The following is a 62,694-nucleotide window of genomic DNA, read 5'->3' as shown; positions in this document are numbered from 1 at the left end:
ATTGTAGGAAGTGTCCGCGTCTATGATGTAGCATGTCACCTCAGATTTGAGGTCTCCAATTTGACACCTAAGTTTGATTTTTCCCAGGGGTCGAGTACTGTTGGCGTTGAACCAAAAGATAGTGGTCTGTGTGGTGTGCAGCCTGTGCATAGGGATCCCTAAGACCTGCATGACCCTATAAGGCATGATGCTGAGTGCGGAGCCCGGGTCAACCTGGACACGACTGATTTCGGAAGATCCGATATACCCTGTGTAGTACAAAGGTCTGTCGTGTTTGTGTTTAACCTGCATATCTTCTTGAGTAAACGATATACAAGGTAAACTTCTTGCAGCTTGCAGACATTGTCGACAAGTTTGATCTTCAGAAGCCTCAGGAATTGGAATGACTTGGGTGATGAAGCTCTCTGTATTCTTCAATGCTCCAATCAGAGCTTCCTTGGTGGTTTTGGACAATCTTAGGAGCTCATATAGCGTAATTCTGGCTGGTATGTTGGCCAACTGTGCCATGACGTTGAATTGGAAGGGAGTGCTCGACTCCCTGGATTCCTGGTGGAGATTTCTGTTAAACCGAAGCTCTTTTTGTTTCCCTTTATCGGTAGGCTTCTTTGGTACAGAACCCCCAGCGTCTTGGGGATGTTCTTCAGCTTCTTGAGTATTCTGGTTGTAGTCTTTCAAGTAAGCCTTTCCTGACCAAGTGCCAGGGTTGTCTCCTGGGTATGCAGCCAGGGCAATCCTCTCTTCCTCTGAATCTGTGAGGGTCTTGAGGTGATCATCGTTCTCAGTAATGGAGGGGCTAATCATGTTGAAAGACTTAGCCTTGTCTCCTTTCTTCTTGGACGAGGTATTCGTCCACTGTTGGTCTCCCACTAGATCGGGGTGAACCCACATGACGAGGTATTCGTCCACTGTTGGTCTCCCACTAGATCGGGGTGAACCCACATGATTTCTCCTTTCGAGGTGGTGAGGGGTATCAACCCCTTGTCTTTCTGACTATGCAAGTCAGTATTCTTCAGACGCATTTCTCTCTTGTGGATGGAGACAACGCCATCTGCGGTCACCACCGGAGGGAAGTCACCGAACTGGACTGCTATCATGTTGGTAGAGACAGTCTTCTGCTCAGGTTTCAGAGTAAGCACTTTGGCGTCCACCAAATTCTGGAGGATGTCTTTAAAGATGTAACATCTTCTGGTGGGATGCCCCAGGAACCTGTGATAGCGGCAGTAATTAGGGGCATCTACCTTTCCTGCTTCCTCTGGCTTCCTAATTTCGGGAAGCTGTAACTTGTTGTTCTTCCGCAGTAGCTGGAACAAAGTGTCCACATGCTCCTCCTTGCTTATTGGGAGCTTTGCCTTGCTTCGTGGGCGGTGGTACTTGCGTGTAGTCAGCCGCTAAGGTCTCTTTTCCCTTAGACCGCTGGGCGTTGTTCTGATTGCGTTGCTGTTGCGGTTTGGGCTGTGCAGCTTCTTCAGCTTTCACCCGAGCTACAATCTCTTCGGCTTGTTCTCCTTGTGATACCAGTTGTCTCCAGGAGCAACACTCCGCTACCCCCATCTGGGCAAGGAGCTGAGTCTGCAAGTTGTGCCTACAAGTTTCAACCAGGGTTGACTAAGTCATACCTGAGGGGCATCGCAATGCCATGCTGCGGAATCTCTCCACGTAGGCCTTGATGGATTCTCCCTTCCTCTGCTTAGTGGCGAGAAGAGTCGGGACAGAAACTTCCGTATCGTCCTCGAAGAACCTAGCCAAGAAAAGCCTTTCCAAATCTACCCATTTCTGAATAGATCCGGCAGGCAGTTTCATAAACCATTCGAAGGCTACTCCTTTAAGAGTGCCGATGAACAAGCGTGTCAAGATGGCATCGTTCGCCACCACATCTCCAGTTTGAGATTTGAAGTAGTAGATGTGTTGATTTGGCGATCCTGTGCCATCGAACGGTTGCAAGGTTGGAGCTTTGAACTTCGGTGGGTATGGAGCTATATCCCACTCAGCAGGATAAGGCCTCACCACTCCTTCTTCGCGGAGCTCACTTCTGTTGGCAATTGCATTGAGGCGAGCTTCTAGTTCATCCATTTTAGTGGACTGAGGATGCAGTTCTTTTTCCATCTCCTTCTCACCTTCAGAAGAGGATTCCAGGTTGTGAGTCTCACGATCTGAATGTTCGTGTGCTTTTTGCTTTCCCTTTGACGTTGTCTTCCGGGATGACTCAGGTTTTTGGCCTTTTTCTACCAGAACTTGGGCCAACATGTCCTTCAATTGGAGAAGTGTCTCCTGTTGCGCCTGGAGCATGACATGATGTTCATCAACTCTTTTGGATATGTCTTCGGGGTTTCCCGTCATGTAAGCGGATACCTCTTGTGCTCCGACCGAGCTCGAAGATTGAGATTCTGCTATTGCCGAATGCTCATCACTTGTGGTAATCCCTTTGGCTAACTTTTGATAGTTAACTGGGCGAATAGCTCCTGTCCGAGTCCGGGTATGCTGATATACTCCTTCGAACTGGTCACAAATTTCCCTAACAGTTGGGGAATGACTTCTTTGTGACTCGTCAGAATCGGAATGCGAGGCTCTTCCTCTGCCGATCATGTTGATAGTAACCTCGGGATAGTCGATTTCAAAGGTCTTCTTCTGGCGACGTTGTCGTTTGGGAGGTCTAGCGATATTCGTCAACCTATCAAACACCGATTGCCTAGGCGCCGGTGAGCAACAGCTGCATTCGGAGAGGACAGCGGATATGAGCCGCTCACATTGGCATGAATGAGCCACTTGCTGTGTTGGCCTTCCTCTTGACAGTAATTCACGCAAGTCGGAGACCTGGGGAAGATTTCGTGAAGGTGGGGATGGAACCCCCTGCCCTTGGATGGGTTGGACATGGACCTTAAATCCATGCTGTCCATCTTGAACCTTACGGACCATGTCGTGTTCTTAAGACGAAACATGAGGGTCACGTTTAGGTTTATAAACACGAGGTCGAGGCCTGTGTTTGACCGATGGAACAGATCCTTGTGGATCTTGTCCTGATTGAACGCACACTTGTGGTGTGCGTTTTGATGTTGAAACAGACCCCTGCGGGTCTTGTTTTGGTTGAACGCACACTTGAGGTGTGCGTTTTGATAATGAAATAGACCCCTGAGGGTCGTTCTTTGTTTGAACGCACACTTGTGATGTGCGTTTGGATGCTGAAACAGACCCCTGAGGGTCATCCTTTGTTTGAACGCACACTTGTGATGTGCGTTTGGTTGATAACCCAGACCCCTGAGAGTCGGGTTTTGATTGAACGCACGCCTGTGGTGTGCGTTTAGATGATTGAACAGACCCCTGGGGGTCTTGTTTTGGGTGAACGCACCCTTGTGGTGTGCGTTTGGCTGTTTGAACAGACCCTTGAGGGTCTTGTTCTGACTGAACGCGCGGCTGTGGCGTACGTTTGAATGGTTGAACGTGCCTTTGGAGGTCACATTTTGGGACGCATTTTTGAGGTGTGCGTCTATGTTGAACAACGCGTCACTGAGGGTCGCGTTTGAGTTGGATAACCCGAGGCTCATAGTCGGGTTCATTGCCACGAAGTGTGCGTTCTGGAGCAGAAACGCACAGTTCAGGCAAAGGCTCAGAAACGCAGTCTTTGCGTTGGGCAGTAGCTCGGCTATTCCGCAAATATGCTCGCCGTATGGACCTTCTCCTTCGTCGAGCAGCATTTTTCTTGGCCTGTTTCTTCCTCCGATATAGGTCTCTTTTGACCTATTATGCGCCGTAGTGATACGGGGGAGGAGTCTTCAACTCGCAGAGCGAGTTTAAGGTCTTGGCCAAAGGAAAGGGCTTTCTTTGGCATCTCAGCAGTAGTGATGACCTCCTTAGAGGTCCTGTGAGTATCACGCCTAGCTTTAGGGCTAAGCGACCCAGAGGAGAGGGCCTCTTCATACTTGGCTTGGTCGAACTCTACAACGAGAGTTTCGACGGTGGTTCCAATAAGGTGAACGTCGGATTGCGCCACCACTTCCTCGTCAGAGAAGCTAGTCCCCAGCGGAGTCGCCATCTTTTGTTTGTTGGAAATTTGCAGTAAAAAGACAAAGAAAGAAAAATTGACTTGTATTTCTCTCAAAATCAATTACAATTTGGATTCCGATTACAAAAGAGAGGAGAATAAATTTGATTCTCCCCTTTGTTTAAAACTGGGTTCTTCTTGGTAGCGATGGAGTGCCTTCTTCGATTGATTGTGTCGAACTTGCTCTCGGTTGACGATCCGACCGTCCTATCTCACGAGACCGATTAAATTGCTTGATGACTTCGGTTTAGAACTCTTGACGAGTGTAAAGAACTCAGAACGAGTTGAAAACTCTGATAAGGGTTGTTGAAAACCGAATATCTGGTTTGATGTGACTAATTTGGGTTGCAAACTTAATCACGAACTCTTAAATGAGTTTCAAAACTCAGAGCGAGTTGAAACTCTGTAAAAGAGTTGTTGGAACCGAAGATTCGGTTAATTGCCAAGTGGATTATGCCGTTGATGAAAGGATCCTCTGGGATTTGATTAACTGATCGTTGATCAGTTCCTTGATCTTCAAAAGATCTCCTTCTTCGTGCTGTTGAACTGCTGAGATTTGTTGACCTCGGGCGGTTTTGATGCCAGCTCACCTCAACCCTATGCGGTTTTACTGCCAGAAACCGATCAACCCCTTACTCAGTTGAGTAAGTCGGTTATTTATAGGGGGATAAGGGGTGTAACCAACCCCTATTTCCGCTCCTTTGTGGACGAGAATCCCTCAGAACGTGGGATAAATGGTTATGAGGCCGTTCAGCTTGTGTTTGAACAAGTCAAAACGCCCCAGTTGGCGTTCTGGTCCGTAACTCTGTTAGAGATTTGAGACGCACAGGCCGCATGCGTTCTAGAATTGGAAACGCACAGGTCACTAGTGCGTTGAAGTTCAACTCTACGTCGAGAGTTTGGGACACAGTTGAGTCTGTTGAAGAACGCACGTTACGTGTGCATTTCGTGATTTAACTCTGCGTTACAGAGTTCGATGTCTGCTGAGGAACGCACAGGTTGTGTGCGTTTTGAATTTGAGAAACGCAGAAGTGAATTTCTGCGTTTGAGAGAGGTTGTTGACTTGTAACCTCGTCCATTATAACATTGCAAAGGCTATTGCTTATTGATCATTGCCTGTTATAGGATATGAGAGTCGTCAGATTGTAACTCTCACTGTTGGTTGCGAAGACCACTGAACAGAGTTTTCATCAGCTGTCGGAAGCGTCGTCGAATTGTAACTCTTCTCGATCTGTGTGAAAAGCCCTCTATCTGCAGCTTTCGATTGTCGGCGCGAAAGCTATTTGATTGTAGCTTTCGTTGTTGGAATTTGACGGGAATAAACATCCATAGTGTTTTTAGATGAATATTTGCCCACAGCTCTCTACCAAGCAACTCACCAGCTAAGTCTAACCTTTTATTTCTAAAATCATTACACTGCTCATCAGCATCTCTAATAGTCGCTAATATAGTATTAGTCATGCTGTTGTCGCAGCCATCAAGATCAATCATCTCAGAAATGAGGTCGTATTTGTAGCGGTTGTAGAGCTGCGGTTGCAGTGATTAGAAAGTCGTCTGATCGTGACTTCTATTGTCGGGGCTTGATAGGGATTAGCTATCCGTTGTGATTTTTAGACAGCCTACACAGGGCAACCAACGGTGGTGAAGTAAGATCTGTTGAAAATCAACACATCCACCATCGGCCTGCAAAGACCTCAGCAAAGATTCAACTTGAGAAAGGTCCTGGCCGATGAGACGGCAAATATGTTGACAACTCAGAGAGAGCAACATCCAACTCTGGATATTGAATGACTGGCGACTTAGTGCCCTAAGTCACCCAGCAACGAAGATGGTCAATAAAGCAACAACCTGCCCTTGTCAAAACCGGAATGTTCAAAGACAACAAGAAACAACCAAGGAAGTTCCGTTTTGGTGGCCTTATCTCATGCAAAAGGCAATATATAAAATACATATGAGCGAAGAACAAGAATTCGGTGCCATTCGGACGTTAAATGTTGATAAGTTGCGCTCCGTGATGTACAAATTTCAACAATAAATGAAAAGTAAAAAAAAAGTATTAAAGACCTAGCCGACTCTTAAGTGTTATAGGCATCCGGCTTCCGAATCGGATTTAAAAGACCTTGGCTCCTTATCAGAGTAAGCCCAAGACACAACTGGTGGTCTATTCCTCCTGCTCTCATCAACCATCATGGTCAAGATTTTGGCTCCTTATCAGGATGAGCCCAAGACACAACGACTTCTCAGTCGAATATCAAGACATTGTCTCCTTATCAGGATAAGCCCAAGGCACAACGACTTCTCAGTCAAATATCAAGACATTGGCGTCTTATCAGGATAAGCCAAAGGAACAACGACTTCCCAGTCAGAAACAAAGATCTTAGCTCCTTATCAGGGTAAGCCTAAGGCACAACTGGTGGTCGATTCCTCCTGCTCTCATCGACCATCATGGTTAATACCTTGGCTCCTTATCAGGATAAGCCCAAGGCACAACGACTTCTTAGTCGATTACCAAGACCTTGGCTCCTCATCAGGATAAGCACAAAGCACAACGACTTCTCAGTTGGTCACCAAGATATTGGCTCCTCATCAGGATAAGCCCAAGGCACAACGACTTCTCAGTCGAATATCAAGACCTTGGCGCCTCCTCAGGATAAGCCCAAGACATAATGACTCCTCAGTCGGTAACAAAGACCTTGGCTCCTTATCAGGGTAAGCCCAAGGCATAACTGGTGATCGATTCCTCCTGCTCTCATCGACCATCATGGTCAAGACCTTGGCGCCTCCTAAGGATAAGCCTAATGCATAACGACTCCTCAGTCGGTAACAAAGACCTTGGCTCCTTATCAAGGTAAGCCCAATGCACAACTGGTGGTCGATTCCTCCTGCTCTCATCGACCATCATGGTCAAGACATTAGCGTCTTATCAGGATAAGCCTAAGGCACAACGACTCCTCAGTCGGTAACAAAGACCTTGGCTCCTTATCAGGGTAAGTCCAAGGCATAACTGGTGGTCGATTCCTCCTGCTCTCATTGACCATCATGGTCAAGACTTTAGCTCCTTATCAGGATAAGCCCAAGGCACAACGAATTCTCAGTCAGTCACCAATACCTTAGCTCCTTATCAGGATAAGCCCAAGGCACAACGAATTCTTAGTTGAATATCAAGACATTGGCACCTCCTTGGGATAAGCCCAATGCACAACGACTCCTCAGTCGGATTCAAAGCCTTGGTACCTCATCAGGTATAAACCCAAGGCATAACCCTTTGGCCGACTCCCACAGTAACCTCTCGGCCTTAGGGGAAATTTGAAGACCTTAGCACAAAGCCTACGGGTTGTCATCTAAATCAGAATGGGCCTTGCAATCACTCGCACTAAGGTATGATTCTTGCAAACATGACAATCCATCGACATAAACTTCGATAAATAAGTTGTCGATCAGATTGCTCAGCCAAGCACAGAGTATTCAAAGTGAACTAATTGTAGTCTCCTACATGTGGATCGACATTATGCAATTAATTTACTTAAACTACAAAACTCAAATGCTTAGGCATAAAAGCAAAAACCGGTCTTTCATTCAAAAAGTTTTATTACAATATCCTCCATAGATCTTTCTACAAAAAAAAAAAAACTTTAACGCCCTCGACCAAGTCCAGAAGAAGGGCCTGGTCGCCTCCTGGCCGCTGCCAAAGAAGAGTCGCCAAGGGAGTCGCCAGCCGACCTCGAACCATCTACTTCTTGTTCTAGTCCCTGGATAGTCCTGGACTGCCTGGAGATGATGGTCCGGTAGCACCCCAACAACCTCTCTGCCTCGGCCAATTCAACCTCCAAGGCAGCAACGCGTCTCTCTGCCTCTTCCCTGGCTGATCTTTCTGCAGCCAACAAGTGATCGAGCCGGCGGAATAGAGCCAGCTCTAATGAAGCCCCTTGGGCCTGGTAGGATTGAAAAGCCTAATGAATGTCGTCGCTCTAATGAAGACTCGTCTGCACCATCCACCTCATTGGCCGAAGCAAGAGGTTCTTTACCGGGTCGACGAGACGGTCCAGGTCTCAAGAAAGATTCCCTAGCAAACCCTGCATCCACAGAGTCGACCAAGACCCTTCTCCTATCCCTCGTCCCACCAGGAGAGGGAGCAAGATCACGAGGGGCCTTTTATCATAATCCCCCTCCCTATCAAGGGCCCCCCTGGATCTCTTTCGAGACTCCCCAGCCAAGCCTTCCCTCTTGACCCTGAGCCTCCTGTTACAGACCTTCATTGGCGGAGGAATAGGAGAGCTCGCCCCAACCGCGAAGCCAGTGGAAGATAAGATCATGGACATGTCCTCCACCAAGTCCTCCACGTCCAAAGGCCTAACATAAGAACGGATCTTCTCTAGGGCCACATTCTCCAGATCGTTAAGAGCAACTGGCCTTAGGGCCTCTATGTTTGCCTCCAGCCAGGTCGCGTAGGAAAATATATTATCAACTCCATAAGCCCACACAAAATGCTCCCTCCAATCCTCCTCCAATTCAGGAAGATCCAGGGAGAGCTTGAAATTATCATCAATATGATAAAAATAGTACGGATCCCCTTCAGTCGATATCACACTCAATAAATGACCCAGTACTTTGATGTTAGGTCGTACTCTAACTCGGTAGCAGATGACCACGAAGGTCACCAAAACTCCTACCGCGTTCGGATAAAACTACATGGGGGAACCGCCAGAACTGTATGTACTCCCCTAACAAAGGGATGGAGAGGCAGCCACAAACCCTGCCAGACCCTGCTCCAGATGTGCCAAGTACAATGGCACTCGCCCCTCGCCATGATTGCATACAGGCTCCGTCAGCTGGGGCTCCTCAAGTGTTAAGGCTCGAGGAATGTCGAATCTCTCGCACACGCATTTCATCTGATCTCTAAGAACCTTTGAGCGCAGACGCCGAAGTACGACAAGCTTTTCTTCACGATGGCTAGGAGTGGGAGCTGGAGAAGCCATGGAAAAGTTCTTTCTTCGCAAAGTCCAACGATTTTGAAGATAAAAAGTCTGTAAGAAAATCCTCTCAGCCCCTAGGATATTTATAAGCCTCTAAGAGAAACATGTAGAAGAATTCAAGAGGCACAATCTTGAAGCGACCAAGAAAGATCCACTTTGAGAATCTGAAATGGATTGCTCGAAATACCAACCGCCGCTGCTGCACATTATCCCATACTAATAAATTGGCAATGAAGCGCCATTCGTTTTGTCCACGATGCTTCCTATGATGGTTGGACAGAAAGCCCTACACCATGTTTTCAGCCACGATCAACTGGCTAAGAATCCCCAGCAATCTTGGACAAGTTTATACAGATTGTAAGCTTATATCTATTTCACTCAGACCCGACTAAAGTCGACTCCAAGTGAAAAGGGCCATCTGTTATGGTAATTCGCCATCTAAAGATAAAAATATCGAGAAACTATCTCATAGGCCCAAAAGAGCTATGGCCCAAGCCAGCTTAGCGACCCAAAGCCTAGCCAAGAACAAATCTATTGACCCACCGAGCGATGAGTCATCTTTACCGACACGAAGTGCGAGATCAGTCGATCCCTCATAATCAAGACGACTCCTTAAGAGTCCGTCCGCCTCATAATCGAGACGATTCCTCATATATTCGGCTCGACCATCTACTCGGCTGTCTCCTCGGTCAGAAGCTCCCTCGACTATCTGGTCGGCAAATCATAGGGACGACTTGGAAACTAACCCGCCTCTACTAAGGGGATAAGATCCAACTAAGCTCCCTTCAAATATACATCAATCAACACTACAGTATTGATCGATCCCATCAAGATCTCAACTCTGACAAATCTCAGGCATAAACAACTTACTCTGCTCATAAGTCACTTCCTAGATATCACTAAGATATCCTCTCCTGTGCTCGAATGACTTTATTTCCAGTTGCCAGCCGATATCTGTAAAGCCAAGAATGACTAAGCAACCAGCCTATCTTCCGCCACGCCTCCTGTCAAATCCGGGATATGTTGGAGACATTCTCTCCTGTGCTCGAATGACTTCTCCTCCAGTCGCCAGCCGACATCTGTAAAGTGGAGGATGACTCAGGAGGCTATTTACTCACCCCGTCACCGCCCTCCTATGCATAGTCAAAACCAAGTGTTAGACTCTCAGGTGCAAAGGACTATAAAAGGGAGGAAGGAGGGTAAGGTAAGGAGGTTTTTTGTCTTCTTTGAATCTGGACTCTATGAAGAGGCTGGACCTTTATTAAACTATGGGGATCATTTCTCCCTCTTGAGCTAATTTCTTTTTACTAGTAACTCTAAAAGAATACCCCCTTTACGAGGACCTCAATGGTCCCGGGACTCTCCCTCAAACCCCACTCAAGCTCACCAGCTGACTTGACCGTCTGAGGTACCACAGGGGAAACAAGCCCCGCCCTCTTACGGGTTCGTTCTTCTTGTTTATGCAGAAGAATCAGGAATTCCAGTGCAAGGATCATGCATAAAGTCAGAGGAGGAGTCGGCCCCATCTCTCATCCTCTTACTCTTCGTCATCAGCAGACAGCTCTCCTCGACCGTGTGATCTTAGACATCAACACATATATTTTTTAAGGTTTTGAGATTAAGAGATATGCTTATTTCGGTATAAGCCGACAAATCTTCAATGTTTCGATATTAGCCCCTCAAATCTTTGAAATTGATCTCAGTCTCCTCAATCTTATTAAGATATTGAAATAAGCCTCCTATTTAAAGTTTGGTTAAAATAAGGGAAATATTATGTTTGATTTAACTTTGTCGATGATTTTCTGGTTATACCCCTTTCACCCAAAACCATTACTCACTTTAACTTAAATCCGTTGCGCTCCCCAAATCCCTTTAGTTAAATCCTAATCCAAACCCATTTTCCACTTCATCTTCTCAAACGTCTTCCCTAACGGAAATTTATCTGATGCATGCAAATTTGGGATTACAGCTGACAAGAGCCGGTTGGAGAAGACGTTGGAGAAGATGAAGTGAAAATGGATTTGGGTTAGCGTTTTATCAAACAAGTTTGGGGAGCTTAACAGATATAAGTTCAAGTGGTTAATACGTTTGGGTTTGTGTGAGAGGGGAATAGCTGGCAGTTACCTTAAAAGTTAAAAGATTTTGGGGCCTAATATGGACATAACACTAGATGAATATGGAGTCGTCTGAGAGTGTTGGGCCTAAATGGAGGCGCACCTGTTAACTCCATGGCCAGCCTTAAATGAGGCCCAGGGCAAACTGGGGCAATTTATAAGATAATATATATGTTTTAGCATTAATAGACTGCCGATTCATTCCTTGATAAGAGAGGCTCTGTTAACTTTTTGTAGTTCGGAAGCACGCGGTAGCCTGAAACTGCATCCTAGAGAAAAGAATCTGAAAATTAAACTTAAATAAATATGTAAAAGCTAGACATAGGTAGATGAATGAATTAAGGTGCCTTGGTTGAAATATTCATAAGAAGCTCAACATAGGTAGATGAATGAATTAAGGTGCCTCTTGGTTGAAATATTCATTGGCTTTGGCCTCACTCAAAGCACCTGAAAGAGCAACCGCGCATTGCGAGTTAAATCGTCTAATTGCCTCTTACGATCGAAAAGAGTACATATAGGGACATACAGAAATCTTGACCGATCGATACATCTTGGCAGCTGCTTCGATCTAAAGTCGTCGATCTTCATCCAGCTGCATACCATGGAGCGAGCTACGGTGGTGTACCCGCATTCTACATCCAAGGCGCCTTCTTCCAACTCCAAGGGTTCGTTTGCTCCGGTGTTTGTGGTGCTCGGCATAGTTGCAGTTTTGACGGCGGTGGCATGCATCATAGGACAGGTGTGCGCACGGCGTTACCTGAGGCCGAGGCATCGGAGGGATCATGCTCCCTACTATTCGGACGACGGAGATTTGGAAGGAAGAGGAAGGCCGGCCTCTGCATCCAAACATGAACCAATCGACCAGCTGCATCATGCCCATCCTGCAGGAGGCGGAGCTGGGGATGGAGGGACTCCCCAGTAGCTACAGAACTCACAACTTATGTCCGTAACGCCCTTCTTAATTTGATTTAATTCTCGTAACCAAGTTTGTAAGGATCGATGTAAGTGTCAGCGTCGTCCATATTGTAATTGAGGACTAATAATTAATCGGAAAACATTGGCTGGCGTACGTGCTATATATATATCGTAATGAACGAGTGAGTGAGGGAATAATATTTATTTCATTTCGATTTCTTTTCTTACGAGCACATTAGTTAATCTTGATGAATTCTTTGCGGCGGTTGGAATTCACGGCGGATATAGTAGGGAAATATAGCATTAATTGCCCCGGTGAATTACAGCTATAGCTTTAACTGAGCCCACACCGGGGGGTGAGGACGTATGGCCCGTACGAGTCTCCCTACCTGGCAACGACGTTAAAAATTTTGTTTTTTGTTTTTAACCTTTTCCTAATAAAATGAAAACAAGATTTATTAAAGGAGCGAAGAAGAAGGGCCGGGTGTCGTAACGTTGCGTGCCGGTCCTGAGGAATGAAAGAGCAAGGTGCGATGGACTCGAAACATATATTTTATTTTCCGGGGTATAAAAATTGATTGAAAAGGAAAAACATGGATCAGGAGGAGGACGTGAGCTTCCACATCCTCCGCCTCTGCTCCCTCGGCCAGCTCTCGCGTGCGGTCTCCTTCCTCTGCTCCCTAAAGTCCCCCCTATTTCATCACCCAAACATCACCAAAGCCTACGCCGCCCTTTTCTCCGCCTGCGCTGCCCGCCGCCTCCTCTCCCTCGGCCAATACCTCCACCGTCACTACCTCTCCTCACCCCATAACCACGACCTCGTCATCTCCAACCACCTCATCAACTTCTACTCCAAATGCGGCCATCTCAGCGTCGCCCACCAGCTGTTCGACGCTATGCCTCAAACAAACCTGGTCTCCTGGACCGCCCTCATCGCCGGCTACTCCCTACGCCGCCCTTTTCTCCGCCTGCGCTGCCCGCCGCCTCCTCTCCCTCGGCCAATACCTCCACCGTCACTACCTCTCCTCACCCCATAACCACGACCTCGTCATCTCCAACCACCTCATCAACTTCTACTCCAAATGCGGCCATCTCAGCGTCGCCCACCAGCTGTTCGACGCTATGCCTCAAACAAACCTGGTCTCCTGGACCGCCCTCATCGCCGGCTACTCCCACCATGGCTTTCATCCACAGTGCTTCCATCTCTTCTCTTCTATGCTCCCCCATCACCTGCCTAACGATTTTGCGCTTTCCACCGTCCTCGGCTCATGCGCAAAGTCTGCTCAATCTTTGCTTGGCCGCCAGGTACACGCCCTCGCCTCTAAGACCTCCTTTGATGCCAATGTTTTCGTAGGGAATGCTCTTATCACGATGTACTCTAGCTGTGACGGACACGGGGATGATGGCTGGTCTGTGTTCTGTGCACTGCCCTTCCGCAACCTCATCACTTGGAACTCCATGCTTGCTGGGTTCTTTCTGATGGGGAAGCCAGAGAGGTCACTTCAACTCTTTACTCACATGAACACAAATGATGTTGGCCTTGATCGAGCCACAGTGCTTGCTGTTGTATCCTCGTGCTGTAGCCTGTTGCAGTGCTCGCAGATGCTTTCCCTTGCAATCAAGGCGTGCTACGATTCACAGGCTGAGGTGGGGACTGCACTCATAAAAGCTTATTCATCTCTAGGAGGCGATTTCAAAGACTGTTATAGAATATTTTCTGGTATTAAAGAGCGCGATATTGTAGCTTGGACTGCTATTATAACTTCGTGTGCGGACCATGAGCCTGAGGAGGCCATTCTTCTATTCTGTCGGTTGAGGCAGGAAGGTTTTAGACCTGACCGCTACACATTGTCTGCAGCAGTCAAGGCTTGTGCGGTGCTTGCAACTGAGCGACAGTGCTTGGTTTTCCACTCGTGCATCTTCAGGTTTGGGTTTCCTGATGATACAGTTCTTTCCAATGCGCTAATTCATGCATACTCTCGGAGTGGCAGCATTAGCCTAGCAGAGAAGGTTTTTAAAGAGATGGGTGTTCGCGACCAGGTGTCGTGGAACTCAATCATCAAAGCTTATGCAGCCCATGGCCGTTGCAGGGAAGCATTATTAGCCTTTGAGCATATGGACATATCACCTGATTCTGCAACGTTCATCGGATTGCTCACTGCTTGCAGCCATGGCGGTTTACTTCTAGAAGGCCGCAATTTATTCAAGGCCATGTCACAAGTTTATGGGGTTGAACCTCAGCTTGATCACTATGCCTGCATGGTTGACATACTTGGAAGGGCTGGAAAACTTGAAGAAGCTGAAAAGTTGGTGGATGAAATGCCAACCGAGGCAGACCCTGTTGTGTGGAGTTCATTGCTTGGAGCATGCTGGAAACATGGTGAAGACAAAATTGGGGGAAGGGCAGCTCAAAAGCTCGTTGAAATGGACCCACATAAATCAGCAGGATATGTTATGCTTTCCAACATCTATAGTGCGAAGGGGAGCTTTGGTGATGCGGCCTCTGTGAGGAAAGAGATGAAGAAGATTGGAGTGAAGAAGGAACCAGGGCTGAGCTGGATTGCAGTTGGGAATCAGGTTCATGAGTTCTCAGCAGGGGGCCGACGCCATCCCCAGATTGAAGCAATATATGTGGAGCTTAGAGGGCTTGTAAGTAGGCTCAAGGAAATGGGTTATGTAGCAGATACAAAATTGGTACTCCATGAGATTGAGGAGAAATATAAGGAGGAGAGACTCTTGCATCACAGCGAGAAGTTGGCATTGGTTTTTGGACTGATGAATGCTTCTACTTACCTGGGTCACTTGAGAATTATGAAGAACATCAGGATTTGTGAGGATTGTCATAAATTCATCAAGTTAGCATCCAAATGTGTAGAGAAAGAGATTGTGGTGAGGGATTCCAAGCGTTTCCACCATTTTACTAGTGGTGAGTGTTCTTGTGGTGACTATTGGTGACGGTTTTACTGCCCATGCTACAAACAAGGTACTTTTAACCTCTCTTATATTCATAAAACTATATTTTAGTTTTTATATTTGATTATTGCTAATTGTTTTAGGTTTTAACCAAGCCATCTAGCTCAATTTTTGAAAATGTAGTTTTTGCATTATTTTGATTGCTGCATGGACATTAGATCATCATTTAAACATCAAAACATTTTACTACATAGGTCAATAGTCCTGACTAACACAAAGATGGATTAAATTTTATAACATTCAACAATTCTTATCATTTTCGCATACGAACATTTTAGTTTGTCATGCCATGATATATTCTTGAGTGTTGCCATACACAAAGTCTTTTATTTTTTACTTTTATTATTTTACTAAGAGGGATTTTGACTTCTTTTCTACTATGTATCCAGGATAATTATGTCTTGTAAAAACACGCCGATGATTCAGGAACAACGACCACTTTACTTTTTATGGATCTTTGTGCATAGTTGCGCGATTACCTGGACCCCCCTCGAACTGTCGAACAGTTCATGCAAACCGATTCCCTATACATTTATGAACCGATTCCCTCCGATACACCTATTGGTTCCCCAAAATTAGCTTAACACTTTCTAAATATGAAGGGACCAAAGTTGATTTACAAGTCTGTTATCATGCACATGTGCTTGGATTTTTTTATACGTTTCGATAATATTATTGAAAGTATTTTTTCAATAAGTGGAAGTTATTCAAAGTTAATAACTAATTTCTAGATCACTATTTCTTTAACTGATGTTAATAAGAAGATATTGTCTAGGCCTATTTGTAGCTCTTCAGCTGAGAGAAATTGGAGTACTTATTCCTATATACATAGTGTGAAAAGGAGTGGATTGAAAAGTGAAAGGGCGGATAAGTTAGTATTCATCCATTTAAACATTCGCCTTCTGTCACTTTGTGATAATTACAAAGCTGATCCATATGAAGGATGTGATATGGATCCTAATAATGATAACTTAGAGGACTCTCCAAGTATGTTGGAGGATTTTAGATGGAATTGTTTGAACTCAGAATTAGCATAAGATGCACTTGATGTTAAGGGGGAAAAGTTGCAAAATAGAATTTTTTTTATTAAAAGGCTATCCAATATTTGATATTTTAAGTTTTATGTATTCATAAATTATAAAAATAAAGTATTAAAGTATTGTGTATGAAAAAATATTGAAATACATAATTAGTTTTCTCGTTTCTGATCTCCTACTATACGCTTTGAAAAATGATAAGCTTACCCAGAAAAAATTATATCATATCTTATATCGAACTTGCGTATCAAAGCAAGCTACCCCTTGTCGAATCCAAAATTTTAAAGTCTTGAATTGCGTAGCCGAATTCGTACGACGACCCGCTATGTATAGCGGACCATGTAACTATGTCTTTATGTAAGCAATATGTATTGTTCATAATACTTTGGTAACATCAAGTTCTAATTTGCTCTATCATGATTTATTGACAAGTATACTGTTTTTAGGATAAACAATTCCTCCGCTTAAAACTAGGCTAAATTTTTTAAAGCTTATCCTAAATGGTACTAAAGAGTCAAAGCTCAAATTTTTTTGGTCAACGTAGTTCATGTTAATTCTATAGACTTGGTAATGGTAATTTCCATGCTTAAACTAGACCTGATAGCCTTTGACTCATGAATGTTCCACCATATGTTGCATGGGTACTTCCATTTGGAGTTGTTCCCGTGTCTTTTTCGTGCTGTACCTGTACCCAACACTGAAACTTTAGTGGAAACTCATTGGATATTTGCATACGCTTATTCAAATATGTACTCAATTATATAAACATTTTTTAAGGTAGGGGTTTTAGTTATGTGCACTGGAAAATCCGTGATTCTCATGTGCAATGACCCACAAATTTTTTTCCATTTTCATTGTTTTCATCAAAATTAACGATTTTCGTGAAAAACTTTGCGATTCTCATAGGCAATCAAATATAAATATTTCAAAATTCACAAATTTCCTAGGTTATAACCCATAATTTTTGTCCATTTTCTTTCGTTTCGATCCTATGATGATTAACAATGCGTACTTTAAAATTCGCGTTATCCATAGGCTTCAACCTACAATGTTGCCTATGGACATTCATTTTGACCTATTGGGAATTAGATACGTGTTTTTCAAAATTCGCATTGGACTATTACCCATGATATTTGCTCATTTTCATTTGTTTCAACCAAATGGTAATCAAGTATGTGTACTTCAAAATTTGCGATTTACTTGAGTTATAACCTACGATTTTTGTCCATTATCATTCATTTCAACTCGTTGACATTTAGTTATGCATACTTTAAAATTCACGATTTTCGTGGGGTAAACTCATGTTTTTTGTCCATTTTTGCTTGTTTTGATACAATGACACAATTAAATTTTCTTTCTACAAAATTCACAATTTAATTGGGAGATAGCCCATTATTATTGTCAATTTTTATTCATTTTGACCTAATGACAATAAGCATGCGTTTTTAGATTCATGATTTTCATGGGCTATGATCTAATATTTCTAATCATTTTTGTCTATTTCAATCCAATGACAATTTAATTAGGTGCATTTATAATTCAAAATTTTCATGTGTTATAACTCATGAATTTTGTCCCTTTTCATTCGTTTGACCTAATGACAAAAAAATATGCGTATCTCAGAATTTACGATTTTCATTGGCTATAACTAATGATTTTTGTCGATTTTTATTTGTTTCAACCTAATGACAATTAATTATGAATACTTTAATATTCTTGATCATGGGTTATAATAACCTATCTTTGTCCATTTTTGTTGATTTTGACCCACTGCCAACTAATTATGTAAACTTCACAAATCGCGATTTTCATGGGGTTATAACCCATGATCTTTATCCATTGTCATTTTTGTTCGATTTAATGACATTTAGATACATGTATTTTTTTAATTCACGATTTAATGAGTTACAACCCATAACATTTTCTCATTTTCATTTGTTTTATCCCAATGGTAAGTAAGTATGCATACTTCAAAACAATAATTTTCATGGGCTATAATCTAGAATTTTTTTTAATTATTGTTCGTTTTGATTGAATGACAATTAACTATCGTACAAAATTTGCAATTTTTATGGGTTATAACCCACAATCTTTATCCATTTCGTCAAAGTGAAAATTAAGTATGCGTTCTTCAAAGTTTGCAATTTTACTTGGCTATTTCTTCATTTTTGTTCATTTCAACTCAAAAGTAACTAAATATGTGGAAATAAATAACTATGATTTTCATGGACTATTATAGTCTATGATTTTTGTTGATTTTTATTCGTTTCTATCTAATGGAAATTAAGTATGCATACTTTAAAATACATGATTCTCATAGGATATAACACACAAGTTTTATCAATTTTCATTTATTTTGAACCAACGGCGATTAATTATGCATACTTCAAATTTCATGTTTTTCATAGGTTATATAACCCATAATTTTTTTAAATTATCAATGATTTGAACAAAAGCAATTAGTTACACATATTTCAAAATTTACGATTATCTTAGGCTAACCCACGGTTTTTTTCGATTCTGGACATTTTGATCCAACGGTAAATAACTATATGTACTTCAAAATTAGTGACTTTCATGGTTTGTGACCCACAATATTTGTTGATTTTCTTCTTTTTTGACCCAATGATAATTAATTACGCATATTTCAGATTATAAAATTCTCATGGCTTTTGTCCATTTTCGTTCCTTTCGAATTTTTCATGGGCTATGATCCATGATTTTTGTCCATTTTTATTTATTTGACTCAATGATAATTAATTATACATACTTCAAAAATCACGATTTTCATAAGATATATAACCCACGATTTTTTGTCAATTATTGTTTGTTTGAGCCCCCATTGCCAGTTAACTTTTTATACTTCAAAATTCACAAAATTCACGGGCTATAACCCTAATTTATTATTAATTTTTTGGTTTCAACCCAATGCGAATTAACTATATATGCGTCAAAATTCATTATTTTTATGGACTAATTACCCATAAATTTTTTCAATTTTAGTTCGCTTCAACCTAATAGTAATTAATTATGTGTACTTAAATTTTTTTGATTTTAATGGGTTATAACCCATGATTTTTATCCATCTTTGTTTGTTTTGACCTAATAGCATCTAATCACGTGTATTTCAAAATTTGCAAGTTTTACAGGTTATAGCCCATGATGTTTTGTCCAATTTCATTCATTTCATCAAAATTTGCGATTTTCATGAAAAGCTTCTTGATTGTGATGGGCAAAAATCAAGCATGCATACTTCAAAATTTGTGAATATCCTAGACTTTGACCCACAAAATTTTGTTCATTTTCTTTCATTTAGATCCAATGACAATTAACAAAGTGTACTTCAAAATTCCCGTTTTCGTGAGCTCTAACTCGAGAATATTTGTCCATTGTTGTTCATTTCGACCAAATGGCAAGTAGGTATGCATATTTCAAAATTCTAGATTTCATGGGCTTAACGTACTATTTTTGCTCATTTTTATTTGTTTCTGACCTTCAACACCATGGCAATCAAGTAAGTATACTCTAAAATTCGTGTTCTTTTTGAGATATAACCAATAATTTGTCAATTATTGTTCATTTCAACTTAATGACATTTGGTTATGCGTACTTTAACATTCACGATTCATGGACTTGTAACTCACAATTTTTTTTTCCATTTTTTATAATTTTCTACCCAATGACAATTAAATTTTCTTTTATTCAAAATTCACGATTTTAATGTGCTATACTCTATGATTTTTTGTCAATTTTCAAAGCATTTTTGGCAACTTTGAATTACAATCCGCTTTGCTTATAATCCACAAGTAGCTTATAGGTCAAGTGGATTATAATCCAAGGTATTTGGTAAATTTAGTGGATTATAATTCATTTCTAGTGGTAGAGTATTTGGAAAATGAGTGGCTTATAATCCATTCTTATTGCCAAAATGACCATAAAGGGGTTGGAGACAGAGAAAGAGGGCTTTGAGTTTTTCTTAAATGCTAAGGGTTAAAGTTGTCTTATACTTAGTCAAATTAGCTGGACTATAAGCCACCAAAAAATAAGTTGGGTTACTCCGGCTTATTTGTTTTTGGGGTTATAAGCCAATGTTGATGTATGGAATCACACAGTCAAATGAAATGAGTTAGTTGTGTTGACGGAGGTCCTCTAACTCTCCAAATATCTAGTCTTTAGGTAAGCTATACTTTCCTACACAAGTAACAGATCGTAAGAGGGCGGAGTGTGATTCCCCTGTTGTTCCTTCGACAATCAAGTCAGTGGGTGGCTTGTAATGGAAAATATATCGTAGTTCTTAAGTTCAAAGAATGGTGGAAAAAACTTAGTATGTAATGAAAAATAGTATCTCCTTTTATAGTAGAGGAAGGAGGGTAGGATGGTAATGTTGGTCGGGTATGGGCTAGCGACCAAGTCAGCTTCAACTTTACAGGTGTCGGCCAAGGAGTGGAGGAGAGGTCACTTCGATTTAATTCGAAGTGATATGGGATGTGCGGTGCTAACGTGGTCTGATGTGTCATAAATACTATTAGAGGCAGATGAATGATGACGCTCATAATGCATTTAATGGCATTTATGGTGAGGTGATTGGTCATCACTGCACAGGAGGGGCTCAAGGCTCGAGGCGTTACGTCACCTTTCTACTCATCTGGTGGTCGAGAAGTATCGCCTTTCGAGTCGCCCTCGCAAAGTATTGGCCGAGTGGAGTGTTTAAGTAGTCGAATCAGCCGAGAGACGACACGTAACACATTTCGGGTCATCGACATGTGACGCCTTTCGAGTCGTCTTCGCAGGATGTCGGTGTGTCGAGTCGACGAAGCTGGGCTTCTGATTATCTGAGATGTTGATTTGATTATGCATAATGTAGAACACTTGTCTACCATCAATTAGTGATTATTTTCCATCACTAAAATGACTATAATAGTTGACCCATTTTATTTGGAATCGGCCTAGGCGGGTCTGAGTGAAATACAACGGTTCTTGCTAAGTCTTGAGAGGCATTAATGAGGGATTTGAAAAGTTTTTTGGATGCGACGTGGCCGACGTTAGCGAATTCTTTTCAACTGTTACAGCTTCGTATTTCGTGTAAGATTGTGGATTATTCAAAGCGAGCATGTTTTGTCTCGATTCGAGAAAAATGCTTCAAATTTTAGAATTAATCTGGGCTATCATTTGTGGTTCAGCTTGTCCGTTGAGATTCTGCTAGTTAGAGGTCCATCTGCACTATTAATAGGGTTGTCGTGGCGAGGGAGCGGTTACTGCTTTTCATAATTCTGCATTCAAAGTTGCCAAGTGCTCAGATTATCTCTTCTGGCGACGATCCATAGCACTAATGTAGACCTCTGCTCTCAATGCTAGGCAGGAAATGCTTGTTGAGATTCCCTCAAAAGTGACGCTGCCTTAGCACAGAGCTCTCCACGGGAAATACGACATTCCCCATGGCTACAAGTTGACGGTGCCGGCTGTTTATGACCATGATGATAGTTGGACTCCTCTTTATCTGAAGCACTTAGAGTTCGGCCTGTGCTTGCATTTGCATCCCTTCCTCCGCCACGTGTTTAGGGCTAGGTGTTGCCGATGCAAATGAAGCCTAACAATTTCTATGTTGGTGAGGTACGTGGTCATCTGTAGGTGGTTGGATGTCGAGCCATCTTTGAATGTGTTAGGTCATCTGTTGGGTGTCAAAGTGCACCCCAAAAAAAGCCCACTACCACTTTCAAGCTGTGGGGAAGTTTCGGATCATTCTCGATCTTTCGGACTCGGACAAGGACTAGAAGGAGAGATTCGTCTGGGTCTCGAGAGACGACTCAAAGTTGGGTTGCTCGAATTGGCATGAGATAATAAGGGAGGCCCTGACGGTGGGGACGTTGTCCGATGCAGAGAAGTGGGCTCTGAATTTGTCAGGGCGTATGCCGGCTCTCGCAAGATGGAGCACCTGCTCGACAACTCTGTTTTGAGAGTTGTTGACGAACCTGCCGAGCCTTAGGAAGAACCACCGGCAAGGCCGGTGAAGCGCCTTGGCCAGGACTTGGCCCCTGGGGAGACTTCGGGGTCTCGCGCTCAAGCAGAAAGAGCGAGGAGGATGCCTCGGAAGGTTAGTGGTCGAGGGCCTGGACGGATGGTCGAGGCGATCGAGACCGAAGTCGTCCACGTGGATGAGGGTTCTTCAGCTGGAGAAGAGGGGGAAGAAGTCTACATCGAGGCTAAGGTTGAGACAGAAGCCAATGCAGAGGAAGATGGGGCCCTTGTCGACCCAGCCGAGTCGACTCGCTGCTAGGGAAAGGAGCTGTCAGTAGAGGAGGTGGTTCCTTCAAATCTAGCTTATCCTTATCCTCATCAGGTCGGCGAGATCGATACAGAGGCTTGGGAAAGGATGAGGACGCCGTTTCATGAGGACACGTTGCTAGAGGACACCGTTGCATGAGGAGTGGCAGAAGAAACCCTAGCTGCTGTGAAAACTGACGGCGCATGGCACACGGCGGGAGTGTCAATAGTTGTAGCAATACAACGCAAATCTCGGTCGTAGCAATGGAACTGGTAGACACAACACCTGCATCCATAGCGGCTTTAGCTGCAGCTATGGTGGTTGGTGCAGATTTATTTCCCTCAGCTTCCTCAAGATCAACAGTCGGATTATCAGTTGTGCCTGCTTTCATAGCTGAACTTGGAGGCATCCTACTTTTAGAAGGGTCATCAGAAGCTGGTCCCGCCTCAATACCTGCATCGGTAAAGGTAGTGGAATCTGTGGAAACAACTAAACACAACGAACAAAGTTGTTAGTACCCTAGAAATCCAGAAAGATAAATGACTATACGTCTATCTTACCAGGATCGATGGGAGCGTCTTCGATGTGAGTACTCGGCACCGAACGCAGTCCAGAGCGGAGTCGAGCTAAAGGAATCTCATCCTCAAGTTCCGAATCCGTCTCAATACTGAGTGACTCTATCAAAGGAGTCATGGGCGGAAAAATATTATGCCTTGGTCTTTTGGCGACGCGTTTAGACTTGCGTATTCGCCCAATTTCCTTAGACTTTTCCCCCACTTGTCTCGGGGCCTCTTCTTCTGCAGTTTGTTCTGAATAAAAAGTATCAGAGGGAAACAAGTTAAAATTAAGACAAGTTAAAGTTGGCATACCAGTGATCCCTTTGTCGGGATGTGGTTCCTCAAGAACCGGGGATTGTCGACGAGAGCCTTCAGCAGTAGATCCATGTGGAGGAGGCTCACAAGGTTCGCCCATGGGTACGAAATCCTCAAATTCACCAAGATTTGCTCCGTCTCTAAGAGCATTTTCTATATCGGAAGCAGTCGGCATGTGGCTCCCGTATTCATCGACGTGAGGAGATCTATGAGATATGTTCTCATTTAGAGCTGCATCTATCTACTCCTGAGTTTCATGAGGGCTAGGAGGACTGGTTTCCTCTACCTCGGCACTCTCTTCAGCATATAAGAACTCTTTGAGTCCTAGTATACGGCTTCGTCTAGAAGCATTTTCGGATATGTATCGACGCCAGATGTATCGCAGTCCCGAAGAATTAACATTGAAATTGGGAATCGCTGCGTTTGTCATACAGTGCCACTTGCAATAAGCAAGTGTGGTCCGAAGCTGCGGATTTTGTGGTGGAAGCAAGAAACGAGCACCTGTGCCGCCGACAATAGTCCAATACCAAGCTCTGGCCCTAATAATTAAGTTACAACCTTCAGATGTCAGTTGAGTATTAGGATTACCAACGTACAACTGTGTGTAGCCGAATTGGCGAGCGAAGCGACAAGACAAGTAAGGCTCTGATACGCATACTGGGCCGAAACGATAAATATGATACCCGGGGCGAATGGTCATAAGCCACATGAAGCAGCCAAGTGATAGAGAAGAATAGTCCCAACCATTGGATGCATCCACAAGGGCCTGTCCGTAACTGGTTCCGGGGAAATGAGGAAAACATCGATTGAATTCTCATCTCTTGTGGTCGCGGAGAATGCGCCTTACCAAAGCCAAGTAATGATGCTTCCAGTCTAAATTCTCCAGCCTTTGAACGAAGGGAATGATCTCACCCTCTGTACGAGCGGAAGGCGTGCCCATAAGGGTTAGACAGTGCAGAACAACCCATGCCATGAAATAAGTGTATGGCAAGCCAACCTTTGGATTCTCGTTACCACGACAGAATTGGTAACATAAACTCCGCAATCCATAGTGGATGCGAGCAATCATAGCAGGAAGAAGGACATAAGAACGGCCGTGCGCTAAACATACGGCTGGGAACACCACTTCCATTGGCAGCAAGTCGAAACTTCCAGAAACGATAACGACTTGATGAAGCCATAGCATGAGATATCCTGCCAGCAAAGCCTTGGAAGAGATAGACTCCCTACCTTGAAAGAAATAACTCTCAAAGGTGGTACCAACTGGGTAACCTTGTTCATCCGATTCTGATATGCGATGCATGGGCGGATGAGCGAGTACCCGTCGCGACAATTCACTTGCGTCACAAGGGCCTAATGGCACCACAGGATCATTCTTATTATCTAAATTCTTGAAGAGATCGGACCCAGATGTTGTGGCTGAGGAGTTTCTCACCCCTCTTATTGAGCCGTCCTTCCACATTCATACAAATGTGGTAATGACACATTAACTCCCAAAAGGTTTCTACTACTTGAGGGTGTTCTTTCTCAAGAACAGCTAACTCCCGTTGACCTGGGATATACTCATACGGATAATTCCCGTTCGGCAGCCCAGAGACTTCTTCCATCTCATGAAGAGCAATCCATATCTCTCCGTTAGGAGTAAAGAAAGTACGGGTTGTAGAGTTATACAACTCTAAATTACCAAAGAATTAGTGGGAGTTATTGATTAACCCGAACTGTGTGTCCTGATGGGCGCATAAAGGCCAAACCTTTGCAGATCTTCCTGGTTCTCCCGCAAAATGTATTCAGTGATACGAGGCCACCATTGTGTAGGACTCCAATGAGACCAGCCTAGAGTTCTAAAGTCCTTGGCGGGGAATTGACCTTTTCTCCTAAAGAATGCACGACCAAAGGTGTTAGCCTCCTCAGCGGTCTCACCAATAGGGAGTTCTTTTTGAAAAAGCTCCGGGTGCAATCCGGTGATGTAATGTCCACCACTATCTATCTTTGCGCTGCTCCGAGAAAAATGGCCACATATGACCCCATCTTGTACTGGGGTTAGATCCCAGTCCATTTTCCTTGGAGCTGAGACGACCTTTAAAGCAGTAAGAGAAACGTCACGCTCCATCCGAGGTAAGAATAAGTTTCGCCCCTTTACAGTTCTAAGCCATTCGTAAGTCCCGATATCCAACAAGTCGGGATCCTCTGAAGAGTCTCCAAATAAGAGAACAGGCTTCACAATAGGTTCACGATTAATAGACTCCAACGGAGCATCAGTGATCATACGTCTAAATATGGAAACCAAAGGTTCAGAAAGAAGATCCACTTCTTCCGGCCCCCGTTCTCTGAACAGAGGAATACTCTCAAGGGTAGAGTAATGAAGATGAGTTACAGCCGCCTGAGTACCATCCGCTTCGAGATCACCACGTTAGGGAAGTGGAGTAGAAGGATATACGACTGCACAAAAAGACAAACAAGATTAGCCTCGAGCAGCAGTCACGACCAAATAACACGAAGGTCATTCTGGTAACGAACGTCGAAATTCGTTCAAATGATGAACCTCGTGTTACAACAAAATGTTAAACTTCATTGGCCGAGCAAGCTCATTCAACCTCGACAGGGATAACGAGGTTCATCAGTTCAGCGAGGTTCGTTGGAGAACACGAAGTTCATCATCTAAAGACGAAGTTCACCAATCCAATGAACGTAGTCGATGAAAAGACAAAGCTCATCATATAAACGAATTTCGTTTAACAAATCTAGAGGATGACCCTCGTCAGGATAGCCAACGATGTTGGACATGTGAAGTTCAACTTGCAAATAAGGCTCATCGAAAGACGAAACAAGTCATAGAGACAGGCATCATCGATGACGAGCCTCACCCAGCCAAAAAGACGTCATCTTTATGATGAGTCTGGAAGAAACTGTTCATCTTCCTCAAGAAACTCAAGTCTAAAATAGACAGGGTTGACATCCCTCAGAACGCAAATCATGCGTTTAAGATTTATTACCTGAAAAGGTGGGTAGAACGCCAGGTTCGTGCGAAGAGCTAGCAACCTTCTTGCCCGTGCTCTTGCTTCGGTCTACAACGGTCTTAGGGGCCATTAATTTCGCTTGAAGGGTTTGTGAAGAAAGAAAGATCGGAATTTTGAGAAGAGGAGTTTAGATAACCCAAACGACAAAGAGAGAAGAAAGGACTTCTCATATGATGATGCCCTATTTATAGGAGCGGGAAAATGGTCGAATCAAGGATCGCGATCTTCAGTTAAGGTCGTTTGATGAGATCTCTCCCCAACAAGATCTGCGGACGGGATTCACGAAGATTTCTAATCACCAGCTGGCAACCATTCACTAGGTCTAGGAAAGACGCATAGCAGTACCGCTGATGAAGCCGCGAGGTGTCGTTTGTCAGATGTCCGTTATTCTGACAAAGCTCGTATAAAGGGACGAACTCCAGAACGAACCGCGAGGTAATGATCATTTTCGTAGCAAACACGAAGTTCATGATAAAACCAGGTTCGTGAGATAAACTCCTCAAGTTCGAAATGCCTATTCAAAGTATTTCAGACTACATACAACCCGACTCAAGTCTAAAAACTTTGAAGGGGGTTTTGTAGGCATTCAAAAATGTCAAAACTCGAAATATGAGGGTCAAGGAAACGAACCCCTTTTTCAATCAGAAACGAGGTTCGTTGTTTAGAAAATATCAACCTCGAGAATGAGAATCGACACGCGGCAGAGCTCAACATCAAAAGATAAAGTTCATTATTGAGTAGAACGGATCTACGAGACTCGAAACTCGTCATTGGATACTAGGTTCGAGGTTCACTAGTGGATACGAGACTCGAAGCTCGTCATTGGATACGAGGTTCGAGGTTCATTGGTGAATACGGGGTTTGAAGTTCGTCATTGGACACGAGGTTCAAAACTCATTACTAGACAGAGGTTCATTGGTGAATACGGGGTTTGAAGTTCGTCATTGGACACGAGGTTCAAAACTCATTACTAGACATGAAACTCATTAGTGAAGATGAGGCTCGTTAAAAGGGAACTTACAAGACTTACTACGTAACTGGACGCAGCTGTCGAAGATGAAGTTCGTTAGTGAAGGCGATATTCGTCAGACGAGGTCAGTGAAGACAAAATTCGTCAGGAGAAACTGGTCTACTACAAGGTTTGCTTGGTAAGACGAACCTCGAGGCTCGTCTTACTTGACAAACTCCGTTTCAATTGAGGTCGAGGTTCGTCATCCACGTAGGATTTACCTGTAACGACTCCGAAGACTTAAGTCGACTACGTGGGCTAATCTTCAGGAGTACGTTACGACGTGCGCTGATTTGGAGGAGGCAGTTACGCCCCTCTACCCGTGATTATAGCACGTTGGTTACGTGCTTAAAACCCTATAAATAGCAATCGATGGCTACAGAAAAAAGGGTTAGTTGATTGATTGTTAATTACTTGGAGATTTTTAAGTTTGGACTTCACGAAGCATCAGAGACTAGAGTTTCTGCAGGCCGATCCGGAGTACGAACCTCGATTCAATCCGGCTAACGAAGGTCAGAAGCTCTTGTGATCTTGGTCTGATCATCAACGGGAGACAAGCTCGACTCAAACATCGGGGGAAGCATCCTTTCGCCACCTAGAACCCACCTTAAACAAAAGAGAAGCTGAATTAACCTTCTCTTCATCTGTAATTGAGAGAGAGTGTGAGTGATTGTAAGGATTCGTACCAAGTGATCGAACCCATTTCTTAAAACAAGAGAATCAATCCAACGCCAATTTTTCGACCCTACACTCCCGGACCGGCTGGGTCGCTTAGGCTGCTGGAGATGTTAATGGTGCCGTTGGTATAACATGAGCTGTTGAAGCTGGAACCATTGCCACTACTAGGGTTCTTGGTGCCGTTGCTACTGCCACTGTCGCTTCTGTCACCCTGGAGGTATTTTTGTAGGCTCGAGCATCTTTCATGTCCATGTACCCATGAGCCTTGGTCATCAATTGCTAGTAGATAGAGCATCACTTCTTGGCGAGTGAGTCGGCCAGCTCATTGTTTGCTAGGTCGGCTACAATGGCTGACATGGTGACTGCGCTCCCTAGGTCGTCGACCTCCAGCCGCTTTGCTTGGAACCTCTTGAAGTAGCTTCGGAGGCTCTCTCCAGGCTCCTTCCTTATTTGAATGAGCACATGTGCATGCAATTTTTGCTTGGTGTCAGCCAAGAAGTGGTGCACAAACTTCTGGTTGAGCTGCTCGAAGCTAACGATGGATTTTTTCCAGGGAGTTCCACCAGAGCTTGGAGCTTCTTGATAAAGTGATGGGAAAGCACTTGCAGATAATGGCCTCGGGCGCCTGTACCATGCTCATCATGTCATAATAATTCTGAACATGCTCCACAGGGTCTTCCTCGCCCTTGTATTTCTCTACTTGGGGCATCTTATACTTTTCACAGGCGGTATTCATGATGTCGTCGGTGAGAGGAGTGTTCCACCCAATAGCTTCGGCTATCGGTCGGTAAGTCCGATCATAGCTGGAGGCCACATAGGCAGCTGAGGGCTCGGGGTGGTGTGATGACGCCGGGGATCTCGCCGAGCTCCCATGTGGGTGTGTTCCCTTCCGTCACGACCGGGGCTGGGACTTTTCCCAGTCACGGTGAAGGAGCTTTTAGCTGGGCTCCTGTTGGAGGGTGAGTCGTCGAAGGCTGACCCCCTGACGGCTGAGGGGCAACAGAGTGAGCGGGCTGGGGAGAAGCGATCCGTTGGATGAGATCGGCAGTGAAAGCAGCGAACTGCTGCTAGAAGGCTTGAGTGATATGTTGGGTGGATTCCTCAAGCTGAGCCTTTGTGATGTAATTTGGTTGTGGATCTCTGAGGATATGTTGATTAGACATGTGCCTAGAGTTAGACATGATTTTCTTTACAAAAGAAAGAAAGCCCCACGGTGGGCGCCGAACTGTTGATGTATGAAATCACACAGTCAAATGAAAGGAGTTAATTATGTTGATGGAGGTCCTCTAACTCTCTAAATATTTGGTCTTTGGGCAAGTTGTACTTCCCTGCATAAGTAATAGATCGTAAGAGGGCAGGGTGTGATTCCCCGGTTGTTCCTCTGATGATCGAGTCAGTGGGTGGCTTATGTGGAGAAGTAAAGGAAACTGTCGTAGTTCAGAGAATGGTGAAAAAAGCTTACCATGTAATGGAAAATAGTATCTCCTTTTATAGTAGAGGAAGGAGGGTAGGATGGTAACTTTAGCTGGGCGTAGATTGGCGCCCAGGTGTCAGCTGAGGAGTGGGGGAGAGGTCACTTTGGTTTAATGCGAAGTGATATGGGGTGTGCGATGCCGACGTGCTCCGATGTGTCATAAATACTATTTAGAGTAGTGGAATGATGGCGCCCATAATGCATTTAATGCCATTTATGGCGAGGTGATTGGTTATTAGTGCACAGGAGGGGTTCGAGGCTCGAGGTGATTCGTCGCCTTTCTACTCGTCTGGTGGTTGAGAAGTATCGCCTTTCGAGTCGCCCTCGCAAGGTGTCAGCCGATGAGTTGGCCGAGTGGAGTGTTTAAGTAGTCGACTCAGTCGGGGGAGGATACGTAATGTCTTTCGGGTCATCGACATGTGACACTTTTCCAGTCATTTTCGCAGGATGTCAGCGTGTCGAGTCGACGGAGCTGGGCTTCTGATTATCTTGAGATGTTAACCTGATTATGTATAATTTGGGACACTTGTCTGCCATCGAATGCTGATTATTTTCCATCACTAAAATGACTATAACAACCAAAGTTATTTTGCCAAAAATGTCTCAATGGCTTATAAGCCCACCATTTGCCAAACATGCTCTCAATATGTATATTCAATTCATGATTTTACTAATGATTTTTGTCCATTTTTGTCTGTTTCGACCCAATGACAACTTAATTATGCATTTCAAAATTTAAAATTCTTATGGACTATATAGCTTATGAGTTTTGTCTCTTTCGTTCATTTGATCCAATAACAATTAATTATGCGTACTTCAAAGTTCCCAATTTTCATAGGGTTTGGCCTACAATATTTGTTTATTTTTTATTGTTTTAACTTAAATGATAATTAATTAGTAATTATGTATACTTCAATATTCGTGATTTTCATGAGCTATTACCCCCAATTTCTTTTCCCTTGTTGTCTATTTCAATCTAATGACAATTAATTATGCGTATATCAAAATTCATGATTTTGATGAGATATAATCCACAATTTTTGTTATATTTTGTTTGTTTTGACTCAACGGCACTTAATTATTTGTACCTCAATATTTGCATTTTTCATTGGAGGTGGGAGAGGAGATTAGGAATTGGGAGGTGAGGAGGATGAAGGAGATGGTGGAAAGGGAGAAAGAGAGATGACTTTTTTTTTGCAAAAATCATAATTTTGGGGTAAGTTTTGCATATATGGAAGATTTTAAGGATATATATGCTAAAATCCCTCAATTTTCATGCTTAAAACCTGCCACCGGTGACCAGAGTAACCTTATTGTCACAACTTACAACATTTGATACCTTATTGCCGCTGATGTCACTTTTTATATACCTTGTTGTTAAAGGGATGACACTTTTTATGCCAATTTGTAATTTAGCCAAATAAATATGTGTAATTGTGTATTCATGATTTTCATGATCAACCTATGATTTCAGTCTATGTTCGACTATTTTGATCCACTGATAATCTAATTAGGTTCATTTCAAAAATCTAAATTTTCATAGGCTATGACCTATAGTTTTGTCCCTTTTCATCCCTTTTCATTCATTTACCCTGATGCAATTTATTGTATACTTTAGAATTTGCAATTTTGTGAGATATAACCTACAATTTTTGGTAATTTTCATTTGTTTTGACTTGCCTATTTCAATACTACTAAATTTTATGAGCTATAATCCACGATTTCTTAAATTTTTTGAGTTTCATGGGCTACAACCTTATTATTTGTCAATATTCATTCATTTGGACACAATGATGGTTAATTATAAATACTTCGAAATTTTTGATTTTCACAGCTATAACCACCGATTTTTATCCATTTGTTCTATTCGATCCAATGGCTACTAACTAGGTATACTTCACAAATCACGATTTTCATGGGCTATAGAACATGACCTTTGTCCTCTATCATTTGCTTTGGCCTAATGGAAATTAGATATACATATTTCGAATTTGCGATTTCATGAGCTCTAACCCACCATTTTTACTCATTTTCATTTGTTTTGGCCTAATAGTACCCAAGTATGCACACTTCAAATCGTCATGATTTTTATGCGCTATAACTCACGATTTTTATCCATAATTGTTCATTTCACCTGAATATCAAACTTCATTATTTACAATTTTCATGGGTTATAGCCTATGATTTTATCTATTTTTTGTTAATTTCGAAATTAACCCATGATTTTTATTCAATTTTGTTCATTTCATGCAATGACAACTAATCATCTGTACTTCAAAATTCGCGTTTTTTATTGGATATAATCCACGATTTTTGTTAATTTTCGTTTGTTTGGATCCATTGAAAGTCAATTATGAATATTTTAAAATTAATGATTTTCATGGGTATAAACCCACAAACTTTATCAATTTTTATTCGTTTTGATCCAATGGCAATTAACGATGCATACTTCAAAATTCACCTTTTTTTGGCTTTAATCCATGATTTGTGTCAATTTTCATGCGTTTCAACCCAATGGTAATTAATTATGCATTCTTCATCGCGATTTTCATGAGATATAGCACACGAATTTTGTTAATTTTTGTTCCGTTTGACTTAATAGCACTTAATTATTTCGTACTTCAATAGGATGATCCACATTTTTTGCCTCTTGTTCATTTCGACCCAAGTGGTGATTAATTATGTGTGTCCCAAAATTTGTGATTCCATTGACTATAACTCATGATTTTTTCAATTTTGTTCCTTTAGAACCAATGAAAATTAATTATAATTACTTCAAAATTCTTGATTTCATTGGCTATAACAACCAATTTTTGTTCAATTTGACCCAGTAGCATGTAACTATGTGCACTTCACAAATTCCAATTTTCATTGGCTCTAAACCATGATATTTGTTCATTGTTGTTTGCTTGGACCTAATGACAATTAGATATACAGATTTCAAAGTTTGCAATTTCATGAGCTGTAACTCACGATTTTTACTCATTTTTATTTGTGTTGGAGAATGATAAGTAAATATGCATACTTCAAATTATTGCGATTTACATGGACCGTAATCCATGATTTTTATTTATTTTCGCTCATTTCGAAATTGTTATGGCTACATCTTATGATTTTTGTACATTTTCTTCATTTGAATCAATGAAAATAGATTATGTGTATCTTCAAAATCCATGATATTCACGAGCTAAAACCCACAAATTTTGTCAATTTTTATTTGTTTTAACCTAATGGTAATTAATTATATGTACTTCAAAATCTTCTGTTTTCATAGGCTACAACTACAATTGACCATTTTCGTTTAATTGGACCCATTGGAATTTAATTATACATAATTTGAATTGATGATTTTCATTAGTTATTACCCATTATTGTTATCAATTTTATTCGTTTTTGACCCAATGACAATTAACTATTCAATTCATAATTTTTGTTAATTTTGTTCTTTTCAACCAAACGACAATTAATTGTGTTTCAAAATTTTAAATCTTCGTGGGTTATAACCCACAATTTTTATTAATTTTTGTTCATTTCGACATAGAGACGTGTGTATATTTTATAGTTCACTATTTTTATGGGCATCTTTGCGATACTTATAGGCAATTAAGAATGCATACTTCAAGATTCCGAATTCTGTTGGCTATATTCCACGATTTTTATCCATTTTTTTGTTTCGATACAATAACAATTAATAATAAATACTTCAATATTCACGCTTTTCATGGGCTTTTCACCCAGAAATTGTCCATTATTATTCATTTCAACCCAATGAGAATAGGTACACGCATTTCAAAGTTCAAGATTTTTGGGCTATAACCATGATTTTTGTTTGTTTGCATTTTTTTCAACCAAATGGCGTCAAGTATGCGTACTTTAAAGTTCACGATTTTCCTGAGCATGGGTTATAACTCATGATTTTTGTGTATTTTTATTCGTTTCGACCCAATGACATCTAAATTTTCTTTCTTCAAAATTCACAATTTTAATAGGCTATGACCTACGATTTTTGCATATGACAAATAAATGTGTAATTCAAATTTATTTTCATGGGGTATACCCACGATTTCCGTTCAATTTCGTTATTTTCAATCTAATGCCGATTTAATTATGCACATTTCGAAATCCGAAATTTTCATGGTCTTTAACTAATATTTTTTGTCCTTTTTGTTCATTTAACCTAATGACAATTAGTTATGTGTACTATAAAATTCCAAATTTTCATGGGATTAAACATATTTTTTACTAATTTTTCATTTGATTTGAGTCAATAACAATTGATTATGCGTACCTCAATCTTTGCAATTTTTATGACCTACCACCCACAATTTTTGTTACTTTTTGTTCGTTTTGACCCAATGAGAATTAATTATGTGTTTCTCAAAACTCGCAATTTCTATGGGTGTTTTTTTATTTGTTTTCATTCTTTCCGACCCAATGTCAATCAACTATGACTACTTCAAAATTCTTGAATTTTGCAGGTTATAACCATCAATTTTGGTCCATTTTTGTTATTTCGGTCTAATGGAATCTATGTTTTCTTCATACATTATTGTTTTCATAAGCTACAACCCATGGTATTTGTCCATTGTAGTTTGCTTCGAGCTAATGATTATTAGATACACAACAAAATTTGTGATTCATGAGCTAAAAAACCACATTTTTTGTTTATTTTCATTCATTTTAGCTTAGTGGTGATTGAATGAGCATATACTTCAAACCTTTGCAATTTTTATAGGCTATATAACCTATGATTTTTGTCCATTATTTTATTGCAGTCAAATGACAATTAACTATACGTACTTCAAAATTTGAGATTTTCATGGTTCATAACCTATCGTTTTGGTCCATTTTTTGTACGTTTTGAAATTTTTATGAGCTATAACCTATAATTTTTGTCCATTAGACCAAGGACAATTAATTATGAGTAATTCAAAATTCGTGTTTTCATGGGATATAACCCACTTTTTTTTTGTCAATTCTCATTTGTTTGGACCCATTATCAGTTAGTTATGAATACTACAAAACTAACTATTGTCTTATACATACTTCAAAACTAACTATTGTAATAGGCTATATAGCCCATGATTTTTTATCAATTTTTGTTCGTTTCAAACCAATGACAATTAACTATACGTATTTCAAAATTCGCGATTTTCGTGGTCTATCCCACGATTTTTGTCAAATTTCTTTCGTTTCAACCCAGTTATAAATAATTATGTGCACATTAAAATTTTGATTTCATGGAGTATATAACCCACGATTTTTTTGTCTATTTTCATTTGTTTCGATGCAATGACATTTAATTATGTGTACTTTAAAATTCGTGATTTTCATGGGCACCTTGGCGATTCTCATGGGCAATTAAGTATATATACTTTAAAATTTGCGAATTTCTTGCTCAATAACCCACTATTTCTATCCATTTTCTTTTACTTCGATCCAATGGTTAGCAACACACATTTCAAAATTAGCGTTCATAGGCTTTAGCCTAGGAATTTTGTCTATTGTCATTAGTTTCGACTCAATGGAAATTACTACATATTTTAAAATTAGCCACTGTTAACCGAGGATGTTTACTTATTTCATATTTGTTTCAGTGCAATGACAATCAAGTGTACGTACTTCAAAATTCGTGATTTTTGTAAGCTATAAACCATGATTTTTTATCCATTGTTTATTTCAACTTAGTGACATTTAGTATGCGTACTTTAAAATTCACGACTTTGTCTATTTTTGTTCTTTTTGAACCTAACGACAATTAATTATGCGTACTTTGAAATTTGTAGTTTTTATGGATTTTAACTTACATTTTTATTAGTTTTTATTAGTTTTTATTAGTTTTGACTTAATGGCAATTAACTATGCATTCCTCAACATTTTCGATTTTCATGAGTTATAACTCACAATTTACGTCCATTTTTGTTTGTTTAGACCCAATGACAATTAATCATGCGTATATCAAAATTCCTGATTTTTATGGCTATATAACGACGATTGTCTCAAATTTTAACCCACGATTTTTTTCTTCCAATTTTCATTTGTTTCGACCCAATGATAGGTAATTGTGATCACTTCTAAATTCTTGATTTTCATGAGCTGTAATCATCGCTGTCTGTCCATTTTCGTTGATTTCAATGACATCTAATTATGTGTAGTTCACAAATTGCAATTGTCATGAGGGTATAAACCATGATGTTTGTTCATTGTTTACTTCTACCTATTCACAGTTAGATATAAGCATCTCAAAATTCGCGATTTCATGAACTATGACCCACAATATTCACTCATTTTCATGCATTCCTAATTAGATACTATTTTTGTCAATTTTCATGTTTGGACCCATTGGAAATAACTATGCATATTTCAAAATTGTCGATTTTCATGGGTTATAACCCATGAGTTTTATCAAGTTTGTTTCGTTTTAATCTAATGACAATTAATTATGCATATACTTCAAAATTTGCAATTTTTTATGACACTCATGATTGTTGTTAATTTTCATTTGTTTCAACCCAATAGTAATTGATTATGCGTACTTTAAAATTTTCAATTTTCATAGGAGATAACCCATGATTTTTGTTCATTTCCGTTTATTTCGACCCAACGACATCTAACTATGTGTTAAATTTTCAATTTTCAATTTTAGTACATGGGCTATAACATTTTACTACATAGTTCAATAGTCCTAACAAACACAAAGATTAAATTTTCATATAAGAACATTTTAGTTTGTCATATCATGATATAGTCTTGAGTCTTGATATACACAAGCTCTGGTTAAATTTTTTTAGTAAGAGGGATTTTGATTACTTTTCTACTATGTATTCAGGATAATTATGTCTTGTAAAAACACGTCGACGATTCAGCAATAATGACAACTGTACTTTTAATGGATATTTGTTCGTAATACTTTGTTAACTGTCAAATTCTTATTTGCACTGACATGATTTATTGACAAGTACCCTCGTTTTAGTTGATAAACCATTCCTCCGCTTAAAACTAAGCAAATTTCTAACAGCTTATCGAAATGAAACTTAAAAGTCAAAACTCATGGTTTTTGGCCAATGTAGTTTGTGTTAATTTTATAGACTATGTCATGGTAATGTCCATGCTTAAGCTAGCGCTAATAGCCTTTGACTCATGAATGTGCCACCTGAGTCTATAACATTTATTGGACTCTCATGTAGACATGGCGGTTTACTTGTAGAAGGCTGCTATATATTCAATGGATGTCAATTCAGGCAACAATGTTATGTGGACTGCCATGCTCAAAGCATGATGGAAGAAACAAAGAAAGATTGCGGGAAGAGCAGCCTTCTTGTTCGGATGATTCCAAACATCATCTGGGCATGTAATGCTCACCACATGTATAGAGACAAGGGGCTTTAGTGATACAGTCTCCGTATGGAAGAAGCTTAAAGTGGTTGGGTTGAAGAAGGAACCACAGTGGAGCTGGATTGCAGTTGGAAATCATACTCATGAATTTTCAGTTTTGGGTGACTCCATCCTCAAATTGAACAAATGGACGTGGAGCTTAAAGGGCTTGCAGATAGTCTCAAGGAAGTTATGTAGTAGACAGAACTCGTACTGCAGGTAATTGAAGAAAAGGACAAATTTTCAAAACTAACCCTTTTGCAAAAATATTCCCCAAAAACGACCTGTTTCAACTTTAATTACCAAAACCGACCCAGTTTCAGCCCTGAGGCTGAAACTGGGTCGGTTTTGGCGGAAAAAGTTGAAACAGATCGTTTTTAAAAAATAAGTTTCAAAAATGGTTTGTTTTGAAAATTTGTCCTTGAAGAAAATTAAAAAGAGGCTTGCATCATAATCTGAAGTTGACTTGAAGCTTTCATACTGATGAATGCTTCTACTTCTTGGGGGTCAGCTGAGAATTATGAACGTTAGGATATCTGAGTATTGTCATCCAAGTATGCAGAGAGAGATTGCATTGAGGGATTCAAAGTTGTTTCATTTTGTATATGGTGAGTGCTCTTGCGCTGATGTCTGGCAACAAATAAATCATCCGTGCAACAAGACGTGGTATTTCTCATATCTTATATCTTCACAAATCTTTATTTCATGTAAGATGTATTCAACACTGCAAATGTTTTTATGTAGGATGAAGTTGAGATTGTTCCTCAAAAAGAATAATTCCAAGGGGGGGTTTGCAAACCCTTGAGTTCGGTGTTTAAGAGTGTTGACAAATACAAAGAAGGCTAGAGATAAGTGGGGAGGAAAGAGGGAGACGTGATGTGCGACAGGAGTTTGGAGAAAAGGGGACAGGATGGAGCAGAAGCAGATTTTTTGAGAAATTGTGTTGGGAGAGGGCGAGGGCAAGGATGGCTCCAAGTTTGAAGGATTAGAGGCATTATCGTTGGAGCTGGATCAGGTCGTTTGGTGGGGGGTTTGGCAGAGTTTCTTTCTCAGCGACTTCAGATAACATAGGCTAGACCAGTAGAGTTGAAGAAAGTTGAACACTTGAAGAAATATGATTACAAGAGACATACTAGGACTGGCCATTACAAACCTACACAGAAACACCTTCACTTATGAGCTTGCACAGTTGGCTATTGATTCTTAATACATCAGCAGCAGGACTAGCTATCCTCTGTTAATTTGACCATGCGATGAGAGTTGCACACTGTGTGCATGGAGTGGCTTGCTCCTCAAATGCAAAATTCTCCAATGTGCTGTCTCATTAATTTCTACCGTTGTGTAAGTTTACTGATGAGATGGTACTGCATGTGTTTAGTTTTTCTTCAGACGTTGATTGTAAGTTGTTCTGAAATGCCAAGGTCAAGTATTTCTTTAAGGTAAAAGGTGCTCTTATATTGGCTATAATATTATAGGAATGCATACCTTTATTTTCTCTATTCCTTCGGTTTCTGCAATTCTTTACAACTGTAGTGTTTGTTTCGGTTGTGTCAGAATGATAGCAGGAAGTGGGAGATGGAGGAACGACTTTACTTTATGTTGAATACTATTGCAAGCTTCTTGTTTTTGGCTAAAATCATCAAGAGGGGTCGAGTTACAGCCGAACCTTGCTTACATAGAAGGAATGACAGTTGTATTTACCAGTTTTCCTCCAGTCCCCTTGTTTTGCACTAGTCCCACAGTTACTAATCCCTTGGAACACCATGTATCAAGTGAACCCGATCTATTGACCGCGCTTACGTTCCAGCACGATCCACAGGATACTCACATACTCTCGTCTCCTAGCATTCCTACATGGACATCATGAGCAGGTAAACTAGAGTTATTTTAGCATTTCTGAGCACTTTTTCTGGCTTTCACTGGTTAAGCTTGGACCAACCTAACCCATAAGTCTCCCGTGCTGTATCCTTGGGTACATTCTTCTTGACAGCCCTTCAAACCATTTGCATTGATTTTTTTTTAATGAAAATCCTCCTATATTTTTTATATTTTCTGCTTGCGGCAGTATCAAAGAAAAACTTAATCAGAAAAAAAAGAAGGAACAATATTAGTTTCTGATGAATCTCTTATATAACTCATATAAGCATTGAATCTCCAGACAATTTCTAAATATGCTTCACACTTTCAGAAGGGACTCTCGGGCAGTCTCCTGTGGTTAACAGCAAAAACACAGAAGAAGTTGAAGCCAACTGCAGACGAGCATTGCTTGCAATATGTTTATAGACATCTAGAATTTATCCCCTTAATTTGATTCAGGCTAGGCTGCACGTTCAACATGCATTGCAATTACGACGCAGAAGTCAGATCCAATTTCATCACAAAAACAAACATTATCATCCTCCTGCTGCTGCTGCTGCTGCTCCTGCTCCTCCTCCTCCTCCTCCTCCTCCTAGTGCTGCTAGCTCCCTTGGAATGTAACTGGATGTTGCTGAATCCAGTATGAAGTTTTCATCTTTCAAGACAAAGTAAGGATAGATCCATATAACTGGTACCCCACTGATACTTCACAAATTTGGGACGTGAATCATGTGTGGCTTTATAATTGGTGAAAAATTATTCTAACAATATGCAGCCTGACGAGCATACAAATAGCTCGATCTTGTTGACAAAATGATCAGTGGTCTTGGTACAGAGTTTGAGCAGTTGTGCTGATTAACTTGGTCTATACAAGCAAGCAAAGGAATTGTACTCTTCAGAAACCTGACATTGCACAGTTAATTTCCTTATATACATTTTATTTCACCTTTTATTTTTAATTTTTCTGTACCCAATATCACCTATGCTGCATAGAACATTGGTGGTTATCTTTCTTTATACAGATACCCCATTCCACTTAGTATATTTATATTTGGAACTCATTCATGGTGAAGGAGCAGATCGGAGATCAATAACTTCAAACCTTAAATTTGGATTTATGTACACGTGGGAGCAGCTCTCATAAATGGGACTACCATCAGAACAAGTTTGCGGGTGGAGGTGGAAGCCCCCACTCTCACAACACTCTCTTAGGATCGTAATGCCTCCAGGGTCTGTTAGACGAAAGATCCCATAACTCCTGCAAGAGCCACCAAAATCATCATCAGTGTCCATTCATCAGGAACATGGTCCATTTGTAACTTCTACAAAACTAAATAGAATTTTCATTAATGATGAAGTTTAGTAAAATTCCTGTCATCAAGAAGAAGAAACTTAGAGGCAAGGGCAGACAACTTTCACAATATTTACCTTCTCTCAACTGTGCTTTCTATTCCAATGTCGGTCATTAGTGTTCGAGAAGCGTATTTGTGCATCCATTCGAGCGTGCATGTCTGTTTGTGTTGTGTACTAGGTTTTATGCACGTGCAAAGCACGTGTTTAAATACCATGATTAAGTATTTTTAATTTATTTCCTTACTAAAATTTGTTCCTCCGCTCCACTTTGATAATTTTTGCACACTTTGTCTCTAAATTTTATCATTGTGGTTATTTATTTTCTTTGATGTTCGTTTAAATGAGCTACACTCAATTTAAATTTTCATATTTAATTATTTATAAAGTGAATTAATATGAAACAAATGTAATCCAAATCAAATTTGAATTATCATGTTATTTAGACCGACATGAAACCAAGCTTGATATGAGAAAGTATAGTATTACCAAAGTGAAAAACACTTGAAAAAATAGCATTATAAAAGGAAGATGAATAATTAAAGCTAATAAGACAAGATAATTGGTTGAAAATGGGCTAAAACGACACAAAATAGAATATAGAGTTTGTTCCTAATCCTTGATATACTTTTAAAAAAATCATAAACTAAAGATTAATACTAACTCTAGCACAATTTTATATGATGAAAGCATTTACATAAGCATACAAAAGTACTAAAAAAAGTTCATGAAAATCTCTTCTAAAGATTCCTAATTTACTCAGAAATATAATAAGCTATTCTATAAAATATTCAAAAAATAGTTTCTTTCATTTCTTCTGTTTCATTTTTAATTAAGCTAACATCAATCCTTCTCTACATTTATCTTTTTGATAAAATTAGACTACTTTTAGATACTAAAAAGGGATAGTAAACCTTAAATTGGAAGTTAAATTTATATATCTTAGTGAAAAAATATCAAATAACTACTCTTTTCTTTGCTAAACTTTGAAATTTTAGTCATTTTTTTGTGAATTTGAATTTTGAGGGTATGTTTTGCAAATTTTGATATTTTGAGAGCATTTTTTTAAAAATTTAAATTTTAAGTTGGGTACTTGTAATTTCCATGTTTCATGTGTTGGTGGTAAGTTTTCAAATGTTAGGACATTTCTTGCAACTCTAAAATTTTGAGGGTGTTCTTTTTATAATTATTGAAACTTTGGATTGTTTTTTGTAAAATTCAAATTTTCATCGGTCTACTGATAATTGTTAGATTTGATATATACTGATTATAAGTTTTAAAATTTTAAGATTTTTTGTGATTTTAACTTTTGAAGGATTTTTAAACAATTTTTATAACTTTAAGATTATTTTTTTTAAATGTTAAAATTTTAGGTGCCAGATGTTAATCCCCTAAATTCATCTTTGTAGTTTGTAAGTTCTAAAATTTTAGAATTTCAGGGTGCTTTTTCATTATTTGAACTTTTGAGAGTGTTTCTAAATTTTTTGAAATGTTAGAGTATTAATTGTAAATTTTAAATTCTTTGAAGGGTACTATTACTTTTCAGATTTTATTTTGTTGTTTAAAGTTCTGAAACAATGTTTTGTGTAATTATAAACATTTGATCTTTACATTAACAAACCAATACTGCGGAGTTGCTTCATGTATTTTATTAATCTTTTTTTTTTTTAAATTGTTGAGCTAGGTAGTTCATATGGGATTATGATAGGATGTATGACTAGGATATATCAAGATTTAAATGAAATATTGAAAATAGTGAAGGATAATTTTGACCATAGAAAGATTTTCCCAAACTCGTACTTTTAAAGAGAGTATATGATATGTACATATGTACGTGTACGTGCATTTGTATTAGATAGTTTTGAGTCTTATAAACTACTAAATAGTAATAAACCTAGTTTGATGACTTGATTTTACAGACGGCTCAAGAGCCATCCATTTTACAAATAGTTGATATACTGATTACAAATATATAAACTATATGATCCGTACTTCACAAATAGTTGATATAAGCGTTACAAATATTCTAAAGGTTAGATTTATTTACAATTAGTTGATATAATGATTACAAAAATCTTAACTAGTTAACAACATATTTTTCTTTCTAACTAATTTAACTTCTTTAATCCATGTTTTTTTCAGCTTTAACTTCTTTAATCCATGTTTGTTTCAGCTTAATCTCGTGGCATATGTAAATGAGATATATAACAAGGCATACCCAAATTTATGGTATCCATACGACAATCTATGTACCAGAACTTACCTTGAAGGATCTGCTGGGGCCATAACAATAGCAATTGCCTCTGGAAGCATGACCTAAGAAAAAGAAATACTATAATTTTTACACACTTCCAATTCCAACATATAAAGATGCAGACAAGATCATGTGTAGAAAGAGGAACTTAAAAAGAGTCCATAAGTGAGGAATTTTTATAGTAGAATGGACATATACATTTTAATTAAAAAAAGGAAAAAAAAAAGAAAAGAAAGAACCATAACTAGCAACCTTAAAAAATACTATAAATTAAGAGAAACACTGATGTAATAACAGGTGAGGGCACAAATGACACTACTTGTGGAGGCATTTTGGATTTTGTATTATTCAATGGATCAAAAGGTGAAACGTACAAGTTAGACGGTTAAGTTGAGGGAGGAGGTCAAATTCCCATTTTAGTTATGTTTCCCATGTTTTTCCTCATGTGATGTAAAAGAGAAGGTTATTTCAGTTAACTGATTACTGTACTTAAATCATTATGGCAGACTTCCACACAGCTACATAACTTGCATAAACAGAAGAAAAGGTGAGAAGGATATTTTCTTGTAAGGAGGGATGAGTTTGAAGTAGTAGAATGTTACCAGCTATTTATCATTTTCTGAAGGGATGTATGAGCTATATATTCTACCCACTAAAATTTGTTAAACGATATAAGTTACATGCTAAAACAATTTAAAATCTGTTTGCACATACCTGGTAAGAATATTGTGTGTGCAGATCTATTGATGAGAGGAAACAAGTCTGAGAAGGGTGTGTCTGGAAGAAAGAAAGAATAATATACAACCAATAAACAAAAGTAGAAAGATAAAACAGCATCTATGGAGAATATCCCCTCAATGTACAGGAACAGTAAAGATGCATTAGTTGATAATCTAGCACAAATTAGAGAATTCCATTTACCTAACCTTTTTAACTGTCAATTTTCAATTAAATTAAGATTTCAGTAAAAGATTTTGGGATCACAATAAATCCACAAAATTTTTAATCAATGGACTTTTTAAACTGTTATAGCCATCTTTCAAACTTCTAATGTTTTACAGCTACATGACTGTTAGTCCATATTAGACATGATCTATCAAAGGACAGACATTATTTTTTTGGGTTGAGTTTGAAGAAGTGTAGAACCAATTGAGGTTCCTCTCTCATCTTATCCTAATAGAACCACTAATCTCAACTAATGCTCCCTCATCTTGTCTTCAATAGAACATCTAGCCTTATAATAAAGCACCCACTTATTATCTTATCGCTTGGTGTGTTTCTCCTCTTTCATCTTAGTATTCTCATACCTCCTACATTCACTTTCTGGATATGACATTTATTAACTCCATCCTCATGGTGAACTTCATAACTGACGAAAATTTGTAATGATCTCTCCCTATTGAATCCTTACAAGGTTCTAAGAGATTAGTTTTATAATACTTACAACTAACATAGACAATGCCAATCAATTTACATACAAGATATCTAATAGGTCTAATAGAAAAAAAGAAGAAAAAACATAGATGGAGTAAACACTAACATGGATCCATCCCACAGGAAAAAGAGACTGTCCGTCCTGTATGGCATGAATCTCCTCTTCATTTATTGCTTGACACTGAAAGTTGATATTGTACATTAATTTCGCACGAAACATAAAGCTCTCCAATAAAGAAGACAGATAAAATGCAAAGAAATTCTTTCTGAAATATAAAATTCATAACATGAATTACCCAAGAACTGATAAATGGATTGTAATTCAAAAGGAAAACAAGCACATACAGAATTTGAAGTTGATTCTTGCTTAGGTATTATCAGGGTGGTCACATAGAACGTTTGATTCTTCTGCACCCATACTGTTGCAGGTTAGTTCCAAGAAACAACTATGGTGAAATTAAATATCTGAACATCAATGAACTATAGTGGAAAGTCGATGATATCTGATCTTAACTTGCACAAAAAGATGAATCAGTTAACGATTTAGATGAAAGAATGAAAATGTATATTAAGCATACAAGAAAAGCACCGAGTATTCCACAAGTCTCTAAATTTTCTTTTGTATTAGCACTGGCAAGTTCCATAAATTCTTCCATCAACCTTGCTGACTGCAGGGATCCATGTCTGTCATTAGTTGCTTTGAACTATGTATGTATTAGTTAAAACAGAGAGCACAAATATATAATGCCACATTGATCTTTCTTCGCATAATTTAGAAAACGATCAGGGGTTGCTTACTATATGCACATCCTGGATGGCCTTGGATGTTGAAGAACCCTCAGATGAATATTCCACATGATCCTTTGTCGAATTAGGAACATTGACATGTGAAACATGGCCAACAAGAGGGGGGCTCTCCACGCAAGAAAGAATGGGAGAAGGAAAATGGTGCTGAACTACATGCGCTTTGACATTAGTATATCCTCCATCAGTAAGAGATACTGGAGAGGAAGACTGAAACCGCGTGTATCCAGTCCTATCTTTCATGGTGTCAGGCACCAGTTTAACATTTCCTGTTGTAGTACAAATTTTGTATCTGCGAGCAGGTTAATTTAGGAGTGTGAAGAATAACCGCTGCATATATATAGGATATAAGGAAAATGTCTCAGCAGCTCAATTACGATGAGAATGAAAGGGAATGTGATACCTGCATCTTCCAGAATCTACTCTGTTGATGCATCTGACCTGTGAGGAAACATATTCTTTTTAGTCAAAGCTCGCCCAATAAGGGAAACAATGTGGGATCTCTATTAATGAAATTGATGGATACAATCCCCATAGATATGATACTAGAGGCGGTTGCAAACATGAACAACAATGACAACAATAGCAAAGCCTTCATCCCAAGTGTTCGGTCAGTTGCATGAATTTTGACACCAGAATAGAGCTGAAAAGATGATGGGTCTGATATCTCCTTATCGAATCATGTGAAGCAAAGAGCATAAATGAAGCATAAACATAAACAGCATAAACAATTCCTAGTGAAGACTACAAGCAAATGATATTTCTCAGAGGTTAACACATAACATCAACACTTATTCGTGAAAAAGATATTCCACCAGGATGCTCCACTGAAGCAAATTGAATTGGAAGAAAAAGCACGACAGTGACAGGGAACAATAATACCTTATCCGTGTTGGAACTAGCAACAACCTGATCATCCATGCTCAATTCTTGAGTTAGATGTGAACTGCCCTTACTTTGTGTAGATCTGGCTGCAGTCTCATTACTTTTTCTCTCAAATGCTGACTTCATCCTAGTGCCGGATCTAGAATTTCTGGAAGATGGTGTCACTACATAATTAATAATTAAAAATTTTACAATTGTCCCTGAAATTTTTTTCATATTTTGAAAAAAAATACATATAACACTAGAACAAAGCAAACACAAAGAACATATACCCTCTTAATATATTAAAAAAAATCTTTTTAACAATTCACCTAGTTAAACAAGGATGTATCTCAAGTGGGTCACATGTTCACTTTATCTATTGCTAGGGGCTGAATGTGAACTAAAGCAATTTCATTTGTTTTAGGTCTATTTGCTTATATGGCCATGAGTAGAATCAAAGAGCAAAACTATATAACTCATGATAATTCATGACGAAGAGGTGTCACATGACACCACTTCCTCATGAGTGGATCCATAGTTGCTTCATCCCGTCGAGTTATTTGACAACTTCTTTCGGAATCTCATCTGAGGAAAGAGACAGAAATAGGTCAATTGCAATGTTGATCTTCACTTAAGTTTAAAATCATTAATTGTAAAACTAAAAAGTTGCACGCCATCTTTGAAAACCAGTTCATTTGTAACTTGTTATTCACACAGATCAGTAATCTTGACAGTCCCCTTCTTCAACCTCTGAAATAATGAACATAAGGAATTAAGGATTATGACATCATGATTTATTTATTTATGATAGGCTGATTGCCTCGTCGAAGTACTTTACGTCATTCCAACTAGAATTATTTCACTGATGCTCTCACTGGTCCAAGCGATATGCTTCAAATATTAGTAACAAGTTTTTTTTTACATGAGGAGACGCATATAAGTACTCTATGTTATTTTATCAAGTGTTTATTTTTTATTTTCTATTAATTCTCAGGCAATTACAGGCACATGCAAGATTTTAAAACGGTTGAGTTTAGAAAGAAATGTTTTTTTTGGTTTTCATAGAACTGGAAGATTGTAAAGAATATTGATAGTCAATGATTGTTTAGATAAGAATGGGATAATAGGACATTCTTCCATACGTGAAGAAGATAAGAGCCATGAAATTTGATGTTTCTTTCTGCTTCAAGTAAACACGTTGAAGATCATAATTCCAAGAATATCTATGCATTTCCTTATCAACCAACCAACCCCCAACCCCAAACCCACTCCCCCCACCCCACCCCCACCCCTCTACACAAAAAAAAAAAAAAAAACCAAAAAAGTGGGGAAAAACCCACCCCACAAAAAAAGGAAAAACATAATCACTAGTAAAATTTATCATGACACAGCTTACAAGGCTGAAGAATCAGAGAGATTTTGGAGAACAACTACCTTGACGTCACGTGTTTCAGCTTTTTCCTGGAGTAAATCCAATTTGAGGAATCATCTTGGACAGCGCGACACCAACCTCTGCAAAACTTTTTTTTTTTTTTGCCAAAACATGGTGAGATTCCTGCTTATTTACGATTAATATTCAGCCTCGTAAACAAAACAAAACAATTTCGTTGAGACTTGCCTGGAATAGCGACCGATTGAGCGTTTGGTAAAGGTTGATCTAGGTTCCCGTCATCTCTATAAACTCTGGCCCTTTCTTATCAAAGTAAATCCATTAAAACAAGAGCTTAATTAAAAGGAGAGAGATGCACACACGCACCCATTATTATATATATATATATATATAGTATATATTATATATTATATACTATATATATTATATATATATGGAAAAATAATTCTAATGTGAGCACCTTAGATTCCCACCTAAGGACGCGGTCTAAAATCACATCATTCTCTAATTGTTTTTTCCGATCCGCTTTGTTGAACTTGATCTACACGTTCTTAAACATAAACACCAATTTTGGGGTGAGTCCGTCGTCGTGTTGACACTTCATCCACTCGCGCGCAATTTTAACGGTTTCGAATGAATAGAACTTTTTGCACGGCTCAACGAACGGTCAAAACACGACGGGTTCACCCAAAATTGGTGTGTTTGGGTTAAGAACGTGTAGATCACGTTCAACGGAGCGGATCGGGAAAAAAATAGGGAATGGTGTGATTTTAGGCTGCGTCCTTACATGGGAATCTAAGGTGTCACCTTAGAATCACTTTTCCCATTATATATATAATATATATATTATATATATATATATAATATATTATATATATATATATATATATATATATATATATAGAGAGAAGAGAGAGAGATGAGGAGAGAGAGAGAGAGAGAGAGGAAATGGAGAAACTTGGTACTAAGCTACGTTGGTAGAGGGTGGCCGAATCTTGTCCATACATCACACATTGAAGATAGGCCTCAAGTACACTTCACCAATTCCAATGTAGATATATGGACAAGATTAGGTCACCTCACTACCAAGCTACTTGGTACCAAGTTTCTCCATTTTTCTCATATATATTATATATATATATATATATATATATATATATAATATAGTATATATATATAGGGAGAGGTTCAAATAAAAACCTCACTATCCTAAAAACTAAAAACCAATCCTCTCCATTGGATCCTGATTCATCCAATGGCTGAGATTAAAGCTGCATAAGGGTAATCAGGTAAAATTAACAGCCACTTGTCAGATGTAATGAATGCATGTCTGTTGAGTTCTCCAAAAGTCACAACATATCTCTCTCTCTCCAAAATCACAGCAACTCTCTTTTTCTCTGTCTCTCTTCAACATCTCCCTATCCAAAAAGTCACGGCAACTCTCTCTCTCCAAAACTCATCCCAACCTATCTAATGCTACGTTTGCCTTCAACTGCATCTCTATCAACGGTCTTCTTCAACCTTCGTCTTCAACCTTCATCTTCAACCACCGTCTTCAACCTTTGTCATCGTTAAATTATTTTGACGTTTTAATGGTAAGTTTATGAAATTTGTTTGATTTTTCGTCTAAAAGTTTTAGTTTTAACCTTAAAGATCGTAGCTTTTTGTTGTAAAAGGTAAAAATTTTCCTATTTTTTGAAGAAATCAGTTAAAAAACCAGTTGAAAAACGAAGGCACGCATGTGTGAATCTAGATTCACTGCAGTGAATCCAGATTCACTACAGCGAATCCAGATTCACTGCAGCGAATCCAGATTCAGTTATGTGAGGTGTTTGTTTTTTACCATAAAAATCGTAACTTTTTGCTGTAAAAGGTTGTTTGTTTTTTACCATAAAAATCGTAACTTTTTGCTGTAAAAGGTGAAATCTTTTCATGGTTTAAAATTTTATAGCTTGATGATAGGCCATAACTTTGTGTACGAGCGTAGCTTTTTGTTGTAAAAAGTGAAAAATTTTACCTTTTAGTCTGAAAAGTTTCCTGTTTTTTGAAGAAACCAGTTAAAAAATGAAGACACGCATGTGTGAATCTAGATTCACTACAGTGAATCTAGATTCACTTCAGTGAATCCAGATTCAGTTATGTGAGGTGTTTGTTTTTTACCATAAAAATCGTAACTTTTTGCTGTAAAAGGTAAAATCTTTTCATGGTTTAAAATTTTATAGCTTGATGATAGGAAGTTTGTTGAATCAAAAACTTTTGCTGTAAAGGGCATCCAATTTAAAATTTTGCTGTAAAGGGTAAAATTGAAGTGAAGTGAATCGATGTTCACTGAACTAAATACAAACTTATATTTTAGCTTCAATATAAGTTATCGATGTTCACTGAACTAAATACAAATTTAGTTTAAGTAAAAGTCATGTTTTACATACTCTTGAATTAAATTAGAAATCACAGATTTAGTTTTTTTTTTTTGCAGGGAGTTGATAAACCTATGTGACTAGACACTGGAACAATGAATACATGGGATGAATCTGATTTCACTTCAGTGAATCTCGATTCACTGAAATGAATCTACTTCAGTGAATCTCGATTCACATCATTGAATCAAGATTCACTGTAGTAAATCTCCGTTTATCCATGCCATCCACGTGCAAACGCAAGTCTTCTGAAGTCTATGAAGAGAACCTATCCCATTAGATCCATTGTTTCACTTAAGATTCATTGTACATTAATTTTATTGAATATCAATTTATATTGTTTATCTGTAACTCTAAAATAGTTGATTTATGTTTGCCCACTATCTGAATTTACCTGTACAGATGTAACATTATAATATTCAATCTAGATTAAATCTCAATTCAGTTTTTGATTCATCAATGGTGATTCTATGTTCATTGATATAATTATTCTTGTTTATTTTTAGATTTAGGTAGCTAAGATGGAAACTCAAGTCATTTCAGTATCGGATTTGGTAAAAATTTTAAAAACTATATTGGATAGTTGTGAAACCTTGAAAGGCCATAACTTTGTGTACGAGCGTCGTATTGAGACGATAATTCAAAAAATGCCTCTATCATGCAAAACGGAGGATAATTTGGTTTATTTGGTTTTAGTCAAACCGAATCACAAATTTGACTTCACCGTTAAGATACAAACGAGATAGCGTCATGTTGAGGTTACAGTTATTCAAAATAACTCATAAATTGTCGATAGAATCGAGATTCACCGTTATGAATTTAGATTCAACTAGTTATATTAGAATAAGAGTTGAACATGATAATCCATAAATATACAAACTAAAATAACTTTTGTATTAATCAACAGTTAACGACAAACTTAGATTTGGTAACACTATTTAAAGATATAGTAACTAATCATCAATTTTTTCTCAGTTTTGAACCCTTTCTTGATCCTTGTTTGACACTAACAAATTCATTGAATCTCGATTCACTTCAGTGAATCGAGATTCACCTCAGTGAATCGAGATTCACTGAAGATTCACTTCTCGATTCACTTCACTTCAAATAGTCACTGATGCGAAAGAAACTTCATCCCTTCGTATTCATTGTTTCATAGGCATGTCTCTTCATAAAATAGGAGCAACAAACAACCAATGAATCCAGATTCACTGGGGAGTGAATCCAGATTCACTCCAGTGAATTCAGTTTCACTTCAGTAGCAGCACAACAACACAACAGCAGCAACACAGCAAAACAAGACAACCAACTTGTGAACAACAATTAAATAAATATTAATTCCAACTTGTGAACAATAACTAAATAAATATTAACTATATATGGCTCTCGATTCACTCCAGCGAATCCAGATTCACTGGAGTGAATCTAGATTCACTCCAGCGAATCTAATTTCACTTCATTAGCAGCATAACAGCACAGCAGCAGTAACTCAGCACGACAAGACCACCAAAAGATCAACCTTTCGTCAACAAAACAAAAAAAAACAAAAAGAAGAAAATATTTGAACATGGAATGGTTTTACTCCTTCTTGAAGAAGCGGGTTTCTTTCCTCTGCTTGTCTTCATCTTGTAAAGAATGTTGTGACTTTTGGAGAGAGAGAGAGAGAGAGAGAGAGAGAGAGAGAGAGAGAGAGAGAGAGAGAGAGAGAGAGAGAGAGAGAGAGAGAGAGAGAGAGAGAGAGAGAGAGAGAGAGAGCTATTGTGAGAAGATGAGAGCCAGGTGAGAACACATGAAGAGAGAGCTACGGTGAGAAGATGAAGAGAGAGAGAGAGAGCTAGTGGGAAGTGAAAGGACGTTGGACTTATGATAGGAGAGAGAGAAATTCGTCTGGGTTAATTATTCCGTGTGATTTCAATGTTTACACTAATAAATGGTTCCTATTTTACCCCTATTACATAATAAAAAGCAGCTGATGTGTAGTAAAGTCGTATTTATTTTCAAATCTGCCATTGAAATCAATACCATTGGATTAAATAGATTGGAGGGTTAGGATTGGTTTTTAGTTATTTATTTTTTTATTAGAACCTCTCCCTATATATATATGGGAGCCTAGGGTGTCACCTTAGATTCACTTTTCCCATATATGAGTCATGTTTTCCTAAGGTGACACCTTAGATTCCCACCTAAGGACACGGTCTAAAATCACATCATTACCTAATTTTTTTAGCGATCCGCTCCGTTGAACTTGATCTATACGTTCTTAAACCCAAACACACCAATTTTGGGGTAAATCCGTCGTGTTTTGACCCTTCATCCACTCACCGCAATTTTAACGGTTTCGAATGAATAGAACTTTTTGCATGGCTCAACGAAGGGTCAAAACACGATGGGCTCACCCCAAAATTGATGTGTTTGGGTTTAAGAACGTGTAGATCAAGTTCAACGAAGCGGATCGCAAAAAAAAGGGAATGATGTGACTTTAGGTCGCGTCCTTAGGTGGGAATCTAAGGTGTCACCTTAGGAAAACATTACCTTATATATATATATATATAGAGCAAAACTTCTGTCAACTTAAGTGGACGTCCACTAAGTTTCTTATCCATTGATGATTACTTGATTGAGCTATATTGTGGATGATCCGCTCCGTTAAACTTGATCTACATATTCTAAAACCCCAACACACCAAATTTGGTGTGAACTCGTTGTGGTTTGATCCTCCGTCGAGCCATGTAAAAAGTTCTATTCACTCGAAACCGTTAAAATTGATACGAGTGGATGAAGGGTCAAACCATGACGGATTCAACCCAAATTTGGTGTGTTGGGGTTTTAGAATATGTAGATCAAGTTGAACGGAACGGATCATCCACAATGTAGCTCAATCAAGTGATCATCAATGGATAAGAAACTTAGTGGACGTCCACTTAAGTTGACACAAGTTTTACTCTCTCTCTCTCTCTCTCTATATATATATATATATATATATATATATATATATATATATATGATATATATTATAGAAGACGTTTCTAAGGTTGACGCCATTGAGATAATCATTTAAGGACGTGACCTAAAATCACATGATTGAGCTACATTATGGATGATCCGCTCCGTTGAATTTGATCTACATATTCTAAAACCACAACACACCAAGTTTGGGGTGAACCCATCGTCGTTTGACCCTCCGTCGAGCCATGTGAAAAGTTCTATTCATTCGAAACCGTTAAAATTGATACGAGTGGATGAAGGGTCAAACAACGACGGGTTCATCCCAAACTTGGTGTGCTGGGGTTTTAGAATATGTAGATCAAGGTCAATGGAGCGGATCATCCACAATATAGCTCAATCATGTGATTTTAGGTCGTGTCCTTAGATATATATATATAGAAATATGGGTATGCTTGGTACCAAGCACAAATTTCGTGCTTGGTAGTGCAACATTTACTATTCTGGAGATATAACCTACATGTTTTAGCCATTTTTAGTTGTTTTGACCCGTTAGCAAATAATTTTATGAATGCCAAAATTCACACTTTTGTGACTGCAACCCAAGATTTTTGGCTATTTTTGGTCATTTCGAGCTGTTGGCAAATAATTTTGTGAATGCTAAAATTCACGAGTTTATGAGCTATAACCCACGATTCTTAACTAGGTTTTGCCCCGTTAGCAAATAATTTTGTGGATGTTAAAACTTATGATTTTGTGAGCTATAACTTACAATGTTTTACCATTTTTAATCATTTGGACTAACTGGTAAATAATTTTATGGAGGCAAAAATTGACGATTTCACGAGCTATACAACCCATGTTTTTTGGCATTTTTAGTCATTTTCACCCGCTAACCAATAATTTCTTAAAGGCCAAAAATCATGACTTTGTGAGTTATAACAGACTATTTTATGGCTATTTTTAGTCATTTCAACTTATTAGAAAATAATTTTTTAGAGGCTGAAATTCATGATTTTATGAGTTATAACGCATGACTTTATGATCATATTTTATTCATTTTGACCTATTGGCAGATAATTCTCTTGAGGCCAAATCCTAGTTCCGTGATCTGTAACCCATGATTCATGATCATTTTCAGTAGTTTCGACCTACTGTCAAATAATCTTATGGAGACCAAAATTCACTATTTCGTAAGCTATAACCCGCAACTTTTGGCCACTTTTAGTTGTTTTGACCAACTGGTAAATAATTTTACAGATGCTAAAATCTATGATTTTGTGAGCTATAACACATAATTTTTTTTACCATTTTTAGTCATTTGGGCTAGTTGGCTAAAAAATTTATGGAGGCAAAAAATTCAGGATTTCATGAGCTATAATCAACGAATTTTGGCAATGTTTAGTCCCTTTGAATAGTTAGTAAATAACTTCCCAAAAGTCAAAATTCATGATTTTGTAAGCTATTACCCATGATTTTTGGTCATTTTTAGTTATTTCGACCTACTAGCAAATAATTTCGTTGAGGCCAAATCACGGTTTCATGATCTATAACCCACGAATAATGGCTATATTTAGTAGTTTAGACCTTTTGGAAATTAATTATGTGGACATCAAAACTCACTATTTCATTAGCTACCCATGACTTTTGGCCATTTTTAGTTGTTTTGACCCACTAGCAAATAATTTTATGGATGCCAAAATTCATTTGTAAGCTTATGATTATTTGACATTTTTAGTCATTTGGATGAGTTAGTAAATAATATAGAGTCCAAATTCAGGACTTAGTGAGCTATAACCCACAACTTTTGGCCATATTTAGTTGTTTTGACCCGTTAGCAAATATTTTTTATGGATTCTGAAATTCATGATTTTGTGAGTTATAACACATGATATTTTGTCAATTTTATTTATTTTGGCTCATTAGTAAATAATTTCATGGAAAGTAAAATTCATAATTTTATGAGGTATAACTCGCGATTTTTAATCAGGTTTTGACCCGTTAGCAAATAATTTTTTGGAGTCCAAAATCCTACTATTTCATGAACTATAATCCATAATTTTTGAGCATTTTTAGTCATTTTGAACCATTTGCCAATAATTCAGCGGAGACCACAAATACGATTTTATGAGCTATAACCGACGATTTATAGCCATTTTCAGTTGTTTTGACTCTTTGAAAAATAATTTTGTGTAGGCTAAAATTCACTATTTTTGAGCTATTGCCCACAACTTTTGGACATATTAGTTAGCTTGACATGTTGGTAAATAATTTTATGGGTGCTAAGCTTCACGATGTAGTGAGTTATAATACACGATTTTTTGCTATTTTTAGTCATTTAGACTAGTTAGGAAGCAATTTCATGTAGACTAAAATTTACAATTTCATGAGCTATAACACATAATATTTAGTTAGTTTTTGACCCGTTTACAAATATTTTTGTGGAGGTCAAAGTTCATGATTTTGTGAGCTAATAACCCATGAAGTTTTGCCATTTTTAGTCATTTGGACCAACTAGCAAATATATTTGTGGATGCCAAATTTTAGGATTTTTTGAAATATAACCCATGACTTTAGCCATTTTAGTTATTTTTGACCCATTCACAAATAATTTTTTAGAGGCCAAATATCATGGTTTTACGAGCTATAGTCTATGATTTTTGCCCATGTTTAGTAGTTTCAACCCGATGGTAAATAATCGCAGACCCAAAAATTCGCTACTTAGTAAGCTATAATCCATGACTATTGGCGTTTCTAGTTGATTTTACCCTTTGGCAAATAATTTTTTTGGATGCCACAGTTCACAATTTCATGGGCTATAAGAGATAATTTTTGGCTATTTTTAGTCATTTTGACCTGTTAGTAAATAATTTTATGGATGCAAAAATTTAGGATTTGGGAGCTATAATCTATGTTTTTTTTCCCATTTTTAGTTGTTTTGAGCCATTGACCAACAATTTTGTGGAGGCCAAAAATCATGATTTTGCAAGCTATAATCCATGATTTTTTACTACTTTTAGTAGTTTCAACTCATTAGCAAATAATTCTGCGGAGGTAAAAATACATGATTGTCATGAGCTAGAACCTAAGATTTTTTAGCATTTTTGATTTTTAAGCCATTTTAGTTATTTTGATCCATTAGCAAAAAAATTATAGAGATGAAAATTCATGATTTTATGTGCTATATATCCTATGATTTTTGAGCATTTTAGTTATTTTGACTTGTTGGACAATAAATTTATGGAGACCAAAATTTACAATTTTGTCAGGTAAAATCCATGAATTCTTAACCTTATTTAGTCATCTTGATCAGTCAGCACGTAAATGTGATGTCTCTGGTTTCACACAAGATTGCAATCCAAGGTGAACCCAAGGATGTCAAACATGCCATGCACCAACACTGTGCAACAACATATTTCACTATCACAATAATATCTCTCTAGTGGAATTAACAATAAATAAGTGTAGGTATAAAGCAGATAGAATAAAGTAATACTGCAATGAACATGATAAAGGAAAGAGATATTTAATAATCATGTTCCAACTGAATAAAGTAAAGTACAACTAAATAACTGAATCAAATATAAAATATCTCGATACATAGAATCAACTGAATAGAGTACTAAGGCACACAACCTTTCCAAGATGAAGTACAACTCTAAATGTCTAAAAATAAATACCAACTACCGTGGAACATGAAATAAACTACTAATATAATATATGACAGATGCTAAGCTGAAAATCTGTCAACCTACGACTCTCTAGACGCCTGACTCGCTGCCTGAAAAGAGGAAAAATAATGAGCGTCAAAGCGCTAGCGAGATCATCTCCACCACCCCCAGGGGAAGGGGGTTAGGAGTATATAAAAATTTAAGGTAGTACATAGAATAATTATATAAACATCTATCCTGGACTAAACAAAAATTAATATTTAGAACTCCACAACACGAGAATTAGTACGTCGAGCGAAATAATCCAAACAAGAAAACTCTCATGTATATACTGTTTGTGGGGAAATTAAAGAAGAAATGAGAATAAAATTCGTATTAATCTCCTAACTGACTTAGGAAAAGAATGAATACAATCTCTCTTTGTAATCTCTCTCTAACTGACTTAGAAAAAGAAATTACAATAAGCATTCGGAGGCCGTCAAGACTCAGCCCTTTGGCCGAGATGGTGGAGACTGTCTCACCCAAAGAACCGTTGTCCGAGACAGTCTTAACTATCTTGCCCAAAGAGACTTTATCTGAGATACTAGCAAGTGTCTCGCCCAAAGAACAGCCCCCGAAGCTAATCCTTCGACTCCATCGACTTCCACTCCTCGTCTGTCTGCTCCAAATACATCTACTACATCATCAGTGAAGCCTTGGGTCAACCCTGGCCTGTCAAAGGTTAAAATCACAATGGTGGATCGCCTTGGTCCTTTGCACGAAGATCAAGGCAAAGCTTTGGTCAAGGAACGCTTAGGTCCGGTGAACAAAATCCAAATGGCTCTTCAGGCTGGAGGTCATACGCATCCTCCCACCAACCCAAAGCAATCTCAAGTTAGGAAAATCCTGATTTCCACTCGCTTGGGAGTTCATATTGAAAATCAGAAGCCCGTTAAGACTCCACACCCGCAGAGGGGTGGTTCTAAACGTGCGACTCCTGAGAATGCTAACAAGACTGTACATTTCCAGAAGAAGACGTGTCCACAAAAAGACAACGTTATACCTAGGAGGTCACATTTATAGACGATAGGGTGCTCCGACAATCATACCGATGAGTTGTACTATCAAGCTGGGGGTGTAAACAAGTCACGAAAAGGACTATTCGAGAAACAAGTCCTCATTGTGTATGTGAGAAACTCATCAAGGCGGTATTGTCGGAATGTAACTGTTCTGAATCAGTTTCACTAAGAGTCTCTGTATTCCAAAGACTGTCCACTGAAATGTCAAAGCCCAAGCCAAGACGTTTCCGAAAGAAGCTTGCTATTCAAGAAGATGAATTCCCTGAAGTCACCATCAACATGGCTGATAAAGAAAAATCTAAGTGGCATTCAAGAGAATCAAATCATGACTTTTCCCCGGGAGGAAAAGTTAATTCAAGAATTACTTAACGGATGTCTCGACTCCAATTAGGAGCCATCAAATGTAGGGATTATAAGAGAATGCATGAAGGAATGTCCTCGGAGGATGAACTCTCGGACACTTGTTCTGCAATCGCTTCGGATGATACAACATCTAGTACGGGGCAAGCCAGAGAAGTATTCACAATCACTCCTGATCAGTTTGCTCAAATGCTTCAAGAATCTCTAGCCAAGCAACGTAAAGAAATTAGAGCTGAGATGAAGACAAAGATGGAGTTGGCTATCCAACAAATGAGAGAATTGCAAGCTCAACGGCTTCAACCTCCTGAGTCCAGTCAGCGAGCTGAATCCAGCCGCCGTACTCAGAATGTTGTACATGACAGTGATCTAGAAGTAGATGAAGTCATTATGGCTGATACACATCCCAATAACAATAACGCTGGGGGTGGTTCAACGGATTCTCCCAACAGCGATATTAGGGGTAGTTCAATTGCACCTCTTAATAACACTGGGGGTGGTCCAATTATTTTTACTCAACATCACTCAAAGAGAGATGAAGATGAGGACAAGAAAATGCAAGACCTTGAAAACAAAGTCAATGCTTTGATGTTCGCTCAGGAAGTAAAAAGACGGGAATTCCGTGTCCTTATCCAAGAGAATGGGATTCAATATCGTACCCGGTAAAATTCAATCTGATTAACTTCACATCGTTTGACGGGAATGGCTCACCTACTCAGCACTTGATTTATTTCAAGTCTCACTTGGGTGTGATCTCTAGAAACAAGGCTTTGATGGTCCGGTCATTCGTTGGCACCCTTCGTAGGCCCACCTTCGATTGGTACCGACGTCTCAAACCTGGTAGCGTCAACTGCTGGGATGACATGAAAAGTTTGTTCCTCAGCAGTTTCTTCGATGATGACACCAAAGTGTCAATCAAAACTCTTATGGATGAGAAACAAAAAGACGGAGAGTCAGTTGATAATTTTGTCAAGCGCTTCCGTAACAAGGTAATGAATTGCAAAGATCCTGTCACAAAGGAGTTCATCCTTCAGACATGCCACAACAATCTCTGCATTAATATTCTGGAAGCCCTAGGGGTCGTGCTTTCAGCAACTTGGAAAGAGTTAAAACTACGTGGCGAACAAGCTGAACGCTTCCTTCAAAGAAAGAAAGCTGAAAGAAGCCAACCGCCAATGTCTACAACTGCTGTGAATGTCAATCAAACGTCACAACAGCAACCCTGGAGAACAGAAGACTCCCGATCTGAAGTTCCAGAAGGAGTATTCTTTCAAAGATGATGAAGTTCCAATTATCTTGAAATATCTCCTCATCAACGATAAAATCGAGCTACCACCTATTAAAGATCAGGAAAAAGCTAAGAGGACACGGATCCAAACTACTGTACATATCACAGGAGGATTCTTCATCCCACCAAGATTTTCTTTGGACTCAAAAACAAAATCCAAGCCTTAATTAACTCCGGCGCCATAACGGCGAAACAAGCCAAATAAAGACGACATTTACTCCATTGGGTACACGAGTATAAACTATTTTCCCTAACTCCGATGAGTACACGAGTATAAACTGCTTCTCCATATAACTCCGAAGAGTATACGAGTATAAACTACTTCTTCATGTAACTCCGAAGAGTATAAGAGTATAAACTGCTTCTCTTTTTCCTCCGACGGGTATACGAGGTTAAACTACTTCCCTTATTTTCAACAACGGGAAGTTTCTGGAGAATATTACTCTTAATATTCTTAATGATAACCCAATAATGTGGCCGAATATAATTGGATTCAGATTCGCCAAAGAGCTGGGGTGGAATACCTCAAATCATTCCAATGGGAAGTTCCTGGAGAATATTACTCTTAATATTCTTAAGGATAACCCAATAATGTGGCTGAATATAATTGGATTCAGATTCGCCAAAGATCTGGGGGTGGAATACCTCAAATCATTCTAATGGGAAGTTCCTAGAAAATATTACACATGGTATTTTTAAGGATAACCCAAAACCGATTGATTATTCAAGGTGAAAACCAATCATCGGAATAATTTATTCTTAATCATGATTAAGAACCTCCCACTGTGCCTACTTAATCATTTTTAAGATGATTAAAACCCTCCTACTATGACTTTCAGAGTACTATTTTGTTAAGATGAGATTCAATGACTTCATCGGGTCAATCTTCCCTCACGAAACTCCCACTGAGTAATTATGGAGTGCTTAATAATTCACGGTTCTCCACCACAAAATCTCTCACAGATCAAATTAATTGACGGTGGGTCCACCAAAATTCTTCACGGTTGAATCCATTTAAACTCCCACTGTGTCTAAGCCTTTAACATCCCCACTGTTGAAGTCCTGACACGACATCCAAAATTTAAATCAGCTGATCCATAGCGATGATCAAACCCCTTCGTATTAAGTCCTTATCACTTGACACTAAAAACTCCCACCAGGTGTTGTGTACAAGTTAACATTCTCATCGTTATTTGTACCTTGCTCCCACTTCTTATTTGGTCAAACCTTCCTACAATTAGGGCCAAAGTCAAAATCCTCTCTCGATTCTTTCCATGAATGAGAGGTCCACAAATTGAACGATCAAACCTTTAAATAGTTAGGATCGTCTCAAACTCCCATTTGGTCAAACATTTAAACAGTTAGGGCAAAAGCCAAAATCCACTCTCGATTCTTTCCATGAACGAGAGGTCCACATATTGAATGATCAAACCTTTAAACAGTTAGGATCGTCTCAAACTCCTATTTGGTCAAACCTTTAAACAGTTAGGGCCAAAGCCAAAATCCCCTCTCAATTCTTTCCATATATGAGAGGTCCACATATTGAACGATCAAACCTTTAAACAGTTAGGATCGTCTCAAACTCCTATTTGGTCAAACCTTTAAACAGTTAGGGCCAAAGCTAAAATCTCCTCTTGATTCTTTCCATGAACGAGAGGTCCACAAATTGAACGATCAAACCTTTAAACAGTTAGGATCGTCTCAAACTCCCATTTGGTCAAACCTTTAAACAGTTAGGGACAAATCCAAAATCCTCTCTCGATTCTTTCCATGAACGAGAGGTCCACAAATTGAACGATCAAACATTTAAACAGTTAGGATCGTCTCAAACTTCCATTTGGTCAAACCTTCCTATAGTTAGGGCCAAAGTCAAAATCCCCTCTCGATTCTTTCCATGAACGAGAGGTTCACAAATTGAACGATCAAACTTTTAAACAGTTAGGATCGTCTCAAACTCCCATTTGGTCAAACCTTTAAATAGTTAGGGCCAAAGCCAAAATCCCCTCTCGATTCTTTCCATGTACGAGAGGTCTACATATTGAACAATCAAACCTTTAAACAGTTAGGATCATCTCAAACTCTCATTTAGCCAAACCTTTAAACAGTTAGGGCCAAAGCCAAAATCTCCTCTCGATTCTTTCCATGAACGAGAGGTCCACAAATTAAACGATCAAACCTTTAAATAGTTAGGATCGTCTCAAACTCCCATTTGGTTAAACCTTTAAACAGTTAGGGCCAAAGCCAAAATCCCCTCTTGATTCCTTCCATAAATGAGAGGTCCACAAATTAAACGATCAAACCTTTTAATAGTTAGGATTATCTCAAACTCCTATTTAGTCAAACCTTTAAACAGTTAGGACTAAAGCCAAAATTCCCTCTCGATTCCTTCCATGAATGAGAGGTCCACAAATTAAACGATCAAACCTTTTAACAGTTAGGATCGTCTCAAACTCCCACTCGGTCAAACCTTTAAACAGTTAGGACCAAAATCGGAATCACCTCTCGATAAATGAAAGGTTTCCACATATTCCCCACTCGGTCAAACCTTTAAACAGTTAGGACCAAAGTTGAAATTTCATATCGATAAATGAGAAATCCACTTTTAGATTGGATAATCAATCCTTTTAACAGTTAGGGTTATCTAAATCTTCTCAATTCTTAGAGTGGAGATCCCACTCTTAGTTTCACCCTTCAGATTCTCAAAGTGGAGATCCTACTTTGAGTTTCTTTTACAGCAGGAGATAGAATATAAAATTCTTCCTCTCCAGTATCGGGTTCATCTCTACCAATAAAAAAGAGATCAAGAGATAGAATATAAAATTCTTCCTCTCCAGCATCGGGTTTATCTCTACCAACAAAAAAAGAGACCAGGAGATAGAATATAAAATTCTTCCTCTCCATCATTGGGTTCATCTCTACCAACAAAAAAGATACCAGGAGATAGAATATAAAATTCTTCCTCTCCAGTGTCGGGTTCATCTTTTCACCAAAAATACGTAACTCATCAACATTTTCAAATCCATGTTTTATACGTAGGGGACGTTATCTCAATCCCTTATTAGAGATAAGTCTACGTATAACACACATTTCCGGGTGGTACGTTCCCATAAAAATGACCAAACCTATGTATTCAACATCATAGTACAAAGTTTAAGAGAGTTTATTCTCTTAACATAACGTTACATACAAAACGGACTTAACCAATCTGCATGCTAGCCCGATTCAAACGGTAGTCGGTAAAGGCTTATCAAATCCATTGATGGCTAAGGATTTGCCAAAAATTCTATAAGTATTTATTATGAGTAGGATAAGCAATCATAATAAAGTTTAAGCTCTGCTAAACTCAAGGAAGCAGGCAAAGCCGCAAAGGAAGACACAAATTCAGCCTGAAGGATACCTTTCTTCAAACGGGACAATTGAACCCGCCTCAGACACACGAGGTAGGGTATACTATCTCGCGCACACAAGACAGCATCAAAAAAGCCTCTCCAGTGATTGTGGTCATATCAGCTCCAATGACTAGTTCTACAATCAAAATCCCACTGTGATTAAGTAAAAAGACCGACAAATGTATAACGATCCACGCCAGGAGAAACTCCGTACAGGCAGATGAACCAACATCAACAATTGGTCTTACCGTCTCTACACTTGGGCTTGTCATGTCCCAACGTCAGTCAACACGTTATAATGAAAGTCTACTCCAGCCAACGCGTCGATAATTCCGCCGAAACAAGGCTCAGGATGAAACGTCAGTTTAAGGAATTAATTCACGAAGTTCAATCGTGACTCAAATACAAACTCCCGACGAAGGTGATTAGTTCAACATCAACCCAATGACACGAGCTAATTCAAAAATCAACACGCCAGCTTCAGTTCAAGATTTTGACAACGGTCAAGCGATAAACACAACACCGAAAATTTTTTAGCTATCTGACAAAAAACTGAGTAGACTGAAAGTTGAAAAAATTAACAAATTAACGGCCAGGCGTATCATATCCAAAGTATTCTAGCCTCTTTTATAAAAGAATAAGGCTGGAACATTTTGGAGGGGGTATCTGTAGGCATAAAAAATTACCTATAGGTTCTCGCACATAGCTCGAGATGAAGAAAAGACGATGAATATTACTATCCGAGTTAAGGAGGATTATCTGAGTTAAAAAAGATCATCCGATATTGTAGATAAGCTAAAAAGCACATGAAGTAAGTGTTAGCCCTTATGTTTTGATGATGTTCTTACAACCACCATTATCGGTACTAATGGCTTATTGAG

General features: G+C 39.0%; 2 protein-coding genes across 6 annotated transcripts; one reads left to right on the top strand and one right to left on the bottom strand.

The window, feature by feature from the left end:
• Positions 12,438 to 39,027, top strand: LOC109828745 (pentatricopeptide repeat-containing protein At1g71420). Of its 2 annotated transcripts, XR_002243827.1 has the most exons (6): positions 13,122 to 13,343; positions 13,421 to 15,021; positions 36,548 to 37,400; positions 37,479 to 38,173; positions 38,289 to 38,605; positions 38,923 to 39,027. XR_002243827.1 is itself a non-coding variant. In XM_020395677.1 (3 exons), exons 1-2 carry the CDS (start codon positions 12,632 to 12,634, stop codon positions 14,991 to 14,993), a joined length of 2,136 nt encoding a protein of 711 aa, XP_020251266.1. In that variant the 5' UTR covers positions 12,438 to 12,631; the 3' UTR covers positions 14,994 to 15,021; positions 15,401 to 15,615. The 2 variants fall into 2 exon arrangements, 1 of the variants encoding a protein (XP_020251266.1); XM_020395677.1 differs by lacking the exons at positions 36,548 to 37,400; positions 37,479 to 38,173; positions 38,289 to 38,605; positions 38,923 to 39,027 and adding exons at positions 12,438 to 12,919; positions 15,401 to 15,615 and having other exon boundaries at positions 13,146 to 15,021.
• LOC109828763 (AMSH-like ubiquitin thioesterase 2) lies at positions 39,374 to 47,034 on the bottom strand. Of its 4 annotated transcripts, none has more exons than XM_020395688.1 (11): positions 46,919 to 47,034; positions 46,735 to 46,820; positions 45,316 to 45,466; positions 44,837 to 44,874; positions 44,428 to 44,725; positions 44,208 to 44,297; positions 43,975 to 44,037; positions 43,736 to 43,810; positions 42,910 to 42,972; positions 42,205 to 42,257; positions 39,374 to 39,849 (listed from the first exon to the last, which is right to left on the bottom strand). In XM_020395688.1, exons 3-11 carry the CDS (start codon positions 45,442 to 45,444, stop codon positions 39,654 to 39,656), a joined length of 1,005 nt encoding a protein of 334 aa, XP_020251277.1. In that variant the 5' UTR covers positions 45,445 to 45,466; positions 46,735 to 46,820; positions 46,919 to 47,034; the 3' UTR covers positions 39,374 to 39,653. The 4 variants fall into 4 exon arrangements, with proteins under 4 accessions (XP_020251277.1, XP_020251292.1, XP_020251298.1 ...); XM_020395703.1 differs by having other exon boundaries at positions 43,975 to 44,048; positions 44,219 to 44,297; XM_020395709.1 differs by lacking the exon at positions 44,208 to 44,297.

Source organism: Asparagus officinalis, chromosome 1 (assembly GCF_001876935.1).
Source record: "Asparagus officinalis chromosome 1, Aspof.V1, whole genome shotgun sequence".
NCBI lineage: Eukaryota > Viridiplantae > Streptophyta > Magnoliopsida > Asparagales > Asparagaceae > Asparagus > Asparagus officinalis.
This window is presented reverse-complemented; position numbering and strand designations above follow the sequence as displayed.

Excerpts from the sequence above, each read along its gene's own strand:
- LOC109828745 (XM_020395677.1), top strand. The coding sequence starts at position 12,632 with ATGGATCAGGAGGAGGACGTGAGCTTCCACATCCTCCGCCTCTGCTCC. Across the intron at positions 12,920-13,145 it reads GCCATCTCAGCGTCGCCCAC|CAGCTGTTCGACGCTATGCC; the intron begins CAGCTGTTCGAC and ends AGCGTCGCCCAC.
- LOC109828763 (XM_020395688.1), bottom strand. The coding sequence starts at position 45,444 with ATGAAGTCAGCATTTGAGAGAAAAAGTAATGAGACTGCAGCCAGATCT. Across the intron at positions 42,258-42,909 it reads ACACACAATATTCTTACCAG|GTCATGCTTCCAGAGGCAAT; the intron begins GTATGTGCAAAC and ends TCTTTTTCTTAG. Across the intron at positions 39,850-42,204 it reads GCCCCAGCAGATCCTTCAAG|GAGTTATGGGATCTTTCGTC; the intron begins GTAAGTTCTGGT and ends TGGCTCTTGCAG.